Source organism: Simochromis diagramma, unplaced genomic scaffold, assembly GCF_900408965.1.
Source record: "Simochromis diagramma unplaced genomic scaffold, fSimDia1.1 OVJJ01000426.1, whole genome shotgun sequence".
NCBI classification, from domain to species: Eukaryota; Metazoa; Chordata; class Actinopteri; order Cichliformes; family Cichlidae; genus Simochromis; species Simochromis diagramma.
Window position 1 is genome coordinate 1 of NW_024387170.1, and position 56,298 is coordinate 56,298.

General features: G+C 38.8%; 3 protein-coding genes and 5 long non-coding RNA genes across 11 annotated transcripts; 4 read left to right on the plus strand and 4 right to left on the minus strand.

The window, feature by feature from the left end:
* Positions 1 to 3,480: 3,480 nt before the first annotated feature.
* LOC120744579 (E3 SUMO-protein ligase ZBED1-like) lies at positions 3,481 to 5,415 on the minus strand. The gene is made up of 3 exons (XM_040049072.1): positions 4,343 to 5,415; positions 3,751 to 4,132; positions 3,481 to 3,678 (listed from the first exon to the last, which is right to left on the minus strand). The coding sequence occupies exons 1-3, from the start codon at positions 5,413 to 5,415 to the stop codon at positions 3,481 to 3,483; spliced, it is 1,653 nt and encodes a 550-aa protein (XP_039905006.1).
* Positions 5,416 to 8,024: 2,609 nt separating this feature from the next.
* LOC120744585 lies at positions 8,025 to 15,398 on the minus strand. The gene is made up of 2 exons (XR_005698400.1): positions 12,889 to 15,398; positions 8,025 to 9,459 (listed from the first exon to the last, which is right to left on the minus strand). It is a non-coding gene; the product is annotated as an uncharacterized LOC120744585 (long non-coding RNA).
* Positions 15,388 to 22,693, plus strand: LOC120744583. Of its 3 annotated transcripts, XM_040049077.1 has the most exons (3): positions 15,389 to 20,774; positions 20,967 to 22,378; positions 22,560 to 22,693. In XM_040049077.1, the coding sequence occupies exons 1-2, from the start codon at positions 15,480 to 15,482 to the stop codon at positions 21,054 to 21,056; spliced, it is 5,385 nt and encodes a 1,794-aa protein (XP_039905011.1). In that variant the 5' UTR covers positions 15,389 to 15,479; the 3' UTR covers positions 21,057 to 22,378; positions 22,560 to 22,693. The 3 variants fall into 3 exon arrangements, with proteins under 3 accessions (XP_039905010.1, XP_039905011.1, XP_039905012.1); XM_040049076.1 differs by having other exon boundaries at positions 15,388 to 22,378; XM_040049078.1 differs by lacking the exons at positions 20,967 to 22,378; positions 22,560 to 22,693 and having other exon boundaries at positions 15,390 to 20,351; positions 20,482 to 20,738.
* A 2,287-nt stretch (positions 22,694 to 24,980) lies between these two features.
* Positions 24,981 to 28,743, minus strand: LOC120744584. Its single transcript, XM_040049079.1, has 4 exons — positions 27,143 to 28,743; positions 26,273 to 26,341; positions 25,955 to 26,101; positions 24,981 to 25,455 (listed from the first exon to the last, which is right to left on the minus strand). Exons 1-4 carry the CDS (start codon positions 27,599 to 27,601, stop codon positions 25,240 to 25,242), a joined length of 891 nt encoding a protein of 296 aa, XP_039905013.1. The 5' UTR covers positions 27,602 to 28,743; the 3' UTR covers positions 24,981 to 25,239.
* Positions 28,744 to 29,220: 477 nt separating this feature from the next.
* Positions 29,221 to 33,000, plus strand: LOC120744586. Of its 2 annotated transcripts, none has more exons than XR_005698401.1 (3): positions 29,221 to 29,925; positions 31,024 to 31,099; positions 31,467 to 33,000. It is a non-coding gene; the product is annotated as an uncharacterized LOC120744586 (long non-coding RNA). The 2 variants fall into 2 exon arrangements; XR_005698402.1 differs by having other exon boundaries at positions 31,523 to 33,000.
* Positions 33,001 to 35,389: 2,389 nt separating this feature from the next.
* On the minus strand, positions 35,390 to 56,007 carry LOC120744606. The gene is made up of 3 exons (XR_005698406.1): positions 55,996 to 56,007; positions 55,831 to 55,832; positions 35,390 to 36,027 (listed from the first exon to the last, which is right to left on the minus strand). It is a non-coding gene; the product is annotated as an uncharacterized LOC120744606 (long non-coding RNA).
* LOC120744607 lies at positions 48,708 to 51,381 on the plus strand. The gene is made up of 2 exons (XR_005698407.1): positions 48,708 to 48,857; positions 51,139 to 51,381. It is a non-coding gene; the product is annotated as an uncharacterized LOC120744607 (long non-coding RNA).
* LOC120744605 lies at positions 50,640 to 50,903 on the plus strand. The gene is made up of 2 exons (XR_005698405.1): positions 50,640 to 50,700; positions 50,792 to 50,903. It is a non-coding gene; the product is annotated as an uncharacterized LOC120744605 (long non-coding RNA).
* Positions 56,008 to 56,298: the final 291 nt, after the last annotated feature.

The following is a 56,298-nucleotide window of genomic DNA, read 5'->3' on the forward strand; positions in this document are numbered from 1 at the left end:
TATGATTGGGCGCAAATACGATGATTTGGCAGAATTTTTCTCTGTGTTTCAGCACAAGGCTATGAGTTGGCAGGAAAAAAATATTAATTATCGTATAAACACAAAGTTTTTAGCAGAAATACTAGAGTTTAAAAACTTTAAAAAATGCTGCTATTTCTGCTGCTAATGTGTGTTGATGACTTTTGAACCATGTGAAAATGAAGGGAACACAGTGAGCAATGTGGTCACTGATTTGTGCATGCCCGGGTTTGAGCGGGTTTTAGCTCAGGAGATGAGCATCCTTCTCAGGACTGGGAAGCGCGGGGTTCAAATCCCAGCGGAATCAACATTTCCTTTCAGTTAAACAGTTACACTTTCTTAACTCGTGGTCACATAAACTTTGCACTTTTTCACCAACCCCCTGTGAGTCACATTTTCAGTTTGTTCAACACTTTTCACACAAATACCAAGCGTTTGCAGCTGTGTTTTCAGCAAAACATCTTCAGCAGAAGTTCTGCTGATTCAACACTTTTCAGCAGAAATTCTGCTGATTGAACTCTTTTCAGCAAAATTTTCAGTTTTTTCTGCTGTTTTCAGAAAAAAACTCTTTTCAGCAAAATTCTGCTGATTGAACTCTTTTCAGCAAAATATTCAGAGTTTTCACCTCTTTTCTGCCCAAATTCTGCTTATTCACCTCTTCTGAAACATTTTCAGCCTTTCCACCTCTTATCAGCACAATTCTCAGCAGCTTCTGCTCATTTCAGCACAATTGTCAATCTCTCCACCTCTTCTTTGTGAGAATGACTTTGGCTCAGTGACCTAAATAGCCGCCCTTAGACCAGGAGGGCCAGGTTCGAATCCTGCTCAGGGCAACATTTTTTTTTTCAACTTTCAACTTTTTCAGCTTTTTTCAGCAGACATCTTCAGCGTTAAGGCATCCACACAGCATTTTCGCAGGAAATGCAAATTTTTCTAGTTGTGTGGATGCTTTAAGCATCCACACTATTGAGTTCCTGTTTCTCTTTATTCTTTATTATTATTATTATTATTCTTCTAGTTGCTCCGTTTTTCGCCGATTAACTACTTCCACAATTTTTGTGCTATTTTCACCATTCAAATTTTAAACTATTCTACTATTTCTGCTAATTTCTGCTATTATTTTTGCTATTTATTACTATTATACTTTTTAAAATATTCCACTTTTTTCCTTTAATTTGTCCCATTGAAATGAATGGAAAACTTCCAAAATTCTGCTAAATTTTGCTTGTTTTTGAAACATAACTACTTCCTCATACTTTCGCCTAGAACAACCATTCAAACTTTAAAATGTTCACAAATTATTGGGCTATTCAGGTATGATTCAGCTTTTTCAAATCTTTTACTGTTTTACTTTTATGCCTCTTAAAGTTTTGAGTTGCAAAATTGTGATTTTTCACAAAATACATGCGTTGTTATGGTTGCTATGCTCTTGGCTTCCAGTGTGTCACTGAAGGTTTTGCAATTTTCACTTCATGTCCGAACAACTTCTTGCTACTTGCTCAATTTTCACTCAACTTCCACAAATTATACATCAAAACGTAGGTATTTTTGCTGGCTTTCAGAAAATGTCACTATCATTGTTGTGGGATTTATAGAATTTTGGCAAATCTCCTCAGACCAACACAAGGTCTCAAAACTCTCCATATAAAGTCAATGGAGAGCTTGTTCAAAATCATCGCTGGATTTCTGTAATGAGAGGCATATTCGAATCGTCATATCTCCTTAACGAAGCGACTTTAAGACATGAGGCTTGTCCCGGTATATCTTCAGACACCCCTGACGCTCACAATTCAAGAATTTCTTTCTCACCTATTACCATTTGGCCATGAATTACGTTTGTTTGAGGGTAGGAAATTTGTCCCTCGCTCAGATTTCTTCAGATTTCAAACTGTGGAAATGAACCACTTTTTTCTCTCGTCATAACTTTTTGTTGGATTTCCACAGAGACCTGAAAGTTTCCATGATTGTTCACCAAAGCCTGCTGTCTCTTACGGTGAAAGAATGATATCGATACTCCAAATAGATTTCGAGTTAGAAAGCGTTGTTTGAGGGCAAGTCAAAGCAGTTTTTGCTTCGCTCTGCTCAGTTATGGTGCATTAGAAGTCAAATATCTTTAATAATTCATATTTTAATGATAAATTGTTAACACTGGAAGATTCCCCCATCTCTTCTGAACAAAACGGTGTAAGAATGACCGCTCTAGCCCCTACGGTTAGGAAATTATGGTCATTTGTTTGAGGGCAGTCGTCACTTCACTATGAGAAATAGGCTGCAATAATCCTGTGCCTCTCTGTCCTGTGTGTGTGTGTGTGTGTGTGTGTGTGTGTGTGTGTGTGTGTGTGTGTGTGTGTGTTTAGTGGGAGAGAGAGGACCCTGCCCTTATTTGGCAGCATGTCATTGTAGGATTTAAATTGAATATAGTTAGACTGGTTGACTGGATTAGAGCCTGTGTTTGTGTGTCCCTCTGTGCATTTGTGTTTCAATATGCCTCCATATTTGTAATTTTGTAAGTTATTACTATTCTGCTAAATCATAGTATTTCTGGTACTTTTCGGTACTTGTGCTAAATACAGTATTTCTGCTAAATCATACTATTTCTGCTTTTCATAAGATTTGTGCCTAATATAGTATTTCTGCTAAATTATAGTATTTATTCTTTTTATAGGATTTGTGCCTAACATAGTATTTCTGCTAAATTATAGTATTTCTGCTTTTTATAGGATTTGTGCCTAATATAGTATTTCTGCTTTTTATAGGATTTGTACCTAATATAGTATTTCTGCTTTTTATAGGATTTGTGCTAAAACATAGTATTTCTATGTTCTTATATATAAATTAGGGCTGTCAAATGATTAAAAATTTTAATCAGATTAATCACAGCCTAAAAATTCATTAATCATGATTAATCGCAACTCGAAATACGACCAAAATGTGTGCAAACATATGGACAGATAGCGGATTTTTACACACTTGTTAGTGTTATTTAATGCTAAGACCACGCTGAGTGGCTTGCATTCACTCAGCGTGGTCTGACGTAGGCTGGGTGTTGTGCTGGAAGCGAATTAATCACAGCCTAAAAATTGATTAATCGCAACTCGAAATATATGTGTATATGTGTATATATGTGTAAAAATCGGGACAGATAGTGGTTTTTAACACACTTGTTTGTTTTATTTATTATTAATTGTCAGTACAAGCAGTACAAGCAGAACAGGGCTTCAAATAATTGTGAGGGATTTTTACTGAATGTTTTCCACCCGTTTAAATCTAGCACATTGTTTTATCCATATACATCTTCAAGTTCACAGAACATAGGCCTAATTCAACAGGCAAAATAGAAAAAATCTCCAATCATCCTTTTGGGTAAGGTAGATTAGTGCAAAAAAATATGAACAACAGTGAAAAGTATTGTTTAAATCACATTCAACCATAGAACAAGCTCTAAACACACGGTCCTCTGGTCTACTCATCCTTCAGCCAGTTGCTGAGACAAACCAACTTGTCCACGTTCTCTGAGTGCAGAGCAGACCTCTTCTTGTTCACAATGTGCCCTGCTACAAAGAACAGCCTCTCACAGGGCACTGTGGAGGCAGGAGTGGCCAGGTATCTGCGAGCAAGGCGGGCCAGCTGGCTGCGGGCTCCTGCATGAGCTGCCCACCACTGTAAGGGACAGTCCTATAAGGCAGTGCAGGGCTCTGCTCTGTAGCGCTGTATGGCTCTTTCCTGCTGTACCTCCTCCTCTGACTCAGAGTCAGAGTCCATCTGCAGCAGGCTCAGCCTCTTCTTGGCTGGACCTTCTTCTGCAGTGTGTGATCTTCTAGGAGAGTCTTCATGCAGCATGCCTGCCAGTGTGGTCCACACTGCTTCTCTGTCAGTCTTGGGCACACTGCGTAGGTCTTTAAAACGTGGGTCCAGTGCAGTTGCGATCTGGAGCAATGCATAGTTGGTATGTTCCTGGCGGGAAGCAAGGTCTTCCTTAAACTTCTCTTTAAACCTCACCACATATGCAGGGTCCTCATCAGTTACTTCCATGACACGGCGCAGGTGGCAGAAGGCTGGTAGAACTACAGAGCAGGAGACGTAGGCCTCTCCTCCCAGCAGTTCAGTCACATATCTGCAGTGGAATACACACACACACACACACACACAGATAAGACAGCAAATTTAAAAAAAAAAAGCTTTTTAATACTAGGTAATATTAATAAAATATTTGATTTCATTTATTTTTTAAATAAGACATTTTCATAATAACAAAACTGATTTAAGATGTATGTTTGATACATTTAATCTAAACCTACAATTATGGTCACAATGACAGGCTCACCTGCAGGGTTCTAGAAGTGTCTCCAGTCTCTGGAGTTTGTCCCACTCTGGAGGCGTCAGGAGGACAAGTTTATGCTTTTGTTTATCCAGAGTCGCGGTTACTGCAGTTTGGTTGCGGATCAAGCGCTTCACCATCTCCAGCGTGGAGTTCCAGCGCGTAGGCACGTCCTGGGCCAACGGCTCCTCCTTGCGCCCCAGTGACACCTGCTCTGCGTTCAGCTCTGCTGTGTTTGCTGGGCTGTGCTTAAAATGGCCAACAATTTTGCGGCATTTGGCCAGCGCAGTGACAAAGCCACTGTCTGCGAGACTCACTGTGATGCATCTCTGTAGAATGTGCGCGGTACACGGCATGTGATTGAATGGCATGATGCGAGCCGCGGCGATCATATTGCGCGCACTGTCCGTGCCTACTGTTGTCACCTTCTCCTCAATTCTCCACCTGCGAGCAACAGTCTGGAACTGCTCTGCACAAGCCTCCGCAAAGTGCCGCTCTTCCGTTTTCATTATAGTCAGCGCAAAGGATGTCAGACCCCAGGCTTCAGTGATTAAATGCGCAGTAACTCCCAGGTAATTGTCATTACTCAATGATGTCCAGTGGTCTCCTGTCAGAGCTACGCATTCTGTGTGAACTAAAACCTCTTCTTTTTTCTTTTTCTCCGTTTCATACAGTTCGTGGATTCCAATTGTTATTGTGCTTCTCGCTGGGGGCTTGTAGGACGCGTCCTGAGATGCAACCTTTAAAACATCCGCAAAACCCTTGTCCTCCACAATGCTTAGCGGTCTACAGTCCTTTGCTATCCATTTGGCTATATTGTCGGTCAGTTTGTCCAAAGAAGACTTGCCGAGTGGCCTGCGTTCACTAAGAGTGGTCTGACGCAGGCCGGGTGAAGCTGCTGCCCCGACAAACGCGTGTTTGGCATTAAGGTGGTATTTTAAGGTCGAATTTGAACGTTGAAATTGAAACTCTTTACTACAGTGAGTGCAAATTACAACGCGTTTGTTTATTGTCCCATCTATGTTCTTCTTGTATTTAAATTCCCCATCCAGAAGGCCATCCTGTTCCTGCTTCTCCATTTTCAGTGGCGCAGTAAACAAATCAAGTGGAATTATGGGAGCGACTTATCTGCGTGTTGCGCTAAATAGTGAAATATTCTAACGTAATTAATTCCAAAATTTAATTATCGCAATTAACGCGTTAATTTCGACAGTTATAATATAAATATATTGGCTTTAAAACATCTTTGCAGACTGTCCTGGACTGGTTGTTTTTTTTGTTTGTTTTTTTTAGGTCTGGTGAACTCTATCACCAGCTCTTTGGTGTTGGTGTTCAGGAGTAGAGCCTTCTAATAATATTTATTCAAGTTATAGAATTAAAGTTCTGCTAGTTTTTTCTGTAGCAAATAAATATTGTATAAAATATTTAAAATCACCTACATTTTTTATGTTTACAATGCCCATTGTGTGTAATACTGGAATTTCCTACGACCCGTGAACGCCTCATCTTTTACCTGACTGCCGGACATCCGCCTTTCTGCACACTTCGCTGAGTCCGCTCTGGGTGAGTGCTGCTGCTCTGCTTCTCCTCTCCTCTTCTAAATGTTTATACTCTGTTTGTGCGATTTAACGAGTTCTTTTAGTGATTTATAAAGCCAACCGAGGTATAACTCATATTAGAGTAACACAGTGGTTGCTTTTTCTTAGTGAAACTTTGTCATTTTTGTATGTAAAAGGAGTGTTTGATGAGCTAACAACCCGATGCTAATGCCTAGCGCTCCTTTGAGCCCAGTGTGAAATGAAAATTTGACTGTGAACCACGGTTATTGTGTTGTTTTATTAATTACATTTGGTGTGTTCGTGTTTGTCAGTCTGTTACATAAGGTGCAGTTAGTTCTCTTCACAAATCAGTTGGTTAAAACAGCCTCATTCTTTATGCTGTAAAGTTTTTAACGAACCGCCATCTTAGATTCAGTGTCAGCTGTCGGCAAGATCAAAGGAGCCATTTTACCGCCTCTGACCGAACACGGGAGAAAAAGAGTCACGTTTGTCCAGGTCTTGTGGGTTAATTAAGAGAAAGGAGGGGGGGGAGAAACTGAGGATTAAACATAGGCTATGTCCCCACATACACGGGTATTTTTGAAAACTGAGACTTTCCGTTTCCGTTTTAAAAAACAATCCCGTCCACACATAAATGCAGAAATGAAGGAAAACTCTGCTAGGAACATACCAAAGCAGCAGGTGGCGATATATTCCTAACCGTGTAGAAATGTTGGCCAATCAGAAGTCTAGAAGCCTCGGTGGGAAATAGCAAACAAAGATGGGGCATAGAAGCAGAACCGAGTCATATCTGTGGGGGGACAGTAACTGTGTGCGTATATGTAAGCATTTAAACACTGCAGAGAGAACAATTAACAGTAACCGTATTGTAGAAATGCATTTCATTGAAACAATAACGTGGCGCACAGTGTGACGTCAAAAAAGGCGCTGCGTTTTCTCCGTGTCCCTGTCCACACATAAATGCAAAAACGGAGTTTTCAAAAATATCCTGGCAAGCGTTTTTAGTTTTTCAGTGACCGAAAACGCCGTTTAAGTGTGGACGAAAGGTGCAAACGGATAGAAAAATCTCCATTTTCAAAAGTACCTGTGTACGTGTGGACATAGCCCAAGAATAATAAGAACTCCTAATTTGTAGACTTTAATTTTTAAGAACTGTTTAACAAGGCTTGTTTGTGCCAACCTAAATCTGCAGCACAGTTTAAATTCTCACTTTGTGGAAAATTAATGAAATAAACAACAGCCCACCTTCACATAAATAAAATATGTCAGTATATTATTATTATTAATATGGTATATAGATATTTATTTTAAAATAACAGCATATTTAATGATACTATGTGCAGTTGGTAATATTTTAGGAAGTAGAATTTGAATGCAGACCACCTCAAATATTAAAGCCTTAAAAATATACATCGTGCAGTTTTTCATGTATGAGTGATTTTGCAATCTTAAATGAGATGTAGACCAAAGAAAACAGAGGAGAGTTGTTGTTGTTTGTATTCCAGCTGTAGTAAACAAAGAAGTTTAGTGAATCTTTTTGACAACAGAGAGTGATGCAGTATTGATGCTGATTTGAGTTTTCTGATCCTGTATTTTTGCTCTTTGTCTTTTGTTACACAGAGTGAACTAGAAGCTTGGTTTTGCCTTTGCTGGTAAGTAAACAGTGATTGTAACTGAAGCAATATGAAATTGGGATTGTGTAACATGTTTAGCAATTTATATACAATAGTTTGGCTTTTTGTGATATCTTGCCATTTGCTCATGGGCAAAAACACATTTAGGATTTATAAGCAGTAAAGCCCCCCCCACTAGATCTCTGAGTGTCCCTAAAAATGTCCCTGAAGTTTAATAGGCCATTTATGTCTAATTTTAATTTTAAAGGCTTATCAAAGCATTTCTGTAGTAATTATTGTTTTTATTACACATGTTAAGGCCATTTGAGACTCTGCAATTAAATGTTGCCCTCTTTAGACTAAAGTGAGTTCATTTTGTCTGAGGTAAAGTGCTGGGAAAAGTCTTTTTTCCTTGCAGATTTATTTTGTTCATGCTTTTTTGTCACATGTTTCAAATCACCTAACAGGGATGATATGAATAAATACAAAAAAGCATTTTAAAGTGATGATTTCACGTATGAAGCAGAGAAAACCAAACCAGAGCTATCTGTTCTAATGTGAGAACATGCTGGTCTCTAATACCCAGCTGTGGAAGCCCTGATACGAAGAACTACCATCAAGCATTTATAGTATCAAGTATCATTTGTGATTGTTGCATGCTTTGAAACTGTGATGTTATCATTTGATCAAGTGTGCAGTGCGAGCAAATCATTGCTTGTGGTATCTGCTGTGTTATGTAATAGCACCAAAGTATTAGAGCTTTACGTTAATGAGGAATTTCTGTGGCTTATTGCAGATTGATAAAACGACACATCACCTTAATAAAGACAGAAATCTTTAATAAGGTGCAGAAAGAGAAGATCGGGTGTTTATAGTAAAGCTGTTGTAAACAAAGAATTTAACAGGATTTTTTTTTTCACTACAGATTGTGATGCAGTATTGACTCTGATGCTGATTTCAGTTGTCTGATTCTGTATTTTTGTTCTTTTGTTACACAGAGTGAAACAGAACTTTGGTTTTGCGTTTGCTGGTAAGTAAGCAGCAATTGTAACTGCAGTAATATGACATTGTCACTGTGTAACATGTTTAGCAACTTACCTAACGTAGTTTGGTTTTTGTGACATTACCATTTATTGATGGGCAAAATCAAATGGTCAGAATTTATACCTTGTAGCAGCAAAGGCCCCACACATGACCTCTGACTGTCCCTGAAGTTTAACAGGCCATTTGTGTCTGATTTTTATGTTTGAACACAAACAACTGTTTTTATACAGTTGTTTGTGTTCTCCGTTTGTTTGTGGATTTACGTAGCAGAGCACCACAGTTGTTGATTTATATCTTCACTCATATTCTGCTTATGTATTACATTAAAGTCAGACCACTATAGAAGTATTTTTGCCTGAGTGAACAGAAGTGGTAGGTTAAACATTTAAGCAATAATAAAAAACTCAGAGAACCAGAGTTGTGAGTAGGCAATGTTGTGTATGTTAAAGCCTGTGTGTAATTTATATACACTAAGTTTAAATCAGTTTCTTAATAATTTGCTTGATACAATGTGTTTGAAAATTTTATATAAAAGGGAAATATTGAAAAATACAAAAAGATTCCTGCCAACAGGTACAATGGAAGGACTTTTTATTATAATTTTTGTAATTGCAAAAATGGTGTGCCACTGTTGTTACTATAACATGTCAGAATTTACATGTATTTTAGGATTTACATATTCAGATCAGAACTAAAACCTAATGAGGTTTTCCGTTGATTCTAACAGTTGTGGTTTTTTCACACTTTATTAAGCACTGACTTGTGATAGAAAATGATGGAGCTAAAAAGCCATAATCTGTACCAACAAATATTGGTGCCTCTTTTTTGCACTTCTGTAGTATGCATGCCTTTATTACACATGTTATCACCATGTGAGACTCTGTAACTGAAGTTTGTCCTCTTCAGACTACAGTGAGTTCATAAAGGCTTGGAGAAATTGAGGATTTTACTAGTTATTTCATGTCACAGTAAATTGGATTGTGTGCGAAGAGGTTCAACAGTCTAAGTCATTAAACAGTGATCTGATGTGTTGTTTCCTTTCTCTAGGATACTGATCTGATCGTCGCAAGTCTGGTAAGTAAAGGTTTTGTCTGCGGTACAGTGCTGAGAAAGGTCTTTCTTCCTTGCAGATTTATTTTGTTTATGCTTTTTTCACATGTTTCAAATCATCTAACAAGGATGACCTGGATAAATACAAAAAGCAGTTTTAAAGTGATGATTTCATTTTTGAACCAGAACAACCTGGTCTAATGTAAAAATATGTTGGTCTCTAATACCCAGCTGTGGATGCCCTGATAGCAACAATTACCATCAAGCATTTACAATAACTGGTAATGACTGGTTTACATCACTGGTTGATTTTGGTCCACTATAATTTCAGAATTGTCATAATTAGATCCAAACAGGACAGGCAAAAAAAGAAAAGAAAAAAGTCTTAATTAAGGCCCAATATAGGGTTTTCAAGTCATGCCAAGTACCACGGTGGTTAGCACTGTTGCCGCACAGCAAGAAGGTCCTGAGTTTAATTCCAACATCAGGCCGGGGTCTTTCTGTGTGGAGTTTGCATGTTCTCCCGGTGTCTGCGTGGGTTCCCTCCGGGTACTCCGGCTTCCTCCCACCGTCCAAAGACATGCAGCTTGTGGGGATAGGTTAATTGGATAATCCAAATTGTCACTAGGTGTGTATCTGCGAATGAATGTGAGTGCGAATGGTTGTCTGTCCCTGTGTGTTGGCCCTGCGACCCTGCCTCTCGCCCTATGACAGCTGGGATAGGCTCCAGTGCCCCCCGCGACCCTGAAAAGGATAAGCGGAAGTGAATGGATGGATGGATAGGGTTTTCAAGTCATACCAAGTATCTTAATTTCATTAAAGTCCAGACTGATTCGTTTACACCATGTGTTTTGTTTCATTCATTCAATTGGACTTGCTTGTGTGCTTCAGATCCTAAGTGTGATTAAACTTAAGCCCAGGACCTGATGAGTTGATGTAGGTCCTGAAGTAGTAAAGGAACTCTGGGACATCACAGTAACAGCACCATGTTTGACTTTAATGCTGGTGTTTTTCTCTCACTATAGATGATTCAGTTTAGTGCAGTTAGTCAGCACAGCTCTTGGTTATCATCGAGATATTATTAGGCAACTTGTTTTTGCATGTTCAGCTACAACATCTGGGAGGGTTTCTGTTTTCTGAGGTCTCCAGATCCTTAGTAGTCTCTTTGTAAACCTTTACAGAACTATATGTGTTTGTTTCACATTAGAGCAGCTCACGACTAGCAGTTTAGGGACAATTAAATATTCACATAGGACAGGGGTCTCAAACTCCACTCTTCAAGGGCCGGTGTCCTGAAGCTTTTCCACGTGTCCCTGTTACAAAACACCTGAATAACATTTGTAGGTCATTAGTGAGAGTATAGAATTTGACTGTGTGCTGAAGTGGCATCCCCTAAGACTACTCAAATGTAAGTAATTTAAGTGTTTGGAAAAATGTACTTCTAAAAGTACTTTCATTGCATCATGTTCATTCACTCATGAGCTGCTATAACATGAATCAAATTGCTGAATTACCACCTCAGCATGCAGTCAGGTTCTGTAGAGTTTTGCTAATGACCTACTAATGTTATTCAGGTGTGTTGCAACAGGGACACATAGAAAAGTTTCTGGACACCAGGCCTTAAGGACCAGAGTTTGAGACCACTGGTGGTAGGGCATTGTGGATTTCAAAAGCTTCTTCCCTTAAATCACTGCCTAAAAACTGCTTTTTGTAATTTGTCATAATGACTTGCAAAGTATAGGTGGGATGAAAACATAAACATAAGACATTTTATAGTGGCCTGATATTTTTATCAAGGCTGTTTTTTGAAAATAATCCTGGCCTAATTTACAAAAGATGAACTGTCTGAAAGTCATGTTTGTTTGTTTGTTTAAGAAATGTGGGAATGTCCAGCAAAGATCTTACATGCAACAGCTCAGATACAGCACTCACTTCTGTTCTTTTTATCATGAAATGATCTACAAAGAAATTATCATCATACTAAATTTTGCTAATTAGGCCTTAATATCAGCTATGATAAGTTTATTATAGATTTAGTGTAGTGCTTATTGCTGTGTATCAAACATGCCCCAAATGTGACTGAAATATGTAGAAACTGCTGTGTAGAAACTAGCTGTCTCCAAATTTCTCATTTTGCCAAAATTCATACAGAGTGACCTGAAACTGTCTGCTCTAACCTCAGTGTGTTGGTTTTGTTGGACCATTTAATATTTACAGTAAGTTACTGTAGCAGCACGTCTTGGTTTGAGTTTATAGACTTAGTTTATTGTTTTAATAGAATGTAAAAATGTCCTTATAACAGTTCCACCATCATTTGTTAAACATTGTCATTCTGTTCACTCCAATAATTTACTGTAGAACTCTTTAGTATTTAAAGCCCTACATGTACTGTATTTTTGAGATTATAAGGCATAATGTCAATAAACAAGCCTGTTTTTAAGGCACATTAAGCCAAACAAAACAGTCAGATAAGTCAAACTTTATTCAAGTCATTCACAAACAACTCTCAACACTGTTCAGTTGTAACACATAAAATACAGAACAATACACTCACTTTTCAGGATTTATGGACTGATGAATGTGGATTGATCAGTTTGAAATCTGCTTCATAAGCATGGCTCTCAACAGGTGCCAGGTCCTTGTACACACACCATAATGTTATGTTGAAGCACCGTACGAATTACTCTGCGAGGGTCCTGACTATGGTAGCCATGCTCCGACAATACATCAAGTGGTGCTGCTTTGTAGCTTACCAAAGTCATACTAAAACATTTGACAGATTTAACAGAGTGCCGTGTAGCACATAGAAGTGGTTTGAAATCAGTAAGCACAACCATACATAAGGTGCACTGTCTATTTTTGAGAAAATTAAAGGCTTTTAAATGTGCCTTATAGTCTGAAAAATACGGTAAAGCCAGGTTTATTGGAAGTGTGTCTAATTCCACTTTCTTTCTGTCTTACAGGTGACCTGCTGCAGAAGACCCTCTCTCTCTATCATTAACAAGCAATTCTGTCTATCCTATCACTCTCCCTCTCCCTGCTCAATCTTTTTTGACAAGCCATTCTATCTTCTATCCATTCTCCGCCATGTGCTCTATCTAATTTTGACAAGCTTAAACCTGTGTTGACAAGAAACCTAGTTTGACAAGAAACCAAGTTTGACAACAAACCAAGGTTGACAAGAAACCAAGTTTTTGGAAATTGAAGTTACCGCAACTTCGTCAATCTGTATTCAGAATTCTGAGAGATCTCTGCTCTCACTGCTCCATCTTTCCTGTCATTAAACTCTCTCATATCCACTCATTTTACTGGAAATTACAAGTAGAAAGTTAAAATTACAGTAGTAGAATTACAGTACAGTAGAACTCACAGTAGAAACTACTTACACAGCCCTACATTTGTCATTTTAATTTTGCATTACACTTTGGAATAAACATTGATTGGCTGTTTGGCTTACAGGTGCAATTACTTTGAGAAATTATATAAAATATACACCTCTTAAAGGTTTATTTGTAATAAGACAATCTGGTCATTTTGTAATATATACATTCAGACTGCTCTATTTAGATAAATATTAAATTAGATTCAAATACATTTTTCAAGTCTGTTTCACTGGCTATAACATTTGACTACAGTAAGTTTAAACTATTATTATTTAAGGACAAACCCATTTCTATCACTCAGTGTAAGTATTCAGTTACAATTGTCATCTAGAGGCTGCCCTGAGAACCCAGACTTCCTGTTTCCTGACTGCTGCAGAACATCCAGCTGAAGAATCCTCATCACCTGTCATCTGATCACCACACCACCACAGCTCCTTATATTTGCTTTAGATTTTAGATATCTGAAAGATTTACACAAAGTCTACTTTAAAACTAAGAGTTTTATTATAGCCTGTTGATTGATTGTTGAGATTTATTCTGCATATTACTTCACAGAAGTATAGACCTATTCATTAACCAGTCTGGTTAAAAAAAAAAGAATAATATACAGTTTTTGAAAAAGCTACAATAAAACTTTTTAAAGATCTTTCAATAACTTTTATATTGAGTTTGTATTTAAGTCAGCCTTTTACATCTATTAAACAGTTATAAGAACACTTTACCATTTGTATAGTTTTACATTTATCCATTTAATAGAAACTTGAGGAGTTTTTCAGTGTTTACAGGTTGAGTTTTTGTATACATTTGTGTATAAATACATATAAGGTCCAGTTTGTACTTGCACAAAATGCCAAGGAAAGGTCAAAGGTCACAGTCCCAGAAGCTTAGATGGCAAAAGCAGAAGGAACAGGTAAATCTTTCTCAGACCGGTGAGCAGGTAAAGGTGTCTGTTACAAGTATTCCCAGTCCAGAAGTGCAGCTCAGCATTCAGACGGCCGCAGTGTCTTATGCAGATGTGGTAAAGAGAGGTGTTTGCTCATCATCGGTGCCAAATGCTAAAGTACAGCAGGTAATCCAGACTGAACCCCAGCTAACTGTGCAAACGCAGCATGATGGAGAAGCTCCAGGACCATCTCATGTACAGGTTACAAACAGTGAAAGTCGTCCACGAGTGAGTAGCATCTGTGCATCCCGAAGCCAGGCCAATGCGAAGTATGGAAAGTACCGGAATCAGCAATGCATGGCGAACAGTTTGGTTTTCCTGTCATTCTTACATGAGGATGAATTCATTACCAGAGCAGATCTTAACCGTGTGTTGGACAAAGGCCATGCCGTGTATTCAGATGCCAGAAAGAGGTTTGTGAACAGCGTGTTTCTAGCCTGTGATGAACTTCCCACTGTGATCATCAGCCGCAGACACGAGTATCAAGTCGACATGTCTCAGTTTGCTCATTACGGCACATTTGACGGTACAGATCATCTTCCGAGCCTTGAACAGGGACTACAGCGTTTGGCTTCAGAGTTTCGCTACGCTTTGCTAGTCATGGGAGGAACAGTCATCGCAGTTTCCAGGCTGACTTCAGGTGAATACGCATATTTTGACCCTCACCCACGTAGGTCTACAGGAATGCCATTGTCGCTAAGTGTAAGTGGTGGAACTGCAGTTATGTTAAAATTCACACGTCTTAACGACATGATTGACAGGATCAAACGTTTGTACCGAATGTTTAGCATCGCACCAACCTGCGCTTATGAGCTACAGCCTGTTGAGTTTCACAGTGAAAACGTTGCTGACCAAAGAGATGCTGATGAAAACAGACAAACAGCTACAACTGTTCCAGCACCAGCTTTAAATGAACCTGAATTTGAAACCCCAAAATCCACTGAGCAGACACAGAAAACTGTGGCCGACACTTTAGCTACTGAAGTGATGTCATCCAGAGTGGATTATTCAAATGAGCCAGCTGCTGAGCTGAACAATTCTGATTATTTAGAAATAGAAACCTCTGCATCTTCTGTGAGAGAACCTCAGGTAACATCAGATTCTGTTCCTCAGAAGGATCCAACCGCTGCCTCCTGTTCAACAAAGACAACACAGGAACTTTCACATAAACTGCTGAAATATAGTAAACAGGAAAGGAAAAAAATGAGGAGAAGATCATTGGCCCAACAAAAACTACCAAAAAGAAAGGATCCTGATCACAGACAAAAGAAGAGTGTGTACAAAAGTAATCTATATAAGCTAAATCCTATATATAGACAGAAACAGAGGGAACATTTGAGAAAGATCTATAAGGAAAGAGTTGATTTTAAGGAAAAACAGAAGGCGCAAATGAGAAGGATCTATAGAGAAAGTGCTAAAATTAGAGAGAGAAAAAGAGAACGTGTCATAAGGATGTATAAAGAAGATTCTTCATTCAGAGAAAAGCAGAAGGAACGTATAACAAGAACATACAGAACTTGTGCTGGATTCAGAGAAAAACATAAAGCTTACATGAGGTCATATGTTTCTAACCTATATAAAGAAAGTGTAGAATTTAGACAGAAAAAAAAATGTTACATCACTAAACGTTATGGAGAAGAGAGACAATTTCAGCAGCAACACAAGGACAATATGAGAGAACGAATGAGAGTAAAATATTGGAACAGTATTTCTTTTAGACAGATGCATAATATCAGATGTGCAATGAAAATAAAAAGAAAATATCGTCAGATGCATCGACCAGCTGAAAGTTTACAGTGTCATCCAGATAACACTTTGATGAATGAGGCCATATCTCGTTTCAGATCCAACATTAAATCAGCACCATCTTATGTTTGTACTGTTTGTCTAAAAGCTTCTTTTCCTAATCAGGTGAAAATCTGCAAAAGACAAAATTACTCAAAACACCAAACTGTAGCTCATCAGTGTCTAACTGGTAAATATGTTCATGTGTGTGATGAAGCATGTAATGATCACTGCAGCTTTCCTGTTGAGAGAAAAAAAGAGTATATCTGTCACACGTGTCACAGTTCCCTCAAAAGTGGATGCATGCCCAGGCTTGCTGCTGTTAATGGTTTAGAACTGCAGGATATTCCAGCTGAACTTTGCGATCTCAACATTCTGGAGAGACATCTGATTGCCAAATGCATACCATTTGCTAAGATTATTCCTCTTCCAAAGGGCAGACAGAGACTCATACGTGGTAATGTGGTGTGTGTACCATCTGAAGTCCAACAAACAGTTGACATTTTGCCTCGGTTAAGAAACCATTCCCAGATCATGAGGATAAAGCTGAAAAGACGACTGTGCTACAAAGGCCATCAGCTGTTCCAGACTGTTACCTGGTCTAAACTAATTCAAGCCCTGCGTAAACTGAAACAAATTCATCCACAGTACACAGATATTGTTATCAGAGATGATGCATTGCTTTGTGATCCAACGTTACCTGATGATGACAGCAGTGATGAAGCCAGCATGGGAAGTGATGATTATGATGAAGCAGATTTAATGGAAATTGACAACTATGAAAAAGATGCCCTTTTGTGTGAAAGTGAGTCTGAAAGTGAACAAGATATTAATATGCAATCCTGTGATGAACAACCAGAGGAACAAAATCCAGATGAACCAGAAAGTGATTTGAACAATGGAGGTTTTGCTCTAGAAAGTTGTCTGCAGCCTGTTGACATTTCAGAAGAGATTCTCTGTTTCACTGATAACACATATTGTGTGGCTCCTGCAGAAAGAAACAATCCTGTTAGCTTCTTCAGAACTCCTCATTTGGAAGCCATGGCATTTCCTGTGCAGTTTCCTACTGGTCAGAATACACTTGATGAAAAGAGACGTCTCAAGCTCACACCGAGTGCATACTTCAAGTCAAGGCTTTTCAACATTGATGCAAGATTTGCTAAAGACACAAATTACCTGTTTTTCTCACAGTTTGTCACTGAAATACATTTGGCTAATTCCAGCATGACAATACAGCTAAGGAAAGGTAAAACTATGACCAAAGATGGACGCAAAATCACATCAGGAATGTTACAAAGTAAGACAGAAGTAGAGAAGCTGGTAAGAAATAAAGATGCAATCAGATTTATGCAGCCACTCAGAGGAACTCCAGCTTACTGGCAGAAAACTACCAGAGATCTATTCAGCATGGTTCGCCAAATAGGAACACCTCAGTTCTTTGTCACTTTCTCTGCTGCTGAGATGAGATGGCCTGAAGTGATTCAAGCAATAAAGAGACAGCAAGGTGAAGAGGTTGATTTTGAAGCCCTGGACTGGTCAGAAAAGTGTGAAATTCTAAGATCAAATCCAGTAACCACCATGCGGATGTTTGATAAACGTGTTGAGGCTTTGTTCAGAGATTTGCTTTTTTCTCCTGCACAGCCCCTTGGTGAGATCATTGATTACTTTTACAGAGTTGAGTTCCAGCACAGAGGTAGTCCACATATACATATGTTGCTGTGGATTCGAGAAAAGGTAGAAGTAGATGTGGATGATGACCAAACTGTCTGTGACTTTGTTGACAGATACATCTCAGCTCAACTCCCTGATCCAGAAAAACAACCTGAACTGCACAAAAAAGTCACTGAGCTACAAAAGCACAGCAAAAACCACACAAAGACATGCTTTAAGAGTGTGAACTCTGGTTGTAGATTTGGGTTTCCCAAACCACCAGCCACAAGAACAATGATTGTGAGACAGGATGAGGATTCAGACACTGAAGCTGCAAAAGCCAAACTCAGACCTTTGTTGAACCTGCTGAAGGAACCTGAAGCTGCTTCCCTCACCATAGAGCAGATTCTGTCACGATGCAACTTGACAATGAATGAGTATGAACAATGCCTCCAGAACATAAACAAGAAAACAGCTCTGATTCTGAAACGTGACCCAAAGGACTGTTGGATCAACAATTACAACCCAGACCTGCTTGAAGCCTGGAACTCTAATTTAGATGTCTCATTAATTTTGAATGCCTATTCATGTGTAGAATACCTCTGTAAATATATAACGAAGAAAGAATCTGGCCTCTCTGAATACCTGAAGACAGTTATTGACAACTCTGATAAGAACACCGTCAATGAATGTGATGAAATGAGAGCTGTGATGCAGGCTTACTCAAAAAAGAGAGAAATCAGCGCACAGGAGTGTGTGACTCGAGTCTGTGGCCTAAAAATGAAAAAATGTTCCCGCAGTGTTGTATTTGTACCAACAGATGATAACCCGGTAAAAATGAGTCGCCCCATGAGCTTCCTGGAAAGCACAACACACGACAGTTGTAATATTTGGATGACAAGTTTGAGTGATAAATACAAATGCAGACCTGAGACCCCAGAATATGAGGAAATGTCGCTGGCTGATTTTGCTGCCCTGTGCCGGTTGGTGAGTGGTCCAAATGAAGGAAAAGATGTGCTTCCTCTTCTAAACCAGCTTGGATTTGTACAAAGGCGAAAGAATGATAAACCAGCTATAATCAGGTATTACCACTGTTCACAGGAAAAAGATCCTGAGCAATATTATGGTCGACTGTTGAGACTTTACCTTCCACACAGATCAGAGCAGGAACTGAAACCACAATGTTTCCAAACCTATCAGTCCTTCTACAACTCGGGTTTTGTGCGACTTCCATGTTCAGACCACAGTGAGTCTGTGAAACGGATTGTGAAAAGAAATAAAGACAAGTATGAGAAGAACTCTGAGGATATTGAGAGTGCACTGGAAGAGTTTGAACAAAATAGGGATGTTGTGATTGATGAATGGTGTAATCTTGCTCCTGAATCTGAAGTTGTGAGGCTGCAATGTGATGAGAATCTTCCTGAGAGACATTCTGATGATGAGAACGAACAGGAGAATGTCCCCGACTACAGTCGTCAGTCTGATGCTGTAACAGAGATCAGAGCCATCAGAGAACAACCTGCAGTAGATCCAGCTGTGGTACGTGTAATGTATCAGAATCTGAACCAGAAGCAGGCCTGCGTGTTCTATGCCATAAGAGACTGGTGTATTCAGCGAGTTTGTGGTTTGAACCCAGATCCATTTTTCTTCTATATCAACGGTGGTGCAGGAACTGGAAAGTCACATCTGATTAAGTGTATTCACTCTGAAGCATCAAAGATCCTGAGCAGACTGCCTGCTAATGCAGAAGAAGCTGACATATCAAATCCAACTGTTTTACTTACTTCATTTACCGGGACAGCAGCTTTTTCTATCAATGGCTCTACATTACATTCTCTACTGAAACTACCCAGGAGTCTGAAACCACCCATTCAAGGACTTGGTAACCAACTGGATGAAGTCAGATCTGAGCTGATGAATGCAGAAATTATTGTTATTGATGAGATTTCAATGGTTTCAAAACCCCTTTTTGCCTATGTGGATGCAAGACTGAAACAAATCAAAGGCACTCAGAGACCTTTTGGTGGAATGTCAGTTTTAGCTGTTGGAGATTTTTACCAGCTGCCACCAGTGCGACAGTCTAAACCTCTCTGCGTTTACGATCCAGAACAGATTGACCTATGGCAGGAACATTTTCAGATGATCACTCTAACCGAGATCATGCGTCAGAAAGATGATGTGGCCTTTGCAGAGATGCTGAACAGGATTAGAGTGAAAGAAAAGACAGATGAGCTTTCTCAGTGCGACAGAGATTTGTTGTCACAGGCTGTGACTGCACCAGAAGAATGTCCAACTGAGGTCTTACACATTTATGCCACCAACAAGAATGTGGAATCCCATAACATAGATACCCTGAAGAAGCTTCATTCAAACATCATAATCATCACTGCAGACGATTTCCAGAAGGATAAACGTACAGGCAGAATGGAACGAAGAGACAAACCATTTACAGGTGGGCGAAATGATTTACCTGACACTCTGAATGTTGCTGAAGGAGCTCGAGTCATGCTGACCAGAAACTTGGACACACTAAACGGTTTAGTCAACGGTGCTTTTGGTATACTGATAAAGGTGGTGAGATCTGAAAATGATGGACACATAATCAAACTGGGGCTCAGAATGGACAACCGGCAGCCTATGAGACACAACCGCAGTGCTAATGCAGCATCTGATGATCTGGTTTACATTGAGAGAGCAGAGGAGAGTCTGAAGTTTAAAGGAGCGGTACGCAGACAGTTTCCTGTAAAGCTAGCATTCGCCTGCACAATTCACAAAACTCAGGGTCTTACAACACAGACAGCTGTAGTTTCAATGAAGAACATTTTTGAACCAGGTATGGCTTACGTTGCTCTCAGCAGGGTGACGTCTCTCAGTGGACTCTATTTGCAGGACTTGGATGAGAAAAAGATTTACGCCAATCCCGAGGTAACTGCAGCGCTCCAAACCATGAGACAAGCCAGTGTTGAGGAAATGATGCCTCTTCTTCAGGTCAGAGAAACAGCCAGCAGACTTGACACTCTTACACTGATCCATCACAATACAGAGGGTTTGCCATCTCACATCAGTGACATCAAGAGTCATCATGAAATGTGTTTAGCAGATGTTTTGTGTCTCACTGAGTCTCACCTTCAAGGCTCCTTTGTTGCAGACAGTCTTCATTTGGACGGCTACACCATGTTCAAACGCAACAGACATGTGTCCTACACAAACTTTCCTCACATGGCCAGCAGAAGTGGTGGGGGAGTTGTTGTGTATTTGAGGAATCATTTTCAGGTTCAGGTAAAACAGTATCTGCATAATGTCACTGATCTTGAGTTTTTAGTGTTGAAGGTTCAGGCTCCATTCCCTGCGCTCATTGCTGTTGTGTACAGACCCCCTGACTACAGTTTGACACCATTCATGCAAAACCTGGTAAGTCTTTTAGATTCCCTTGAAATCATGGACTGTCACCCAATCATTGTGTGTGGAGATTTTAATGAAAACCAGTTGCAGAGTGGAAGAAAACAGATTCTGGAGCAGTTTCAGTCTAGAGGGTATTCACAGCTGATCTCTTCTGCCACTACAGACAAGAACACCCTGCTTGACCTCATTTTTATTTCTCAGCCAGATCAATGTCTGCAGTCCGGTGTTCTGAGGACATATTACAGTTACCACAATCCTGTCTTTTGTGTCCTGTCCTCGAGCCAATCATGAAGTCGTCTGGTGAGTTTTGAAACAATTACAGATCATGTTTGTTACAGATTTTACTGATTGTAGAGCATGAAAAATATTTTTCATTGGAAAAAATTGTCTTCCCTACTCTGTCTGTAAGAAGACCCTTTCTTATTGCAATGTTATTAATCATTTCACCAAATCATGGCTGTACTTCATGCAGAGCCGGGAGATCTGCTTTCTGTTATCATGCACCTCAGATCTGAAATATACTGCATTAAACGGACATAATTTATTTTTTATTCTCATGTTTTAAATGACTAAATCTACTTATACATTTTTTCATGGATGTTAATTGTCATCTCCTTTTTTGATACTTTTTTTTACTCTGACGTATGTATCTCAACAAACGAGATCTTCCCCTCCAAGATGCTTTCAAATATGAAATAGTAAATAAACAAATCCCAGATAAATGCAGGTATTTATTATGGGTCACGTGAATAAATACAGACAATCATATTTTCTTGATTATAGTAAATTTTGTAGAATCAAATGTTTTTGGGATGAATGAGGTTTTGCTTATCATGTTTTACAGGTAAAAAATGTTAAAAGTTTTAAACTATCTTTAGGCTACCAGAGATGTCTATAATGATACATTATGTAGAGAAAAACATTTTTACAGCTTACAGAATATGTATAAAAACTGATTTAGAAGTACATGGAAAGTTTCTGCATCCATTTTCTGACTTGGCCTTTATCCGGGTGGGTTTGGGTTTGGGTGGATAAAGGCCAAGTCAGAATTCTCTGAGCAGCTGGAAAAAGCTGCTAATAAACAAAGACATCAGAAAGCGGGGGCTTTAGGTGTAGCCCCCGCTTTCTGACGCACTAATTAGATTTAGTAACTGACACCCCATACCAGCATTATATAGACACTTGGGGGCTGAGATGGGTGGGTATGGGGGGGTGGGTGGTGTTAAAAGCACTTTATGTTTTGTAGATGTATTTTTTTCAGACAGGACACACACAGTCCGTTTCCTTTGTGGGAAAACCTTCAAACTTCACCATCCTCAGCTGAAACAACAACATCTTAACACCATCTTCATGAACTGCTGAGCCAAACCTGATCCATCAGTGCTGGACTGCACAGATAACTACATGCCACACAGAGACTGCTGTGTTATGAACTGCCATACCAGTGTGTCTTCAATGGAGAAGATGACACACCCATCACCTGACCTCCTGCCTGATCTGGAGACCATCATGATGCTGCCACACTACAACCTCTGAGACCATCAATGATGACTCATACTGAGGAAACTGTATTTCCTGTCAGAGATGCTCAGTGATCCTCAGAGCAGAGAGAGGTATGATTCTTTATCTTTGATAAAAAATGTCAGTGTTTTTAATTCAATTAATTAATTAAAATCCTGTTTATTGAATAAATAATTCCACACTCAAATGATTATACTTGTTGACACTTTTTGAGTTTTAATTGACATTATGGATTACAAATCTATGCTTTTTCTACTCTGTCTCTCTGTGCAGGTATTGCTGTCTTCTGAGTTCTTCAGTGTCCCAACTGGGACATTCAAACCTCATTGCAGAGCTCATGTCTTTCCTCACCATCATGTGAGTGTGAGATTGCTCTGGATTCTGGTTATGTGGCCTGCAGCACCTATGAGGTATTTCAACATTGTTCATTGTATAACTTATTTGTAGTTTTTAGGCCTTAACACAAATAAAATGTTCCTTTTTCTGTATCTTTTAGAACAAGCTCGTCCAGTGTGCCTGCATTCCAGCTTCTTAGACTCTACTCAGGTGGACAGAGTATCAGTGTTTGACCACTCTTACAGACACCAACTTCTGTCAACTCACTGCTACTGATCAGGCACCTCACTCCAGGAAGACAGAGGGCTGCAAGCCTGTCATTGTTTCCAGTGTGGCTTTGCATTCTTGGGGTAGCATCAGATTTTTCCCACAAATATTCAACGGTAACACTTATTTTGAGCTTATTTATTAAATCAAAAGGCTTCCATTGTGTAAATTATATTTGATATGTTTTTGTCTTCTTTTAGATTTAGATGCAGTGATCGGATGTGCTGGAGCTTTGTTAACTGCGTGGAAAACATCTGTTTGTGATGGTATTTATAATGAGGCTTTAAGGTGACAGTTTCCTTGTGATTTCAGTCCTTTTACTAAACAAAAACATTTTTAATTAACATATTATTTTTTTACCAGCACATCATTGGTCAAAGTTAAAAAGAGCCACATGTCACACCAACAATGAATTTTTGACTCTGTTTGTGTCACCAGATTTTACAAACAATATCGGATATATAAAACTGAACTTTGGATAAATGTGCAATTATATTGTTTTGTATTTTCAATTGTTGAATAATTATGTTGTAGAACAAACTCAATCTGTTTAGCCAAACAACATAATTTGTTTTGTTAAATAGTGGATTTGTATAATTTTAGTCTATAAGTACAGCAAGCTGAATTCATACAAACACACAGCTCTAAATCTTGAATTGTAGGCTGCACAATAATGATCATTTGATTACTATGGACATTTAAATCAGAATCTATTGAACCATTACACATATTCTTTATAGAGATTACACAATCTCAAAATGCGAAAAACAAACAAACAAGTTTTTAAGAGGATAAGTAAAGAAAGCTCAAAGTGTGTTTGTATGAATATTGTCTTAGTATGGGGTGTCAGTAAGTACATGAGTATAGAATAGGTGTAACAGTGGTTTTCCACATCTGTGCTTAGACTGCTCTAAAAATATATAGATAATGGGTCAGACATATAGTTTGACCCATTAAGTCTGTTTGAAAAGTTTATGAAGTTCATGAAGGTCTCATCCAGTGCTATGTGTTTCTGTTTATCATTTTATGAGGTCACACAGCTGACATGAGTTTTGATCAGAGTAGAACCATAACATTCATGTTAATGATTCTACTGTTTACAGCTACTTCATGATGACTTTCATCGTAGTCACAGTACTATGTGAAAAGCTGTAAGAGGTAAAGTTAACCCAAATATTATCTGATCATAAGTCACTCTCTAACACAGGGCATTGATTATTTTTCAATATAATTTATTCCACAACAATGTTCTTTATTTTATCCCTGTTTCTTTAAATATGCACATCAATTGTTCAGCTGTGTGACTCTCCATACCTAAAATATATCACAATGTGAACTTCATTTCAACAGTATTCTGTAGTTTATCACCAAATCAGGAAAGCTAAACTAAAACTAAACTAAATGGAAAAAAAGAAGCTCTTGGGAGTTTTAATGAAGTTGTAATGTTATTTATCCTTGCCATACGGGATGTGCACACAACTCCAGCAAATCAAAGAATATATTTTGTCTCTCATTTCCTGTTTATATATGTATATATTTTTGCAGTTAATAGCCTATCATGTGTCTGCGCATCTTAGGGCCATAAATGTAAACATGGCAAACAAGGATGTATTCACAATTCCAACGGATGCTTCAATTGTTTGTATAGATTTTGGATTAATTTGTAATGTAATTAATGTAAATGAATGTAACTATGTAAAAATCGTGTTTCTGTTCTGTGTCCTGTTCTGTTTGTATATGTGTGTGTGTGTTTTCTTTTTTTTGTGCTGCTGATACAAGCACATTTCACCTTGTGGGACAATTAAATGATTATTATAATCTATTCTATTCTAATTGATATCATATCCACCCAGAAATCTCGAGTTCATCATTTTGCCCTACCACAATTATTTGAATAAAAAATTAAAAGAGCAGGAATGTTAAAATGAATATTTATTAGATTTTCAAAACAGTTAATTATGGTACAGGGCTAGATTCTAATGAACAGTCTCTACTTTATAATAAAAAACAAACAGAATAATTATTTTATATACCTGTGTATATAAATTTACACAAAGGTCTTCATCTTAATATATACTTTATAATAAAGATAAAAGCATACACAATGGAAAATGGCAAAATTACCCTGAATTGGGCATAATGGACACCAACTAGAATTTGTAAACTTGCAAACTTTTCATTTATGTTGCTGTCACTTAAGCATTTAACAATGTGTGATTAATTAAAGATTATAAATACACAGAAAATATTAACTTCATTGTTTTTAATTTATAAAATATAACATTTTATATTTTTGAACAAACAAACAAGTAACAAACAAAGGAACAAATGAATACATTTTTTAAATTATTCACAGTGTTTTTTTTTTAATCTGCATAATTTGCTTCCCCTTAATTTGAACTTTTACCCTGACCGCTGCCTCCTCAAGTTCATTGTCAAATGGTGTCCAGAGCTCACTGTTGATGAAGAGGCTCTGCCCATCATCCAGAAGAACCTCAAGCTGGTTCGGCTCGTCACTCATGGCCACACCAACGATGAGGACCTCCTCTCTGTCCTCTACTTTTGTCTGCTGACAAAGCATAAGGACATATTTAGCCCTGCAAACATTCCCTTTTTTTTTTATCCAAAAAGAAAATCTATGGTCATCATGTGGTTTCAGTAAGCCACCAAGACATACACATTGTGTTTATATGTTTATATGTATGTGTTACATTATGCATTATATGATGCTTGATCAATCATGCAGGTAATTAAATCCCAAAGACATCTTGGGATTATGTTCATCTGGACATCTATATATATGTGCGTGTGTGTGTGTGTGTGTGTGTGTGTGTGTGTGTGTGTGTGTGTGTATAAGATACACACACACACACACACACACACACACACACACACACACATAATATATATATATATATATATATGTATATATATATAATTATTATTATTTCATATTTTGACCCAGACTGAAAGAATATGTAGTTACATTTCAAAACCTAGTTCTAAACATTTTTTGATAAGACAATGCTGTGAAATATTGGTACAAAGGTTTAGCTTCTTCATACCTGAACCTTCGTATAAGTAGTGCTGTGCAGCTGTGGCCCATATGCGGTGCGGTTCAGCTTCATGTGGGAGAGGTTAATCTGGTCTCCCACATTAAAGGTGTGAATTCCTGCCTCCCTCCAGAGGCAGACTGATAAGGTATAACCATCCTGAAATCACAAATATGACAGAATTATAGATTTATTAATTAAATAATCCAAAATCCAGTAACTAGAAAAAGAAAGCCCACAGCCTCATACACTCTGCTCATGTACCAGCAATGTTAAATTTGTCACATTAGTTTAACGAATTTCAATATAAAACTAAAATTGCATCATTACCTCCTTTAGCTGGAGATTTCGCAAGGGAACGTGCTGTTTTCCCGACACTACGTCCTTTACTGCAGAAAACTGAAAAGTAAATTGAAATAAAATATCAATAATAGTTAGTGTATTGATATGTGGTAGGTTTTTATTTCTTCAGTAAGATTATTAGATTATATTATTGCTGTTATTAAGTATTCTTCATTGAACTTATCAGAAGCAGTTTATTAGGATGTTTTTCATGATTATGAAACAGCTTGAAGGAAATCTTTCTACAAACAATACATTTGTAACTTAGTTGGATTCTTAAGTGACAGCAACATAAATGAAAAGTTTGCCAGTTTACAAATTCTAGTTGGTGTCCATTATGCCCAATTCAGGGTAATTTTGCCAGTTTCCATTGTATCTGCTTTTATTTTTATTATAAACTATATATTAAGATGTCTGTGAAGGTTCTCAGTCATCCAGGTCATCGTAGTCAAAGGAGCTTGCAAAGAAAAGCGTCTGGACTTCTTTAAAGAAGAAGTCCAGACGCTTTTCTTTGGAAGCTCCTTTGACTATATATTAAGATGAAGACCTTTGTATAAATTTATATACACAGGTATATAAAATAATTATTCTGTTTGTTTTTTATTATCAAGTAGAAACTGTTCATTAGAATCTAGCCCTTACAATACAAATGTATGTAGACACAATGCAAATTGGCTGCATAAATACCAGAAACGGTCTTTGGAAAATATTTTTAAAAAATTGTGCTTAACAATCTTAACAGAATTTAGTCTCTGCTTGACAGCAAAAATGAGTTTTAACTGTAAAAAAATACACGCAATAATGGGTTATTTGGAAACCTAAAGCCATGTAAATTCTGATGGAACCACAAATACTTACCTCCACCACCTCCCCTTGGACTGTGATGAGCCCGCCACTTGTGGAGCCCATCTTCAGAGGTGTCAGTGGAGCAGGAGGATGTAGAAGATGCTCTGCTTCGGTGAAACGATCCTCACTAACAGTTAGGTTTGCAGCCTTAAAAAATTGGGTTCGTGCAGTTATATTTATATTGTATGGTGGGGCCGGGCCCCTGAGTTCATACCCCCTCATTATGTAGCATCCCCCCTGCTGGATTTTAGAGGAGAATTCCTCAAATATTGTGACTTTGGTCACAGTCTGGGTATCTGTGATGGCTGCCACAGTGTTCTTTTTGGTAATCAGGGGTGTAGCTGTCCCATCTTGGAAGTGCCAGCTAGTGACCCTCGGCTGGTCGCATGATCTTAACACTTTGAAATGCAGTGGGGGTGGCCGGAAATACGGTGTGTCAGGGCGAGTATTTAGAAGCTTCATCAAAGCCATTCTGAAAAAAAGGCAACACAAAAAATATTAAAAAGTTAATACATTTTTGTTACAACCAAGGGTCATATAATATGGTAACACCTGTAGATTTTGTGCAGTCTCTTTGCTTTCTGATGTCAAACAAAAGTCAAAAATACCTTTCTGAGGTTCCCGCTTAAAAATGACAGGCCAAAAAACCCAGGCCTGTCTAAAAGTATTTTTCTGATATTAAATACAATGTTGGTTTTAAAATAAAGCTAACAGTTCTAAGATTTCATTGAACTAATGCAAATATTACAGCAAAGAGAGTTGGTCAAAGTAACTGAAGACTGAACTCATACTCATAGAACCAATGAGATGTTTTTTCTTACCAAATTTTTATTCATTTATTTTTTATATTTTCTAGCATATAATGTCCTTTGAAAATATGCTGGCAATACACTCCAGAAAATAAGGAATCATCACATGAATATTATCTGTGCAAAGATTGATGCTGCTGAAGTGAAACACAGTGAAACAACAGTTTTAGTTAAGACAAAGCTGGGTATTCATAATTTGTGAATAGCTTCTTTGGCTCTAAATTTGTGAACAAGAAATGATTTAACTTTATTTAAATGCCTAAAATATTTGTTGTTTGTTGGAGATCCCCCCCCCACACGCGCGCGCGCACACACACACACACACACACGTAATGCACTTGCATAGTTCCTGTGGCTGTGGCTCTTTCTATTGGTCCCCTTTGTTAATCATTTGAGCCAATAGAATGACAGTAATCTAGTACGCTTTCATGTCAGTCACAACCTCTGTAACCGCGCAGAAAATGGCCTTTTTTTGACGAGTAATGGCTCTGAGGCATTGTGGGAAATGAAGTTATTCAGAATATGGTTTCCATTAGGTTTTTGTTGAACTCTTTTAGCTTAATTCCTATTGGTTATTCAGTTTTTGTATAGCTTAATTGAGAAAGTGCTAGAAAGTGTTGTTGCCAGGGCAGAGTGCCAGCCTTAAGCAAAGTTAGAGACTCACAGCTCAAACTTAACATCTTAAAGTTTATAAAACTGTTATAGATATTGAAGATTTGTCAAATTCCTTAAGATCTTAATATTTCATATAAAAAATTAGGACTGAAATTATTTTTCATTAATACATTTAGATCTTTTTTTCAATTAAACACCCATGAGACAATAAGTTCATCAACTATGACACCCACTAATATATTACTGTCAATAGTAAATGTGAATTTATTGATAATGAATTTCTCTGCAATAGAAACGTAACATAGGAAAAATAAAGAAAAGTCAGATTAAGTTTTGGTACTTTGACAGTCTTTATATTGACAGCAAGTTAAATGGCTAGATCTTGTGTCTTGCCCTATATTGTATTATACATATTATAAGGGTAGTAAAAAAAACACCCTCAAAATTCAATCCGGTTGTTCAGTTTTACTTCACTAGCCGTGTCTGGACCTAAACTCCATATATCAAATGGCATTACTGAGAGTTGAAAAACTGTCTAAAGTCTTTCATCTTTAATAAAATGATCAGCGTTCTGCTCTACCAGGTGTAACAATTGAGTTTAACATCCAGGCACCCATGAAAACAGAATTTATGACATTTAACGGAGTTAGAAGTCGGATACTTACGTTTTATGAAGTTTTTATGAAGCCGTCTGTGTCCCTCGAAGTATCTTGGAAAGATTCAGAAAGATCAAATAAGGTTCCCGCCGGTCTTTAAGTTACAACTTGTGACGTAATCTGTTGTCACCCGCCCTGATTGGCTAACTACGATTGTGTTTCGTGATTGGACTGCCTTGTGCTGATTTTATGTTATCACTGTTTTCGGGGTTTTTTGTTTGTTAACTCGTCTAATTTTAATTATGGAATTATCATTACTATTTTATAAGTCTCAAACGTAAAATTTGAGATTTATAAAATCTGTTATAGGGCTTTGGAGTTGACGTCACGCCGCAATGCATTGTGGGAGCATGTCACCATTTTATCAGGCCACGAATCAAAACAAACACACTCGTTTGGACGGAAGATACAAACCATACTTAAAAGCAGCTCAAAACAAAAAGAACTTTATAGACTCAGATTATGTCGGATGCGAAGAGACGGTACTTGCAAAAAATAGCGTGCATTGGAAATGTGGACCCGTATGAAAAAACGGCAGTGGAGCAGAAGCCCCAAAGCCTGATATATTTCCGTACCTGTGGAGTCAGCGCATACACAGCGAACCATTTCGCAATTATAAATGTCTGGAGGCGCACATCCGATTAACCAATGGTTGGTTACAAGATTTGGCTATTTTTAGACTCCACGTTGTGAATACCTCATCATTCAAACAAAGGTAAGTCAGCTTGAGTACTGCGAGTAAAATGCGTTTGATTTCCCTCCGAACATTCAGATTAGTGCAGCATAAATTCATTCATGAGGGGAAATTACAGTGAGAACATGTTGAGGCTCTGTTAGATGGATAACATAGTGAGTTAAGTGCACTGATATGACTGATATGTAAGCCCAGCATTAGAGTGCCTCTGTGCTGGGCAGACACTGTGCGATTTTTGGCCCATTTTGAGCCGTGTTTTTCAGTCGTGCGGCCGTTTTGGTGATCGGCCCGATTTTGGCCTGCCTCGTGCATCTTGTAGTATACGTGGGATAACGAGAAGCGATTAACACCTCACGACCAGCTCCCGATTATCAATCGCTTGGTCCTGCCTCGGGACCGTCGTGAGGGTGTCACCGCAGCTTCTCACACTTCGTACGCGCAAACACAAATGTCAGCGAAAAAGATGGAGCAGCACGGCTGTGCGGCGTGTGATCTGGACACAAGCGATGGAGGCACGACTTGTAGAACTTTGGAACGCTCAACCGAGCCTTTTCGATGTGTCCTCACAAAATTATCACGACCACAACAACCGTGAAAATAGTTGGATAGACATTGCTGCTCAATCACAGCTGCCTGATCAGTGTTTTTCATTAGCAATTTAGAAAAGTTAATGGCGGTGGTGTGCGTGTCTGTGTGAGTGAAAGACAGAGAGGGGGAGCGAGCGACAGAATTTCTGTTATAACCTTCATTTTATGGACCCACAGTGTGAGCACTCAGGTCGCATCAGAGCATCGGGCGGTATAGTGTTAGACCCTGCATCCTGACCTACGATCTTCTAACCCCTGCGAGTCAACCGTACAGTTTGAGCAGGAGCTGAATCGCGCTACTGACAAAATCGCACAGTGTGAGCCTTGCTCTTTCAATCAGAAATGAAGCTGCAGATTGTCTCTTCACACCTACACTGAGACAGAGCAACAGTGAGACAAACCCAAACAGCACTGAGATTCATATTCAGGCCTGACCCTTTAATGTTCTTTTCTAACCTGCAATAAATAATATGTTATATGCTTGTTTGATAAGTATTTTTTTTTAAAAATATTTGTTATTGCTTTTTTTCAGGGATTGGAACCAGGGCCAGCTATTAAATGGTCATCACCAGACCAAGGCTCAATCGAGTCATGGAAGGAGGAATCAGGTGAGATAGTAAGCTGCTGTTATATACAATATTAGTGTACAACAGTCAGGTAACATGCTCCAAGCACAATAGAAAGTGCAATGTTTAAATATAATTAATATGATTATATATACATCCTACAGCAGCTATTCACAAAAGTAAAGACAAATAAACATAAACAGTAAAACGTGTAAACAGACCAAAAACTGTCAGACGTTGACAATCCAGTTAAAAGTGATTTAAGTGATGAATAAAGTGCTCTAACTTTAAGTGCTCAGGTGCAAAACTATTGTGTGCGGGGTAGTTTTTAAGTGTATATATTGTCGTTGTTGTTATTATTATTATTATTGATATTATTATTATTATTATTATTGTCATTATTACACAGATGACTTTCACAGTGCCTCATTTTACCCTCATATTATTATGTGAGGCATTTAACAGAAATAAACTGTACAACGACTTGGCTGGTGACCCACTTCACATCTCCTTGCTAAACACTGGAGAATCATGCAAAGACTTTGATGTAATAGATTGACCTCTAACAGCAACCGTGGGCATCAGTGATGAGAAAACCTGTGTTGAGACAGCATTCGTGAGTGTTCTTTGTTACCAGCAGCCCAAATTAGCCACAACATCTGTAAACATTTACCAAGATCCTCTTCTTTACCTGCCACTGCTACTCTACACTGTGAGTACAGGCTGGACCCCACAGAGTGTGTGCATGTCTGCAGTGAGGATGAAAGCACAGACGACATGGCAAATAAGATTGAGACAGCAACAGGAGAACAGGCAGCTGACCAGGAGTGGCATCAGTTCCAGAGGCCAAAATTACATCTTCATGTTTAAGAGGTTTGTTATATGAGGGGTGAAACTGTGCAGAGAGAATCCTCAAAGGAATGAGACAGACTGCAGACGTGAGCACAGGGACAGACATGGAGTTGAACGGAGCTGGAGAAAACTGCAAATTGAAAAACTTTAACTATAGGCCTCATGGCCTCGTTGTCCACCCTGACGCTCCCTGGCTTGGTTCCTCACGAGATGGGTTGATCTTTGATCCATCTGCACAGCCACCGTTTGGACTGCTTGAGATAAAGTGTCTTTATGTGAGGAATTATGTTCACTTCAGATACCTTCAACTAAGAATGGCACCCTGTCTCTCTGTAAAAGTCACTCGTAACGACTATGTTGACACAAAGTTAACAGCAGCATCAGAGAGAGCGTGGACTGGTATTACTTTCATGTTCACACACTGATGCACTTCTCTCTTAAAAATAATTTGATTTCTATTGTGTGGTCTTAAAAAAGTTCAGGTGATTTAAAGATGCCAAGTTAAATGTTCAGTATGTTGGTCACACCAAACACATGCACTCTCCAGTTTCTTCTTCTCATCTAATGCAATCTTAATGGTAAATCAACAGGGTGCTTGGTTGCATAATTAGCTGTGCATATGTTGAAATAAATGTAGGTTTTCTTTATTCTTGGCAGGAAAAACGTATATCCAAGTGTAAATCAGTTGCAATTCATAAATGTGATTATGTAACCATTACTAAAATAGCCAAAGCATAGTTCCAATGTTTACATTTGAGGGGCTACAATCACTAAAATCAGAATTTCATTAAAACCATTTTTTACATTTACTTGTTAAAAATTGTTGTTTGTTATCAATAATTAGAGCTCTAATCATTTACATCATATATAATCTACCTGAACCAATATAAAACTATTTCCTATAAAAAATGGTGCAGTTACAAGCACTGGGCCCTATTTCAGGAAGCCGGTTTTAGAAAACTCAGAGTGAAAAACGATACTCAGGGTTGAGTAACCCCGAACTGTCCAACTCGGAATATTCGGTTTCAGAAAGGCTGATAACCATTAGTTCAGTCAACTTTGGAGTTGCTTAACACCAATGTTAAGCGCACGACACAAGGATACATAAAGCCCTGATTAGGGGAGCACCGATTAAGGCGAGGTTCACCATGGAGACGGAGGGAAAGAGGCGCGCAAAGCTTTAACCAGGGGTTTGTTTTGATAATACTTAGGAAGCTGACATGTGCACTGCCAGCACCGTTGTCAGAGGGATAATGGTGTCAAATATTTTGTTCTCCTTGATGCTTCTAATTGCTGTCTCCACAGATATCATTAGACGTGAAATGTTCTAAGTGAATAGTGTGTGGTAATAAATCATTCGATTCAGGGTAGTGTGGGATTTGTACTGATGAAAACATTTTATCCCTGTATTCAGACATGAATGTCAGAACACTGAAAATACACTTGGAATCATGGTTCCAATCATCTCAGGAGAAATGCATATCCCAATTGCATTGAATAAGGTGGATCAATTTCATGATGATTTTTTTTTTTTTAAGAAAATAAATGTGTTGACATGGTTTTTCTGCCAATTTTTCACAAGTAGTTTTGAGATAACGTCATCTTGTTCTGTTTATTTATTTTATTTTTTTTTCAGTTTTGTGTCATAACTGTCATAAATATTAACTAAGATATGACATTTTTAACTAGATATATTTTTTGCTATGATATAGTATTTGTGATTGTTATATTTCTGCTGAGTCATGCTGTTTTCTAAAGTTGTTACTTTTCTGCTAAATTATAGTATTTCTGCTACAATGTTATAGTATTGTATACCAAGTTATACTGTTAAACCAATTCTTCCAAATTGTTATGTTTGTGCTAAATATTAACATTTCAGCTGAATTACAATACTTCTGCTATTTTATACTATTTCTTAGTAAGTTACAATATTTCGGCCAAGTTGCATTTCAGCTAAGTTTTTAAGTTTTTGCTAAGTTGTTATGCTTCTGCAAATTGATTAAAAGTTCAACTACTTTTCAAATACTTATTTCAGCTTCTTCAGCTGTTTTCAGCAGACAGCTTCAGCTTTAAAGCATCCACACTGCATTTTCGCAGGAAATGCAAATTTTTCTAGTTTAATTTATATTTAATTGTGTTGTGGTTTCAGTGTTTCGTGTTGTTTCACTTTAAATTTGTTTAAAAGGAAAAAGCTAAAAATTGAAATAGTTAAAAGTTGAAATGTGAATAGTTGTTTTTTGTATTATATGATTTATTTATTAAATGTGGAGTGAATAAATAAAAGTATATTTACGGTGGCCCCTAGAGACAAAGCACGTAAAAACTCCGAAGCACGTATAAACCCTGAAGCATGTACAAACTCCAAAACACGTAAAAACTCCAAAACACGTAAAAACTCCAAAACATGTAAAAACTCCGAAGCACGTACAAACTCAGAAGCACGCACAAACTCAGAAGCATGTACAAACTCCAAAACACGTAAAAACTCCGAAGCACGCACAAACTCCAAAACACATAAAAACTCCAAAACACGTAAAAACTCCGAAGCACGTACAAAAGACAACAGAAGTGCTCCAGAATGCTAGGCACAGTGTTGAGCTTTTGTTACCTAGTGGCTACAACCGGATTTGGTGTGTGGTAGTAACAGGTAAATTAACATTTTTTTAAATTATTTGAATATATATGAGTGCTTGTGTATAAATACACAAACCATACACATATGCTTTCAATTGTGTAATTTAAGTGATCTAGGTAGCTCTGTTTTGGAAGTTCAGTTAACACTAGAAATGTCTTTTGGAGTTTGTACGTGCTTTGTCTCTAGGGGCCACCGCATATATTTATATATAAACATATATAAATAAAACCACTTTTCTTTTTTACATTAGTAATTCCGTTTGTGCATAATTTTATATTATTGTTAATAATAAATTAATTAAAGCAACAAAACAACTTGAAGAGCCGGTTCGGCTCTTTTTAGTGAGCCGGAAATCCCATCACTAGTCCTATGATTTACCACTTAAAGACAACTACTTTACATCAATGTTATTTTCTTACAATGAATATTTTAGTTTCCACCAATATGACACACAGATGTTGTGTTTTAAAATCAAAACCTTTAAAGTGAACTAGATTGACAGTCTGGACCATCATTTTCAGTGAGAGGTTTGTGAAAAGACAGCAAGAAACGGCAAGTACAAGCAACAAAGCTCTTTAAGTAGACTACATGGTTGCTGACTGACTGCTCACTGGTTCTTTCACTTGGTGTTGTTGGTATCGTATCACTTCCTGTTTTATGGCTTCATGGATAGATAAAATACAGGAATGTCTTAAAGACATAAAGACCTGGACAACCTCTAATTTTCTGCTTCTAAATTGAGATAAAACTTGGGTTATTGTACTTGGCCTTGAAAAAGTAGAATGGGAGGGAGAGCCTTCAGTTTTCAGGCCCCTCTTCTGTGGAACCAGCTTCCAGTTGGGATTCGGGAGACAGACACTATCTACTTTTAAGATTAGGCTTCAAACTTTCCTTTTTGCTAAAGCATATATTTAGGGCTGATTATGATTATTACCAACACCACAGTTTTTTTTTATTACTAGTACATCAGAAATATTTGCCTTATTTAAAACAAAAACAAATTATTAAAGTCTGACAGGGTTTTTTTTTTTTGTTTTGTTTACAACAATATTGTTATGGTGAATGATTTTAGCAGAAATAACTAGTTAGTATCTTATTTTAAAAGGCTAGATGCAATAAGTACCTGTGAAAACAAAATGTATAGAAGTAAACTGGCTGCTGTTTCACTCTAAGTATATTACTCAACAACTGATCTCATGTTTCTGTAAACTCAAAATACTAAATTTTGAACTGCTTACTACATATCTTGGGTACAAAATGTTGAGTAAATTGTTGAACCTACCGTTTGGTTAGGCATTTTCTGTATATATACACAAGCAGAACCCCATTTTAAAAACAAACAAACAAACAAACAAAACCTACGGTTACATACATGTTGTAAAGTTAACCGTCCACATTGTGTTTTGTGTTATTTGTAGAGAAACCCTGTGTGAAGATCAAGAGGCCGTGGAGTGAAGCAGAGAAGACGGCAGTGCAAAGACGGCTGGGAAAATTTGTAGCAGAGCGCAAAGTTCCAAAAAAAGAACACTGCATGAAATGCTTAGAAGTGGAAAAAGACCTAGCTAATCGCTCATGGAAAGATGTCAAAAACTTTGTGTACAACACAATTGTCACTCTGAATTGAAGGTCTGCTTGTAAAAATCTTTTTTAAAGACCTTTTCTAAAATAAGTTTACCTTGATAATGTTAAGACGTTATTTAAGTTAAGATTTTGTTTTGTCTTCTCATGTTTGGTTTGTGACTGACTCTGCAACAGTATATAAAATGGCATGCAGAGGCTGGGGACCCTTAGTCAAAATTTGTGTGAATGGCAAAGCAAATGGGATGTGATTGCCAAAGGTGCAGAAAGATGGCACATTTCCTTTAATGAACTGGAAGTGCTTCTCTGAGCCCTCACACACCCAAGACAGATTAGGAAGAGAGGGGAACCACCTTGCTGCATGAGTAGCTCCGCGGTCAGGTTGACTTCCACATGGTTTGCTGGGGACGCTGCCAGGGAGGAGAATGTCAATTTTACAAGAGCGTCTCGTTCCTCTGGGCTGGAGGGTGGCGGATAAAGCTTTGGTGCATTACCGTGAGGCGAAGGCCATCCATCACAGCTTTTTTGGGTTAAATAAATGAAAACCATGTTTTTGTAATAATTCCTGTGACTCCTCCTGCTTTTTCAACTCAGCCCATCACACGTCTACGTCTCTCCTTGTTTCGTCTTTTATTTTGAAAGGGTTGTGTTTCCATGTTCAGTGTGTTTCATTTTGCTTCCCCTGTGGTGTCAGGTTCATTTGTGTCAGCTGTGTTTCCACTTCCCTCCTTTCTCTTCTGTGTATTTAAGTCCGCTGTCTTCCTCTGGTCAGTGTTGGTGCGTCTGTTTTCCTCTGTTCACGTTATTCCGGGTTTCAGGTTATCTCCTGATTCTGTTTAGGTCCATGTTCATATTCATGTTTTTTCATCAGAGTTTCTCGCATGCACCTCCTCTGATTCATGCTCATGTTTTTCCTGTCATAGTTGTCATAGTCATACCGAGTAATTCCCAGTGTAGGTTTTAGACTTCAAACAGAGACTTCAAACAATCACTGAAGTAAGGACTGAAAGATTTACTTTTAAACAATAATGATTAAGACCTTTTTCGTAAGGTTGTTTTCCCTTGATTGCCAGCTGTTACTGTTTTTGTCTTCATATCTTTCATATTTGTCCATCTAAACAACGCTTTAATGATACAGTTTGAGAAGTTTGATATGAATTTATCCAACTGACTTGAAAATGAAACTGACAACTGTCCTGTAATCTTACACAGAGAAACCAAATCCTGCGTCTTTGCCTTAACAGATGCCTAAAATGGCTCGAGCTGTGGTAGGTTACCCTTCACTGTGTCTGTTTCTAAACATTAAATCATGTGAATTTTTAAAGAAAAATCCAACAACAACAATAATAATATGTAACAGAGCAAAACGTCAGATGACTTGAATGTTCCTCTGCAACACGAGATCCCTTTGGCTCAAAGTCTGCCTCCTCCACAGGCAAAGGAGAAGCTCCCACACTCATCCAATGCAGACCGTTGTGCTCTGGATAATGAAGTTCCCGCTTTCATGTTCAGACCTATCAGCGCACCTGCATGTGAGCTCCTAAGTCCACCACCTGCTGATGCCAGCTTTCAGTCAAAGGACACAGACAAGTTCATGCATCCAGATTTTAAATATGATCGTTCATCCCTGGATGATGATTTGGCCTTTTTAATGTGTCCTCTGCCTCTGACACCTCCACCCATTGCAGAGTTAGGTCTGGGCAGAAAGCGCAGATATTCAAGTTTTAGTGCTTGGTCTGTTTGTCCGATGTAATCTTGCAGTTAGAGGCTACATTAATTTTCGTTCTCTAAGCACTTATTGAAATTATCTGAGCACATTCAAAGTACATATTTGCTTACTCTGTGCTCAAATGTGACCCGTTATAGCCAACAGAAAAAAAGCGGAGGCCCGAAAAAACAGGTGTCCTCCACCACCCCCACTCACCACTGCTGAGCAGTTGGCTTCCACATTTGTGATATGTTGGCAGCATACATTGATCTTCACATGCGAGAACACAATTAGCATCCATTTCTATAATAGTAATTTGTTAGTTTGAAATGCTACATAACTTGTACCTGTATATGTGTTGAAGACTTCCTGTTCACATATCTCCTTCATTTACTGAAGAGCTTAATTATTTCCATCTATCGCCAATCACGCCTGACCTTACTTTAATTACGTTCTTATTCTCTCACTCTATTATTTCTTCTTCTGCTCCTTAAATTTCGTTTTCTCCCTCTTTTATAACTTGTGTCATGACCCTAACACCCAAACATACCGAACGTTTCATCAACTGTACTTCCTATCTCCCCCCGATTCCAAATTCTCCTCCATCTCTACCTCCCTTTCAAAAATCCTTTTTACCTAACTATTGTCCTATGTCCTCCTATTCCTCTTATTCATATTTAGATTTTGCAAAACGGTAACGTTCCCACAGAAAATCATTAGGAATGATAGAATGTCCAAACGCGCTCTAATCACTCTCTCCCGCGGAGAGCTCTGCGGAGAATTTGGGCTTCAACATCTACTGGATCTTCAAGGAGGGACACGCCATGTCTGACACTTCCTACAGTCGTTTCTGACAAAAGAGTGGAGAAGGTCAGGGTTAGTTGAAGTAAACCTGCTAGGGGGCAGGTTAGCTTCACGAGTGTGTGTCTAGTAACTCACTCAGAATTAATCTAAACTCGCTTTGTGAAACGAAACCCAGAGTTTTCGTTAACTCAGGGTATACTTACTCAGAGTTTGCACTAAACCGGCTTCCTGAAATAGGGCCCTGGTCTGAGCGGTGCAGGTTTTTAAAACATTTTGTTTAATTCAATCAGTGGAATAAATACAAGACTACAGCTGCTGCAGAGGTCTCGTAGCTTTAGTATATGAGGTGCCCTATCTACCTGATGAGCAATCTAAATGCCAAGTGAACTGTGCAACTTCACTGACAGTGAAATCTTTGCCAAGTTTTAACCAGGGGTTGTTTTGATAATACTTAGGAGCAGACTTGTGCACTGCCAGCACCGTTCAGAGGGATATGGTGTCAAATATTTTGATTGCCTTGATGCTTCTAATTGCTCTCTCCACATGTATCATTAGACGTGAAATCTTCTAGTGAATAGGTGTGGTAAAATCATTCGTTCAGGGTAGTGTGGGATTTGTACTGATGAAAACATTTTATCCCTGTATTCCGACATGAATGTCAGAACACTGAAAATACACTTGGAATCATGGTTCCACATCATCTCAGGGAAATGCATATCCCAATTGCATTGAGTAAGGTGCACCAATTTTATGTGATTTTTTTTTTTAGAAATAAATGTGTTGACATGGTTTTTCTTCCAATTTTTCACAGTAGTTTTGAGATAACGTCATCTTTTTCTGTTTATTTATTATTTTTTTTTTCGTTTTGTGTCATAACTGTTCATAATGTTAACTAAGATATGACATTTTTACTAGATATATTTTTTGCTATGATTAGTTTTGTTTGTTATATTTCTGCTGAGTCATGCGTTTTCTAAAGTTGTTACTTTTCTCTAAATTATAGTATTTCGCTTCTTATACTATTTGTGCCTATTAGTTAGTTCTGCTTTTTTGGATTTGTGCCTAATATAGTTTTCTGCTTTTTATAGGATTGTGTGCTTAATATAGTATTTCTGCCAAATTATAGTCTTTCTCTATCTTTCTAACATTTGATGCCTAAACGCATGAGGCTGATGACTTGGGATGTCTCTAAGTCTCCAGCTGCTGAGAAGAAGTGTGTTTGCTTTCCGTGTCCTGAAGATAAGAGGTCTGAGTTACCTCTCAGTTCTCTCCAAGGCCATCCACCATCACAGGTCAATAACAATGACACTGACCAGTGTACCATTCTGCTGCCTCCTGAAATCCCAGTACCTCCAAGTCCTGCCCCTGTTGGAGTTCTAGAAACTGTTGATTTTCCTTGTGTTGATAATTAAATACGTGTTCGTAGTAATAAATAAATTTTTGAGCAAATACATGTTGAGATGATTCGGTTGCTTATGATGGTTATAATTATCCAAACAATATTATTCCTAATAAGATCTTTACTTTTTCTACTCATTTTCTCCATGAACTATTTTGATGTCTATTTTGAAGATCCACTCATATCATGACAGTATGCTTATTCTCAGTAGAGTGTATAGCCACATCGGAACAAATAATAAATTAAAGTCACTCATTAACAACTTACCACATACGCCGGAGCTGAATTCAAGATGTAAGCAGACGTTTCACAGATATCTTGGTTGTCTTTCCATTTCCTACACTAACAGTATCCTGAGAATTGTCCTATACAGCTGATATAAAGGTGAAATTTGATGACGTAATCTAAGCATCATCAGCTTAAATGCAAATGAATCCACTGTACTTGAGGTAACCTAACACTGACCATGAACGCCACAATCACTGTGCGCCAGTCCAACACAGTGCTTTACTGTGAACTTACCACAGTACTGCAAACTAAAGTGTTTATCTTCCAGTCCAATCCATCTTTATTGAGAAAGCACTTTAAAATACCCAGGACAAAACCAAAGTGCTGTACAGTAAATGAGTTAAGAACAATAGAATAAAACATAACAGTAAAAAAATAAAACACATAATACATAAAAAATTTAAACAGCCCTATATTTAAAACAAGATAAAAGAGCAAAAATAAACTAAAAAACTCAAACTAAAAACCAACATCTTACAAGGTGTCAAAGGTCAGGGTGAAGAGATGAGTTTTCAGGAGTGATTTAAGAACAGGCAGAGAAGAAGCCTGTCTAATCTCTAAAGGCAGATCGTGTCACAGTTTCAGAGATGCTACAGCAAAAGCACGATGTCCTCTAAGTTTACGCTCAGTCCTGGGTAGATTCAGTAACAGCTGATCAGCTGACCTGAGACAGCGGGCGGGTTTATAAGACTGTGGCAGCTCAGAGAGTTAAGATGCAGCTAGGTCATGGAGAGCTTTAAAGGCAAATAAAAGAATTTTAAAATGAATGCCAAAAGAAATGGGCAGCCAGTGAAGTGAAGCTAAATTGGGGGAGATGTGCTCAAACCTTCGAGTGCCAGTTAAAACACAAGCTGCAGCATTTTGCACCCTCTGTAAATGAGTAATGTATGAAGCACTGATCCCTATATAAAGTGCATTACAGTAATCCAGCCGAGTGCTAACAAAGGCGTGGATAACTGTCTCAAAGTGCTGCCGTGAAATAAATGTCTTTATTTTATCAGCTGCCTGAGCTGAAAGAAGCTTGATTTTACCACTGCCTTAATCTGACTGTCAAGCTTCAGTTCAGAGTTCACTTTGACCTCCATGTTTGTCACAGCTGGTTTAACGTACTGTGCCAAGGTATCTAAATACACATTGGGGGTCTCAGTAGGGCTACCAAGAGATTTGAGCCCTGGTGGAGGAGACCTTCTCAATAAAAAAGTGTTTAAAAAAACGTTTACAGGCTGCAGACGAGGCTGCAGTCAGTATGTGGTGCACTAAGAACGGAGTTAATGGTTTTAAATAAAACATGCAGGTTGTGACAGTTTGACGAAATAATGTCAGATAAGTGTTGTCTTTTGGCATCTTTTACAGGTTTTTGATATTGATGCCAACAGTCCTTTAGCATCTGGAATGACACTTGTAGCTTGTTTCGATTCACGCTCAGCTCGACAGCACTCGCGTCTGACAGCCTTCAGCCAGGGGTCAGATTTAGTTTTAGGCTGCCTGGTTCTTAACGGAGCCACAGTGTCCAAAGCAATCTGGTAGGTGGAATAAAACCATGAGCTCAGTTCCTCAGTCTGGCTGCACAAAAACTCTGGGACTTTACAGTTCTGGTTAAAAACTGTTAAAAACTGCTCAGCAGTGGGTCAAAAATACGACAGCGGCGAACAGCAGCGCGGTTTAACTGAGGTACAGACAAGAGGAACTTGAAGCATCACAGGACTGTGGTCAGAAAACACAGCATCACAAATCTATAAAACAAGATAAAACAAGATCAAGTGTGTGTCCATGTTCATGTATGGGACTGACTGAATAACACAAAGTTAGAATGCTTAGTCTGTTTTTTAGGCTATTTCACAATATGAAAATAAATGACTTATTAAAACAGATCATATACACATCCAATAACTAAGTGAAAATGATTGTTTTTGTTTTTTTATTTGCTAATAAAAGTGTCAGTGCAGTCAACCATCGTTTTTGTCCTCGTGCATTAGTTTTGATTTAGTTATCAAGTAAAATTTAATAGTAATTTTTTTACTTTGATTTTTGGGATGTAGGATGATCATTTTCATTTCGAACGCTGTGACATCTTTTTGTTCCAGCATGATTTCTTTCTCATTGACATTTGATGGGTTTTCAAGGTGTTCCATTAACATTACATCTTATTTATTATAATTGTATATGTGCGTGACTTGGGGCATGAACCAGAAATATGCAAGCCTCGTGGAGGTTTTTTGTCTCTAAATGATCAAAATGAAAAATCTCGGTATCATCGGGACCTCATCCATCTAGTCGAGGAGCTGACCGTGGTCTAGACTACACTAAGCAGCAGCAGTGTATTCCTAGTATGTACAATGCATCACTATGAGACATAAATGCACACTTAGTGTGATGTATTCTTCTTTCAAAGGTTTTTTTTATTAGACAAAGGTTCCAATACAATGTATACAATAACACAAAATACTTCAGAATATTCCAAAATTTCAATCTTGTTCCCACCCTAACCCTTAAAACAACAAATAATTGGCAGCCTGCTGCCCAACTAATCCAAAAAACAAACAGAAAAAAACAAACAAAAGCAAAAAACAACAAACAGACTCATAAAAGAAAAGAAAAAAAAAACAAGCCGGGGGGGGCGTTCCTTGGACTACTCAGTAACAGTAGTTGTGGGCCTTTCAAAGAAGTCCAGAAAGGGAGACCACAGTTTATAAAATTTATTTTTAGACCCACAAACTGTATATCAAATTTTTTCTAAATCCATACAAGACATTATATCTTTTAGCCATTGTGTGTGTGAGCGGGGAGAAGAGTCTTTCCACTTCAGCAGTATAGCTCGCCTGGCCAACAATGTACATTTCAAATTCCTTTAATTTTAAATATGTTTATATTGTCTATCCTGTAAAATAGTCAGATGTCTATTCATATTAATCTACAGAATTCACCTGCTTGCTGCTACTACTGCACATTCACCCAATGTATATACTATATATATATATAATGTTCTTCCTCTACCCCCCCCCCCCCCCCCCCCCCCCCAATTTTTGCACATGTCGAGGAGCGTGTCAGGTTACATTTCACTGTGTGTTATACTTGTATAACTATGCATGTGACAAATAAAGAACCTTGAACCTTGAATAATGAAAAGTTTCATGTTCTGAGTCTGGAGTTGGACAGATTCAGATTCTGGACCGGACCAAACATAGCACAGAGTGGCTCTGGTTCAATTTGATGCTGGAGGACTTCAGACATGGTATGGAAAACAGATTTCCAAAAGGTGGACAAAGAAGGGCAGGACCAGTACATATGAAACAATGTACCAGGAGCACCCCCACACCTTATACAGGCTGGGTCCACCCTGGGTATATGTGTGCCAGTCTATCCCTGGACCAATGCCCCCGATGAATCTTAAATTGGATAAGTGTATTTCGAGCACACATTGATATATTGTGAACCTGGCCAAGGACAGAGTCCCACAGTTCATCTGTAATATGAAAGGTAAGGTCCTGTTCCCATTTAGATTTGATAGCCGCTACTGAAGAGCATTGTAAATTGGAAATTAAATTGTACAAGGCTGATATTATGCCCCTTGAGGTTGGGTTTACCATTAAAAAATCATCTATTGGATTGTGTGGAGGCATTTGGGGGAATTCTGCTGTCACACTCTGCATATAGTGTCTGGCCTGTAAGAACCGAAAAAACTGAGCTGCAGCTATGCCAAATTTGGTGGATATTTGAGAGAAACTTACAAATTGTCCATCTTCATATAAGTCTGCAAAGGATTTTAGGCCCTTTTTATGCCAGATATGAAAAGCATTATCTGCCACTGAGGGAACAAATAGGTGGTTTGCTGCAACTGGGCTTTGAAGTGAGAAAGCCCGGAGACCCAGACTCTTCCTAAACTGAGACCAGATTCTAAGAGATTGCTGGACAACTCTATTGTTACTGGGTAGAGGCAATGCCAAAGGGAGTGATGAACCTAAAGTCGCAAGTAGAGAAATTTTCCCACTTGAATATGACTTAGAGCTGGGCGATATATCGAGTTTTTAAAACATATCGATATATTTTTATACGAGATATAAGGTGTGACAATATCCTTTATATCGATATAGTCTATGTTACGTTATAATTATACTTGTGGAGCCGCAAGTTTGCCTCTCTTTCGTCCACTTTCGTCTTTACGCAACGTTACTCGGCCTCGCCTCTCCTTCACTGAACACAACTCCCCCTCCTCCCCCATCGCTTCACCTGCAGGAAGCGACAAGATGGACACGGCAAATCTCCGTTAACAAGTTACTGCGCATCGCCCCGTGCGTGGGGCTGGACGGCGTCAACGTGTTAGCTAGCTAACCACGCTAACGAGCTAACCACGCTAACGCCATGCAGCCCAGAGGTGCTGCACGGACTAAAATCCTTTCATTTTCTCAAAAGTTGACAGCGCGCCTTATGTATGAATTCGGGTTGTGCTTGATGGCCGCGAACCGATTTTATGTGGAACACGGCGCTCAGCAATCTGTCAAAAAATGTTTTAGTACGACTTTAGTAAGCTACGGAGCTGCACCGCTTGATGGATTGTCGGAGCATTACGGCTGAGCCTCGCGGAGTGATACGTACTGTGCTTCAACGTAATATTACCCTACTGTGTATAAGGACCATAAATGGCACCTGTTATGAGACGTGGTTACGAAGAGGATTTCAAACTCCAGGCTGTCAGTCACGCAGTACAAGTTGGGAACAGAGCAGCTGTGAAATCTGTCTTTGTTATTGTGCTCAGCGTCTTTTAGTTTACATTTTGACTGCACAATTGTGAGCTTTTTGTTATGCACAAAAACAACATTGTTTTCTTTTATTTATGGAGCATTATTATTTAATAAATGCTCATAATTTATTTTTGAGTAAATGTTATGTACATCTGCTCTATGTTAATAAAAGTGCCTGTGTGACATCTGGGACACAGCTTTGACTAAGAACTCTCTTTTTGTTCTTACTTTATGGCTTTAAAAAAATATATCGAGATATATCTTATATCGCCATCCAGCTAAAAAATATCGAGATATGAATTTTGGGTCATATCGCCCAGCCCTAATATGACTCCATGGCAACCCAAACTGGTGGTGACGGTTCGAGATGGTAGTGTCTCCAATACAACAAACACCTGATATTGGTGGCCCAATAATAGTACTGGAAATTAGGGAGGCCTAAACCTCCAACCGGCTTGGGCCTTTGAAGAATAGATTTCTTCAATTTGGGAGGTTTACCATTCCAAATAAATGAAGTGATTAGTGAGTCTAGAGATTTAAAAAAATGATTTTGGAATCAGGATAGGGAGGCATTGAAAAACATATAAGAATTTTGGAAGTAGCATCATTTTCACCGAGTTAATCCTACCTATTAAAGATAAGGATAATGGGGACCATCTGGACAGAATGTGCTTGCACTGTTCCAGCATGGGGAGGAGATTCTTTTAAACAAACAATGAAATTGCTTTGTGACACATATCCCAAGGTAATCAAAGTGATCTGTGACTATTTTAAAGGGAACATTTACCAAATCCAGATTTCAAGCACTCTCGTTAATCAAAAACAGTTCACTCTTATTTATATTAATTTTGTGTCCAGAGAGGTGACTAAAAGCATTCAGTATATTAAGTACAGCGGTTAAGGAGGTAAGCGGGGTGGAAAGAAATAGAAGAAGGTCATCGGCATACAGTGAAACTCTATGCTCAATCCCCCCCCCCCTCCATATGCCCTTTATGTGCCCGCTACCATGGACTGCAATCGCTAATGGCTCAATTGCAAGGGCAAAAAGCAAAGGGCTTAAAGGGCATGGCAAAAATTGAAATGGGAGTGGCATTCAGGGAGGGAAACGTGGGTGTACGGGGCGCAGGAGCCAACCCTGATGCGTGGCCTGTGAAATGCGACCCAGGGGTACTCTGGGACCCCCGGGGTCCGGAGCTGCCCCGAAGGGGAGCACAAGGGTTAACAGGAAGAAACCTCCGGCAGAACCAGGCTCAGGGAGGGGCGGGGCCATCTGCTGCGACCGGTTGGGGTGAGAGAAGGAAGACAGGATAAAAGACATGCTGTGGAAGAGAGACAGAGGTTAATAACAGATATGATTCAATGCAGAGAGGTCTATTAACACATAGTGAGTGAGAAAGGTGACTGGAAAGGAAAAACTTTCAGAAAAACCGAATCCAAACTGGAAGCTGGTTCCACAGAAGAGGGGCCTGAAAACTGAAGGCTCTCCCTCCCATTCTACTTTTAAATACTTTAGAGCGAAGTGCTCTAATAGGGTGATATGGTACTACAAGGTCATTAAGATATGATGGGGCCTGATTATTTAAGACCTTGTATGTGAGGAGCAGGATTTGAACCACTGAATTCAATTCTGGATTTAAAAGGAAGCCAATGAAGGGAAGCCAAAACAGGAGAAATATGCTCTCTCTTTCTAGTCCCTGTCAGTACTCTTGCTGCAGCATTTTGGATTAGCTGAAGGCTTTTCAGTGAGTTTTTTGGACATCCTGATAATAATGAATTACAGTAGTCCAGCCTGGAAGTAATAAATACATGAACTAGTTTTTCGGCGTCACTCTGAGACAGGCTATTTGTAACTTTAGAGATGTTGCGCAAATGGAAGAACGCAGTCTTACATATTTGTTTAATATGTGCGTTGAAGGACATATCCTGGTCAAAAATGACTCCAAGGTTCCTCACAGCATTACTGGAGGCCAAGGTAATGCCATCCAGAGTAAGAATCTGGTTAGATACCATATTTCTAAGATTTTCAGGGCCGAGTACAATAACCTCAGTTTTATCTGAATTAAGAAGCAAAAAGTTAGCGGCCATCCAGGTCTTTATGTCTTTAAGACATTCCTGCAGTTTAACTAATTGGGAAGGCCAGCTCTGTTCTGGGATGCACCTGGACCCAGTGCAGGTGGTGGAGACAGAAGGACTGTGGCCAAAATAACATCTCTGATGGACAGAGTCTCCCAGCCCATGCATGTAAATGCTGCTGAACTGCAGAGCTGCTTCAGTGACAGACTGCTGCATCCTCGATGCATGAAGGAGCGTTTCCGCAGGTCCTTGCAATAAGTTAGTTAATTAACCAATTTGCACTACAACCTGGTTTGCCTCTTACCTGTAGTTATTTTTATTTAATTTAATAACTGTACAGTACTCTCTGTTTATAGTAACCATTGTCCTTGATGTAAATATGTAAGAAAAACTGTGTATGTTTCTGTTCTGTGTCCTGTGTACTGTTTGTTTTTATATTTGTCTTTTTGGCTGCTGTTACAACCAAATTTCCCCTTGTGGGACAATTAAAGGATTATTCTATTCTATTCTATTCTATTCTATTCTATTCTATTGTGCATGGTGTGTTTAAATTCAGTTTAAATTCAGGGACATGGAGCCCCTGTTGATCCTCCACCTAATCACACAAGCCAAGGTGTGTAAACGGGTGTGGGTCGCAATCAGCCAAGGTTTTGGGTGAACCCATTGTGAGATCTAGCCCCACGCTATCATGTGATTTCCTGTGATCAAATGTCCCAGGATGTGAGTGGGCATTAAGACATCCATGTCCCTCTTCAAGCAACTTAAAGAAGTCCAGACGCTTTTCTTTCAAGCTCCTTCAACAACATCATTCATAGAACAACTTCCAGCTTCTTTTGCTCGGCTACAGTTTGGATGGATTTGCATTTAAAGATGCAACAAGACTAAAATGGTTAGGGTCAGGAGGTCAAAGGTCAGAGCTCCTGTGGGTCTGAGGGCGGCCTCACGCTGGAGAAGGATGAAGGAGTCTGACCTGAGCCAGTGTTTGACATGAACACATCAGCACTGCTGTCAGTGAGCCTAACGACAGCCGTTAGCATCATTTCAGTGTTTCAGTCATAAAAACACTTCCTGTCACTGTGGTGGTTACAGTGACATCATGCAGTTTGTGCTTTGACCTCCAGAGGGCGACAAATCAGCACAGACAGAGAGCTCCATTCAAACTTTGCTGCCATCAGGAATAATTCTTCAAATATAATCATCAGTGTTTGAGCAGTTATGATATCAGGGACAATCTAGACATGTGTGTTCCCCAGGAAGAATGATAAATGTTTTTTATAAAAAATTTGTTAATACTTTTAGCTATTTTATATCCATAAATGTAAGTTTATTAATAAAACACCATATTTCTGCCTTTTTATAAGGATATGAATTGTACATACAATCAATTTCAGACTCAACCAACAAAAAGCCTCTCAAAACAATATTTATATGTTGATTTTTTTCACCTACTCATATCATAATTTTTTTACTCCTGGTTCTGTATGTTCATGTTCTGTTCTTTTGTAAACTTCATCTGTTTGTATGTTGTATACTCATTGTGTTTCAATAAAGTTCGATTTAAAAAAAGGTACGTTCTAAATGAAGCTTCAGATGTCACTGATCACGTGACTCTGGCCAAACGAATCACGGTGCTTCTAAAGCAGCGTGTTGATCTTTCTGACACACGCACCGGAGCGTCAGCTTCAAGCGGACCATCACTACCTCTCACATCTAAAGGCGTCAAGGTAACTTTGAACTGAGTTCAGTCATTCTGGAGTTTTTCCAAGTTTTCTGTTGCTCTCTGTGAGAGAAGAGCGTTAAAGGCGGGGCTCTCCAGAGTCCAGCAAAACAGGAAACCACAGCTGGGTGTGTGTAAGTGTGCAAACCAATAGAATGCATCGTGGTGGGGGGGGCATCACGGGCATTGGCAAGAAAAAAATAAAATAATCGGTCGTACCCATGCTTCCCCGACGTCATGCCAGCGCATACTGGGAAATTCGTAGGCACCGATCGGTTTTCTATCAGCCATTTGCTGGGAGTAAGGGCGCCCTCCGTTTGCGAGGTGCGCCTGCTGCTGGCGGCACAGGGAGGAGAGGGCGGGGCGGCGGGGAGTCTCTGGCTGGCTGGAGCGGCATCTAATAACCAACTCGCAAAACAAAATAAAAACAACACAACAAACAGATATTATGATACAGACTTATAATCTGCACCGATGTTTTTTCTAAATTCTATAAAGTGAGCGCGAGAGCCCTCGGTGCGCCTGCGCGCTGCTGAAGTCAAAGTAAACTTTATTGTCATCTCCGCTACAGACAGTCCAGCATATAGAGAGACGAGACGACGAGGCTGCAGTTACAGCGGTGCAAGTAAACAAACAATAAATATAAGAAGAGTAAGAAAATAAATCTACACTTTAGGACTCGGGGTAAAGGATCAATAACAATTTAATTTATAATTTACAGTTTGATGATTTAAAGTCTCACACAACCCGTCAAAAGGGGCGGGGCCGGCTGCTTCCAAGTAGAGCGCATTTCATTTATAATGATGTAAATCCAAGCCCATCATGGATTGACGATCTGAATCCTGGGTTGTGTGAAATCCCAGAAATCAACCTTAGACAAAGTGAATCTGTGAACTAAGGTGTAGGTCTGTTAGGTTAATTGTGCTGATCCTCGGGTTGGGGGATTTGTGTTTGTACTGGAGCGCAAAATTCAAACCAATGGAAGATGGACAACAAAAGTTCAAAGCCATCAGGTGCTCAGGTTAGAAAAAAGAGAAAAGATGCAGGTAAGCAGACGTGTGATTGGATAATGGCAGCTCATCCTGAACCAATCAGACTAAACTCCAAACAATACATTATGTTACAGATTTTAATATTAATTAGTCATTGTTACTTGTTGATTTGTCCTGTTCTCATTGTGTGACGAATTATGACGACTGTTTGGTAGCTGTTATTGTCTCTCTCTCTCTCTTCATGTGTGTTTCTCTGGTGAAACAATAGTTTTGTGTTAATGTTAGGGCTGCACGATTTTGCATAAAATGAGAATCACGATTTTTTGGCTTAGAATTGAGATCATGATTCTCTCATAACAATAAATAAACATAAAACAACAAATGTCTCACGTTTTGTTGTTGCAGCAAAATGTTGTCCTGCTTGAAATTCCATCTCCACCGTTGCTCGACGCTGCGTGTACAGAGCAGGTAGTGCAACAATAGAAAAATAGTTGCGGGACGGCACTGTGTAGCGTTTGTCTAGAGTGTTGATCGTTTTCCTAAATCCCTTGTTTTGCACAGTGTTGATGGGAGCCATATCTTTGGTCAGGTGATAAGTGATAGCCTCCGTAATGTCTTTGTGCCTGCGGGAGTTCGACGTGTATAGGGAAGCGCTGTATAAGGTTCCCGTTATTGGTGTTTGGGTGGTTGACCGGGACGGATTTTCTCCTGTCACTTTCTCGTCATCCCTGACGTGCTCTCCGTTGTTTTTTCCTGCTAATTTTAGCATCACACGGCACAGCTTCTGTATCACGTGGTATAAGGCTCCGCCCTTGTCATTTGTTGAGCAGGAAGAGTGAGCGCTTGTTTTCATGCAGAGTACATCCCGGATCAAAATGTGAAGTTTTACAAATCACCACTTCTTTAGTTAATATCATTTCAGTCTCAGACAATCTCGTTTCTCTTACAGAGGTTGAATGCACCTTCTGCGGATGGCGGTACCACACAGTGTGCGTGGACTTCCCCTGCACAGAAGGCAACTACAAATGCTGTGAATGCTAAATAAACAGAAACAAATGATCCCTGTTGTCTTTGCTTGATGATTGGTTTGAGTCTTGACAATCCACATTGCTGGCGTTGCATCTTTCAATGCCAGCAATGGCAGGTATCAGTGCTCAAACCTTTTGTGTTTGTTTCCAACAAGGTGCCCACCTCGGGAAACAAAAATGTGTTCTTTTACTTGTCAGATGAACATATGAGACACTTTGACTCTTCAGTGCAGTGTGGAGCCTAACAAAGATCTGTTTTGTGTCCCAGCTGATCAGCAGAAGGAGGAGAGTCTGACGGAGCAGCAGAGGAACATTTTCAGCTACTTGGACTCAGCTCAGCCACTACAGAGGAAACAATGAGCTCAACACAGAAGGTGACAGACAGAGCAGGACCATATGACCAAAGATATTTATCACCATATACATTTGAACATTTGCCATAACGATGTAGCTGACGATATAATTGACACCAGACAAAATACTTTACAGCTCCACAACTTTATTAAAAAGCCATCAATGTATTTTCACTGAAACAAGCAGCTGTTGTTTATGTGCATTAAAGTTATATAAAAATGTAACAGTGCAAATGCAAATTCCTCGCTGACAGTTTAACCAAAAGGCGTTTCCAGTGGAAACTGGCCGACACATCCTGAGCATAACCATGTATAATATCCACTAAACTTCAGAAGAGGTTATACAGTCGTGGCCAAAAGGTTTGAGAATTGCATAAATATTGGAACCTGGAGAAGTTGCTGCTTAAGTTTTTATAATAGCATGTTGCCTGCACTCCAGAATGTTATGAGGAGTGATCAGATGAACTGCATCGTCCTTCTTTGCCATGAAAACGAACTTAATCCCCAAAAAGCCTTACCACTGCATTTCATTGCTGTCATCAAAGGACCTGCTGAGACCATTTCAGTGATCGTCTTCTTAACTCAGGTGAGAATGTTGGCGAGCACGAGGCTGGAGATCATCATGGCTGTATCCCGATTCAGGTTCTGCAGCTTTAAAGTCCTCAAGGGCCGCGTACTCAAAGACCGCTAAGGCCGAAGTGCAAGGCTTGTAGGCTCGTGAAATGGGACGTCTAGCCTCCGTCGCGCTGCCCAGGTTGCCTAGCAACCATGATACTAACAGCTGGAAACGTTTCATACAGCTTTGTTTGACAGAAATGAAGGAGAACATATTTAGTTAATTTGTTTCTACATGAGCTCTGTGTGATTTGATGAGTATCTGAGGCTGAGACCACAGGACTGTGAAACATGATTGTTGGGCTTCATTTCTGTGCTGAACAGTCATTTAAGATTAGCTGTAAATAACAATCAGCTGATGTTGTTCATGAGACTAAAGTCATCTCACTGTGGTAATGTAAATATAATATGGCCAATATTATAGTTATCATATTAATCACTTCACTCACAGACAAGTATCTGTGACAGTGTGTATACAGATGTATCATATATAAGAGACAAATATAGTTTATTTAATATGTTGGTACTAAATTTGGCTCAATGCTTACATATGTGTAAAAAGCAAATGTAGGAGCTGTGATAACTGTGTCTGATAGAATGAAGAGTCGACTGATATATTAAATATTCCTTTATTGGGTGAGAAAATCAGACCATGTCATAACTGCTTTAAGTCACACAGAATAGATATCAGAGCCTTAAACAGGCTGACGTCTGCTAAATGGGTCAAACTGGGCAGAAAGTCTACAAACACATAACATCCTTATAGAATATGATGTAACACTATAGATCAACTTAGCTAAGAATATATAAAGCATATAAACAGTTACAGCAACATGATGCAACAAACACAGCAGCTACTGATCCAAAATACTCAAAGCTTCATAGAACTGAAACCAACATTTATTTTTAGCTCCATTCTGCTGCTGATACAGACTTTAGGTTTCTGAACATTAAACTTGTTGCTGCCTTTCATAGTGTGTAACTTGAAGGCCCTGAGTACTTTCTCCCACACTGAAAACACTGGGATGATCACATTATTTGAACATTACCTAATAAGACTGATTCAGGACAGACAGTTATGTTAAACTTTCCTAGCAGTCCTTCACAAACAGGGAACAGTCTGTCTATTCTCTCCATCTGTCAGCTGCTGCTGGCTCTTCCTCCTCCTCTTCCTCACACACTGCTGAGTTTGTCCTGGTGGATCATCAGGGCTGCAAAGCCTCACAGATGATGTGCAGCAGTGGCTCCCTCAGTCTGTCCTCACTCTGGACACTTGCAGTCGTCACACATGGAAATCAAATGTGTGATAAGCTGCAGGATTCAAACACAAGTGTAACTTATAAACACATGTTCATACTTTTATTCCACAATCAGAGAGAAAGAAACAGAGAGAGAGTGCAGGACAGACAGACAGGTGACAGTCTCAGGTGTACACACTGCTACACAACAGCACCAGAGAAGCAGGATTTAGTGTTTGTGTTATTACGAGTGTAAACAAGAAGAGTTCCAGATGGTGCAGTGGACACATGTGTGACTGCTGTGATTAAAGCATCTTTCTTTCAGCTTAACGAGTGAACCGTCAGCTCGTTCAAACACACGTTAAAGTGCGTTTGGCTCGACACCACCGAACAGAGGCAGCAATATAACACAGCTAACATTAACAGTGCAGTGAATCCTGCTTGTGCCGTGATGTTCAGGACTGCAAACCGAGCAGCATCACTGACTTTCAGCTTGTTGTGTTTGTGGATATATGACTGACTTTAATTATCCACAAAATCATCACATTCTCTGTCAGATTAAGGTCGACTATTGAACGGCGTATATTTTAAAGGCTTTAAAACCAAGTTAACGCTGAAAGTACAAACATCACTAATGTCACATAACTCTGCCGACAAGGCATAGCTATGGCTATGAAATGCTCTTTGTGTATCACTTCTTCATTATGAAAGATGTCATTAATGCACTAGTAATGTCTCATCTGGAGTATTGTTCAATCATTTGGTCAGCAGCTAATAAGACAGATCTTAACAGACTTCAGTTAGTCCAGAATAAGGCGTCCAGATTAGTGTGAAGATGTTCATACTATACTAATATTGATAAAATGCATAATAAACTTTCTTGGCTTCCTGTACAGGCTAAAATATTCTATGGCTTACTTGTAGTTCTAAAGAAAGCAATTCTGTTAAACACACCACATTTATTCTGCTCAGCTGCAGTATCCAGATGAAATACATCATCATATTACACAGTTTTCAACAAACTGCAATTTAGTAAATGCTCGAGTTAAAAGTAACGTTTTGTAAAACTGTTACATTTAGAGCAACTTTTAAGTGGAATAAGTTGCCTTAAAAAATTAGAGAATTATTCAAAACTTCAATGAACACTTAAAAGCCGATTTACAGAGCTTTTAGTTGTTGTAAATATTGTAAGACATGATTTCTTTTTGAAATTTGTGTAATGTGCCTCAATGTTATTGATATTCATCATCAACATCATCAACTTTATTTATAAAGCACTTTAAAACAACCACAGCTGACACAAAGTGCTGTACATTGGAACTGTAAAATAAAATTACATGAGATATAAATAAAACACAAATAAAAGAAGAGTGAAATCATTAATTAAATAACTACTTCAATTAAAAGAGAAACTAAGTCTCACTGAGGTTAAAAGCCAAGGAATAAAAGTGGGTTTTAAGACGTGATTTAAAAGTGGACAGTGAAGGGGCCTCTCTAACGTGCATGGGCAAATGATTCCATAACTTTGGAGCCACAACAGAGAAGGCCCCGCCCCCTCTGAGCTTCCTCCTGGATCTCGGTACCTCCAGGAGCAGCTGGTCAGCTGACCTGAGAGACCGACAGGGTGTGTGGAGATGAAGAAGCTCAGAGAGGTAAGGTGGGGCAAGACTGTGAAGGCATTGTTGTTGCCTGCTAAAACCAGGCAAAGACCCTTTATTTCCCTCAAGCTATCGTCCAATTTCTCTTTTAAATGTAGACCTTAAAATAATCTGCAAAGCTCTCTCAAAGAGATTAGAGAAAATAACCCCCCTCTTAATTCATCCTGACCAAACTGGTTTCATAAAAGGTCGGCACTCCTCAACAAACACTCGTAGATTACTTAATTTAATAGACTACTCATACAATAAAAACATCGAAACCATAATATTATCTCTAGATGCAGAAAAAGCATTTGATAGAGTTAACTGGAAATTTTTATTCGCAACTTTACACAAATTTGGTTTTGGAAACTCTTTCATAAACTGGATAAGAATATTATACAATTCCCCAACAGCTCGTATCAGAACAAATGACCAGACATCCTCCAGCTTCTGTCTCCTGAGGGGCACCAGACAGGGATGCCCACTCTCCCCTTCACTTTTTGCAATTTATATCGAACCTCTAGCAGCAGCATTTAGACAGGCTACAACAATTAAGGGCATAAAATATAAGAACATAGAACATAAAATCAGTCTCTATGCGGATGATGTGTTGCTTTTTCTGCAAAACACACAAACCAACCTCTCTGAGGTAATTACTCTAATAAACTGGTTTTCAAGAGTTTCAGATTATTCAATTAACTGGCCAAAATCTACAGTTCTCCCCATTAACTGCTCCTTCCATAATTCTTCCTCTGCCCCACTGCAATCCGGAAATATTAAATATTTAGGTATTAATGTTTCTCCTAAGCTTTCAGACTTAACTAAATTAAACCACATCCCACTTCTAAAGAAAGTAGAAGGCGATCTGACTAGATGGAAATCTTTACCCATATCACTCATGGGAAGGGTCGCCACTATAAAAATGATGATTTTGCCAAAAATAAATTACTTATTTTTGATGATCCCTAACAAACCATCACAAGATTGGTTCAGATCTCTGGATTCATATATTTCCAAATTCCTTTGGAAAGATAAACCCCCGCGTATCAGCTTAAAAACGCTACAAAGAACCAAGGATAGAGGAGGATTAGATCTGCCTAATTTTCAACAATACTTCTTAGCCAACAGGCTTCAGTTCATCTCAGAATGGTCAAAACATACCTTCTTAGATGAGCCCTGGCTAGATGTTGAACAGGCACTATGCAAGGATCTAGAGATTTCAGACCTACCATTTATTAGCTCAAACATCAAAAGACATGAATGCTTTAAAAGTATCAACATCAGCTTCTCTCTGACAGCATGGTGGGAGTTTCTAAAAATAACGGAGTCTTCATTAATCCCATGTAAACGTACACCTATCTGGAACAACCCTGACATATTACAAAACAATAATATGATTAATTTCCCAGAATGGAGTTGTAAAGGAATTAAATACTTAGAACATATATTAGAGGGAACAGAATTTATTCCATTTGACAGACTAGTTGCACAATATGGGATCAACAAGAAAAGATTTTTAGAATATCAACAAATTAAATCCATAGTAAAAAAGAAATTTAACCTCAGTCAAGTTGAATTACAA

Bases quoted from the DNA above. Each gene is read 5' to 3' on its own strand.
- LOC120744579 (XM_040049072.1), bottom strand. From the start codon at position 5,415: ATGGAGAAGCAGGAACAGGATGGCCTTCTGGATGGGGAATTTAAATAC. The intron at 4,133-4,342 runs GTGAGCCTGTCA...ATTCCACTGCAG, and splicing joins ACACTTCTAGAACCCTGCAG to ATATGTGACTGAACTGCTGG. The intron at 3,679-3,750 runs GTACAGCAGGAA...TGTCCCTTACAG, and splicing joins ACTCTGAGTCAGAGGAGGAG to TGGTGGGCAGCTCATGCAGG.
- LOC120744583 (XM_040049076.1), top strand. From the start codon at position 15,480: ATGAGGTCATATGTTTCTAACCTATATAAAGAAAGTGTAGAATTTAGA.
- LOC120744584 (XM_040049079.1), bottom strand. From the start codon at position 27,601: ATGGCTTTGATGAAGCTTCTAAATACTCGCCCTGACACACCGTATTTC. The intron at 26,102-26,272 runs GTAATGATGCAA...TTGTGATTTCAG, and splicing joins GAAATCTCCAGCTAAAGGAG to GATGGTTATACCTTATCAGT. The intron at 25,456-25,954 runs GTATGAAGAAGC...CTTTGTCAGCAG, and splicing joins CTACTTATACGAAGGTTCAG to ACAAAAGTAGAGGACAGAGA.